General features: G+C 48.3%; 2 protein-coding genes and 1 pseudogene across 3 annotated transcripts; all 3 read left to right on the plus strand.

Moving 5' to 3' along the window:
- Positions 1-855: 855 nt before the first annotated feature.
- On the plus strand, positions 856-14,591 carry WNT6 (Wnt family member 6). 2 transcript variants are annotated; one of them, XM_053598022.1, is made up of 4 exons: positions 856-1,114; positions 11,084-11,304; positions 11,537-11,871; positions 13,376-14,591. In XM_053598022.1, the coding sequence occupies exons 1-4, from the start codon at positions 1,035-1,037 to the stop codon at positions 13,835-13,837; spliced, it is 1,098 nt and encodes a 365-aa protein (XP_053453997.1). In that variant the 5' UTR covers positions 856-1,034; the 3' UTR covers positions 13,838-14,591. The 2 variants fall into 2 exon arrangements, with proteins under 2 accessions (XP_053453997.1, XP_053453998.1); XM_053598023.1 differs by lacking the exon at positions 856-1,114 and adding an exon at positions 10,845-10,920.
- A 6,412-nt stretch (positions 14,592-21,003) lies between these two features.
- On the plus strand, positions 21,004-34,183 carry WNT10A (Wnt family member 10A). The gene is made up of 4 exons (XM_053598007.1): positions 21,004-21,555; positions 22,585-22,847; positions 30,465-30,844; positions 33,126-34,183. The coding sequence occupies exons 1-4, from the start codon at positions 21,443-21,445 to the stop codon at positions 33,621-33,623; spliced, it is 1,254 nt and encodes a 417-aa protein (XP_053453982.1). The 5' UTR covers positions 21,004-21,442; the 3' UTR covers positions 33,624-34,183.
- An 18,833-nt stretch (positions 34,184-53,016) lies between these two features.
- Positions 53,017-53,536, plus strand: LOC128590648 (NADH dehydrogenase [ubiquinone] 1 alpha subcomplex subunit 8-like; annotated as a pseudogene).
- The last annotated feature ends 16,646 nt before the right edge of the window (positions 53,537-70,182 follow it).

The raw sequence follows: 70,182 nt of genomic DNA on the forward strand, positions 1-70,182 counted from the left end.
TCGCCGTTGGCCTTCTCGCTTCCACATGCGAGCGTGCTAGAGCACAGGGCCTTGACTCCAGAGTATTCCCTTGCTGTCTAATCTCTTCCTTCCTCGCCCCCGAAAACGGACTCAAAGAGGCAGGATGGCTGGGGAGCCAGAGCTGAGGCCTAGGGCTTTCTCCCTTCCTCTGGGAGAGTCTGAGGAAGGGGCGTGCTGAGTGCAGGTGGGACACGGTGAGAAGTGACCATTCCAGAGTCCGCCAGTCGGCGGTGGAGTATGACACCCCTCACCGGAGCACCCTGCGCCCCAGGCCAACTTCCTTTCCCGGCCCCCGCGCCAACATCTCTCTCAACATCGTCCGCCCCCCCCAACTCCCTCATTCCTGAGAAGTTTTCTCTCTTTACAGTCAACAAACCTGTCAAACGTCTCTCTTCCAGCCCGTCCCCCATTCCTCAGCTCTTCTTCCTCCCCCCTTTACCCTTCTCCACTCCTCTTCCCCGCCCTTCCTTGTCCTCGACTCCGGGAGGCCGGGGGCGGCGGGGGTTCGCAGTCCCGGAGAGGCGAGGTGAGGGGGCGAGGCAAGGGGTAAGAGGGTGAGGCGAGGCAAAGGGTGAGGCGGGCGGGTCCGGCAGCCACGAGCGCGCTCGGGCCCCGCCCCGGCACCCTGCTCCCGCCCTCAGCTGCGCTCCCTACCCGCCGCCCCGGGGCGCACGGCTTGCTCCCGAGAGTCCCGCCGCCTGACTGTCGCAACTGCCACCCCTCTGCCCCCCGCCCCCGCCCGGGCCTCGCTCCCCTCCCACCCCCGCCCCCGGCTCTGATTTCTTCTCCCGAGCGAGCTCCGCAGGAGACACAGGCGCTGGCTGCCCCGTCCGCTCTCCGCCTCCGCCGCGCCCTCCTCGCCCGCGATGGGCCCCCCCGCCGCCGGCGAAGCTATCGCCTCCCCCCCGCTGCCGCCGCCGTCGCGTTAGCCCTGAAGCCCGGACCCTCACGCGCACGGTTTAGCCCCGCGGCCGTACCCACTGCCCACTCTCGCAGGCAGTAGAACAGTCAAGATGCTGCCACCCGTGCCCTCCCGCTTCGGGCTCCTGCTGCTGCTGCTCCTGTGTCCGGCGCACGTCGACGGACTGTGGTGGTGAGTCCTGCGTCCCGCTGTTCTGCGCGGCTCTGGAAACTTTAGGTTTGGGATCCCGGGACCGGTGGGGAGTTCCGCAACGTGCTCCTGTTGCCTCTGGGCTCTACCTGCTGGCTGAGCCCAGCCTCCGGGCAGCAGTGCGGGGGCGCGAGGCAGAGGCGCGTGCAGCTCTGCTCCCGACCTCCGTTGAGACACTTCTAAACTCCTACTTAGATGTTCCTAATCCTTGGCACATTCTGTTGTTTCCTCTTCCCGCCCCTCCCCCATGCCCTTGCCCCTTCCCTGCAAATTATGTACTCAGTCCAGGTCACCAGGAATTGGAGTGTAGGTAGGAAAGCGCTACCAGGGAGACAGATATCAGGAAAAGAGTGTGTGAGGAGGCCCTGGATTTAGGGTAGGAAGCTAGATTTGAAGAAAAGAGAGGAACAAGTTCAGAAGCCACAGACAGCTGCCCCTTCACTGCCCCACTTTGCTCAGAAACCCACCAGCTTCTCTTGGGCTTCTTTCAGAGATGGCTATGCAGGCAAGAAAGGGAATGTAAAAGGGAAACTGAGTCAGGACCCTGGCTTCTCCATCTCCTCCTCCTGGGGCAAGGAAGAAGAGGAAAGGCAGGAAAGTGACCAGGGTGCCCAGCCCTCTCCAAGCGTGGGGATCATGAATGAAAAAAATGTGCAGCGGGTGAGATATGGAACTGGGGAGCCTTCTGGTGAAAGAGAGAGGCCTGGCCAGCCAAGGGATGGGAGCGTCTTCCCTGACCTGGCCCCTGGACCTGGCCTTAGGTACAGCAGATACCTAGGCAGTGAAAGACTGAGGGAATTCTGAGTCTTGGGGGTTGGGACAGAGGGTAGGTGGGTGCCCAGCTGGGATAGCTCGGAGATCCAGATCCCGAAAGCTTTTTTCCTCCTTAGTCTCCAGAGCCTCAAACACTCACTCGAAATAGCGCAGTGTTTAGAGAGGAGGGATTTGGACAATAGCGCCGACTGATCAGCCAATCCTAAAAAGACAGGAGCTTGGCTATTTGCATCTCGCTACGTGATTGGTTGGAATTTTACCCTCCGCTCCTCCCCCACTCCAGGGATTTGGAAGAGGCAAATGCCTCTCTCTCTTTTAGGGAGATAGAAAGTAGGATGCCCTCACCAAGAGCCGCGGGCAGCGATCTTTCCTCCTTCCTGATGCGGGAGATGTGTCTCACAGGGTGTCACTGAGGGGCCAAATCGAGGACGACCTAAGTCCCATCTAGGGAATATATATCCTTTATCCTAGGTTAGTATATTGCAGTAGCAGCTTTGAAATAGACCTCAGATCTAACCATTAAATCTGTAACCTTACATCATTAAAGATATATGATATTATTAAAATAAATAAATAAATCTGTGACCTTGGGCAAGTCACTTATCCTCCTTCCCCACTTCTTAGTCTCAATTGTAGAGTAGGGATGATAGCCTCTCTAACTGGTAAGCTTCCTGGGAAGGCTAGGAGGTACTCAGTCAATGTAGTGCCCTCTTCATAACCCAGCTTCCCTTGATTAGGGTCCCCAGGAGTGAAAAGGGTGATTCGTTTCAGTTTAAAATGCAGGGTCCCAAGCAAAACTTTGTAAAGAGATCTCTTTCTCATCACCCTCATACACACGTTTCCTAACTATGCCCTTTTTCAAGGTGTGGGGACAGGGTCCCTTCCTAATGGCCATTGTATTCCTTTCCCTCCCTCCTCATATGTCCTAATTGTTCTTATTCTTACAGTTAAAATACCACTTCCTCCGTGAAGCAGTCCCTTTGTCCTCCTTTCTTTGCCTTTTCTGTGCTCCCACTGTACCTCACATATTGGGCAACTGTGCTAGTGACTGCATTTTACTAATAATCATCTCCTTTTGAGTCTCTCTCTGACTTGCTCCTGGAGGGCAGAGGTTTCATCTTTAGGACCCTCAAGGCCCAGGACAGTATAGGTGCTGGAGATAGTTTTGTGGAGTGTTCTTGAACTACCAGTTGATTATCCTTTCTGGGGGGTTTTATCTGTGGGGGTTCAGGAAAGACCACTGGGTGGGAGCCAAGCCAAGGGAGAGGGGTCTGGTCGCTTGGAGACTGACCCTGAAGCTGAGAAGTAGGGAATAGGGGAGGAGGGGAAGAGGGCAGGTGTGGGAGAACACAGAGGCCTTCATGGCCACAGCTGCAGGGGGAGTGGGGTGAAGAGTGAGAGGCTTAGGTGATAAGGTGTGTGTTTCTCACAGGCGCCTCTCCTGCCTGCCTTGGCTTCCTCACACTTCTCAGTCTAACACAGTGGTTCTCAACCTTTCCAATGCTGCGACTCTAATACAGTTCCTCATTTTGTGGTGACTCTCAACCATAAAATTATTTTTGTTGCTACTTCATAACTGTAATTTTGCTACTGTTATGAATCGTAAATATCTGATAAGCAGGATGTATTTAGGCGACCCCTGTGAAAGGCTCGTTCAATCCCCAAAGGGGTTGTGACCCACAGGTTGAGAACTGCTGGTCTAGCGTTTCATCTCTTTGGTCTGAGCTCAGACTCCCCTCCCCAGGATCTTCCACTCTGCTTACACTCCTGTCCCTGCCTCATCCCACCATTGTCCTCTAAGGTCAGGTTTGGGCTGTTAGGCTGGACCAAGCATTCCTTTGGCCTGAGCCTCCTGTCACTCTCCCCATACCCTCCCTCCACTGTCATTTCAGCTAGGTGCTTTCCACCAGGGGCTTCCAGGCTGTTCCTTGATGTCTAGCACCTGCTTGCTGGCCCACTTCTCCATGCTTCTTAAAGAGTCCTGGCCAGATCAGAACTCCAACAGCAGCCAGAAAAATAGCTGGACCCCAGGTTACCCAGGCCTAGCACCTTCAGGCCTTCCAGCCTATGCTGTGACCCTCACAGACCCTGTTTTGGGAGTGAGGCAGAGAGGGAGAAACCATGGCTTCCTGGTCACCAGCTCCCCCAACACACACTCTGTGCCCTACTCTCCTATTGCCTGTTGTCTTCAGGAAGATCTTTACAACAACTGACCCATCTTTATTTATACCTTCAATCAGTGGCTATAGAAAATAGCTCACTTTCTATCTTTCCTTTTTCTGATATATATATATATATATGTATTTTTTTTTTGAGACAGAGTTTTACTTTCTTGTCCCCAGTAGAGTTCTGTGGTGTCATAGCTCACAGCAACCTCAAACTCTTAGGCTCAAGTGATCTTTTTGCCTCAGCCTCCCAAGTAGCTGGGACTATAGGTGCCTGCCACAACACCTGGCTATTTTTTAGAGATGGAGTCTCGCTCTGGCTCAGGCTGGTTTCGAACTCGTGAGCTCAGGCAATCCACCCACCTCAGTCTCCCAAGTGCTGGAATTATAGGCGTGAGCCACCGTGCCCGGCTGTTTTATATATATATATATATATATTTTTTTTTTTTTTTTTGTAGAGACAGAGTCTCACTGTACCGCCCTCGGGTAGAGTGCCGTGGCGTCACACGGCTCACAGCAACCTCCAACTCCTGGGCTTAAGCGATTCTCTTGTTCAGCCTCCGGAGTAGCTGGGACCACAGGCGCCCGCCACAACGCCCGGCTATTTTTTGGTTGCAGTTTGGCTGGGGCTGGGTTTGAACCTGCCACCCTCGGCATATGGGGCCGGCACCCTACTCACTGATCCACAGGCGCCGCCCTGTTTTATATTTTTTATGAAAGAAATTAGCCCTCTCCTTGTTCCACTAGGGAAAACATCTTGGATCTCACTCCCTTCCCCCATCCCTTCCTGCCTTTCACTCTCCTCCCCCATCACTTATGGAAAGGAAACAGGAGCAAGAGGCTGAGGGTAGCCTCATCTCTGGCCCCAAGGGACGCAGGAAGAAAGGTCCCAGGCATCTTTATGACACCCAGGTTTTCCAGCTGCCACTCCCACCCCCAGCTGGGCTTGGCCATCCTTTCCCATCCTGTCTTTATATAGCACCCTTGACTCTTCACGGGCTGTCCTGTTAGTGGCCCCTGCCAAGCTCCATGGTGGGGTGGGGTGGGGTGGCCATCCATTCCCCCCTCCAGGCTTCCGCCTTGGCAGCTTCCCCTGGAGGGAGACAATGGGGCTGTGAGCAGAAAAGGGCAGGGGCAATAGGAGGCTGGCCTGATCCAGGCCAGAGCATGCCCTGAGCCCACCAGAGTCCTGGCACTGTGACATTTCCTGGGGGGTGCAGCCCCCTCCTGCTTCATTCTCATCGGAAGCCAGGAGTTGGTCTGGGGAGGTCAGTGGGAGGCTTGATCACCAGGCCCAGAGAGGGAGATTCCAGAATGTGCACTTTGATGGAGAAACGCAGCTGTGGAGGGGATGAGGCGAAGGCAGGGCAGGCAGCCAGGCCATGGGCAGACTGGCAACAGGGACCGCCAGCCAGAGCAGGAGGCACTCAGGGACCGCAGGCGCCTGTCCTCTGTGGACAGACCCTCTGGCCTGTGCCCTCCTTCCTGGTTGGGCAGGGTGCCACCTGGGGCTTCCCCAGAACTGCCGCAGGAGGAGCTGAAGGAAAGGTCTCTGGGAAGCCTTTCCCCTTCTCCATCTTGGCCTGTTGGGCTAGTTCCTTCAGCTCTGAGCCCTCTATTAATTCAGAAGTTAGATCCAGAAAGGACTTAGAAATTGCCTGATCTATTCTCACCTATTTGGTGAGGGCAGCAAGCCCAGGGATAGGAGGTGATTTGTTCAAGGCCACTCAGAATGTTGGTAGCTGAGGACTGACTGAGGCTGACACTGCACTTATCCCTGTGTACAGTGGGGGATCAGAAAAGGGGTATGGGGCCTTCCACGTGCTTCTTCTGCTTGCTGTCCCTTCCCGCCCTCAGAGGGTGCCTGCACCCCAATCTGGGAAAGCAGAAGGCTAATAACAGTTTCCTCCAGGCATCTGGCAGAAGCCCATCTGCCCATTCCTTTGCTCCCACAGCCCTGACCAGTAGAAGCCCAGTGCACAGCAACGTCTGTCTGGGAGGGGAAGCCCCTGCCTCTGCTAGGAGTGATGAGGGAGAAGTGTGAGGAAGGACAGAGGGAACCAAGTTGGGCTGGAGGTAGGGCAGGGTAGTTTAGGGGCACTGGCGGGCAGTGGGGAGGCAGGGGTTAATGGGCTGGGGCATCACTGGCTTTGATGTGGTGGTTGGGTAGGGGGTAGGGTCTGGGGGAGGGGAGCCATAATTACTGAGTTAGACAGAGCAGGACAGGACAGGCTGGCGGGCACAGGCCCGGGCCTAGCCGCCTCAGCAGCAGTCAGGCAACATTTTTCTCCCCTTCTCCACCACCCACCTCCCCCACCCTATGCAGCCCCCACCCACAGCCCCAGGGCTCAGGCCTCCCTCTTCTGGCTTTTGGGAGGTGGGGTCAGTCTAGGGACCTTGGGAGTAGGGGTGGAGAAATAGAAGGAGGCCAGTTATAAGACTCTCAGAGAAGGCTGAGTATCCAAAGGGCTTGTGACCTCTTCTGTCTCAATAATCCCCACCAAGAGTGCCTCCTGGGAAAAGGGGGGTCCTCTGGGTGCATCTGGTCCATGAGCAGGGCTAGATGGAGTAGGAGGAGGAGGGGACACAGAGCTCCATGCTGAGAAGTAAGGGCAGAAAATTGGAGCAAAGGGTATTATCAGCAATCCACAAATGCTGTCTGTACCTGTTTGTCCTGCACTGTGCAGACCCAAAATGTGCATAATGGTATTAGTGGGAAGATGAAAAACAGTTGTTCAAGCCAGGTCCTTCTTGTATGTAACCTGGGAAGTAAGAAGGTATTATTTCCATTTTACAGTGGAGCAAGCTGAGGCTCAGAAAGTTAAGTCTCATCATCCATCCAACAAATGCTAAATGCCAATTTCACATGCTAGGGACTCATTCAGCATCACAGAAAAAGTAAAGGACAGATCCAAACCCAAGGCTGATGGGCCTCAAAAGCCCTGAGTGTACTCTGCCATTGACATCATGCCCACTTGTGAGATTTTTGTCTTTAATGAGCTTTATACCTAATTGGAGAGAGAAAACAAGCAAACAAGAACAGTTAATTATGCTGTTGGCAGGATAACAAGCATGGGCAAAATGAGTGACAGCTGGAGTGATGGGGCTATTGGTGCAGTCTGGGGCCTAGAGGTTCCTCAGGGCAAGTGGGATCAGAGGTGAACTTGGGGAGATGCTGGCTAAAATTTGATGACTTAAGGGGTACAAAAGGGATGGCTCTGAGTCTAGAAATTTTGTGGTGTGATCTGGGATAGATTCAGAGTTAGGCAACCTTGTTAGGAGTAAGAAGATATGTGGGGGGATGGTGTGACAGGCCACCTGTTGTTTCCCTCCAGACTTCTTGGGTATTTTAAATATCCACCTGATTTTTCTTGCAATGGGGATCCTTTCATTAAGTGGAGCATTCTGTCACCTCTCCTTTCATATTGCTCCCTGGCATAACGAGGGTGAGGTGGTGGGGCTAGACTTGACGGTCTCTGGCATTCTCTTTGGCCCTCTGAATTGAGATAGAAAGGTAGGTTAGGGCAGCACCCTGGGGCCTCCAGGGCTTAGGTTTACATGTTGCCAGTAGGAACTGTCTGGCCCCAATGCCATTGATCTTACCGACTATGGTGCTTGGGACGGAGATCTTGGTGCAGGCCAATCAATTAGGATGACCAGTACTATGCTGTCCTTTCTTCTCCACATGCTGATTTCTTTTAGGTCTGGCCTCAGTTTTTCTATGCCTGGGAATGGCTGCTTGATCAGATCCTATTTACCATACATTTCCTACCACTACTGTGCTCCATCTTCTCTGGGCTGATCCCAGGCCAGTGCAGACCCAGAAGTGCAAAAAGCAGACTTCACTCTCTAAGGAAGCAGAAAGAAATGAAGGAGGGGAGGTAAACAGAGAGGGCAGGTGGGGGATTTATTACTTGATGTGGAGTTGAATGTTAAAGTTAAAGGGTGTACATAAGCCTCTCTTGCTAACTTTTCATTTTTCTGAAATCCGAAAGGGAGCTGACTTGCCCAGAGTGGCTCAGGTCACACAGAGCTGATGGAAAAGAGCGTTCAGAAGCAAGACTTGGTGTTTTGCCCAATGCCCCCTGCCATGCCTCTTCTGGAGCTTCATTTCCTATGTACTTAGGATGGGAGAGAGGACAGGAGGGCAGGGAATGAGCTGGTCCCTTGGGATTCTAGCTGCTACTACTGCCCATCCTCCTCCTAATCAGCTCGTAAACAAGTCTAGTTCCCAGGCAGCCAGCCAGCCTAGGGAGCCAGACCCAGACCAGGAACTGGCTCTGGGGCAGCCCCTCATCCCCAACGCCACCTCCTGACAGGCCTTGCCCTTCCTATTCCTCATGATTCCTCCCCTGTCTCTAGCCCCTGGGAAGAAGACAAGGTCAAGAGGTTTTTGCCTTTTCTCCCTTGCTTGTCCCCAGTCCCTCCTGCTTTCCTAGAGGAGGAGGGAGAAGAGAAGGATGGGGCAGAGTAACCTTGGGAAGATAAGGCCAGTCAACCTTGGGAAAGCAGGGAGTTAGCAGAGGGCAGGGTTGAGGAGGAGACTGGGGAGCTTAGCTGCAGGGGTGGTAGGAAGATGAATTTGCAGAGTACTGGACTCCCAAGTGGTGTCCTAGATATACAAGTCTAGGAGAGGAGACAGACAACTTCAGAGAGGACTTATTCCTTGCCTTCAAATCCCTTTTCCAAAGGGAAAAGAAAATGTCTGAGGAAACAAATTAGAAGTCATGAAATAACATGTAGACAAGGGTTTGGGCTCAAATAAGAACCTTCTCCCCAGATGACTCATTAATTTATTCAAAAACATGTATTAAATGGTGTTCATTGTAGTATAATATACTATATATATTATTCGTATATAACACATAATTCACAATATGAACATTTTCATAATATGAATTAGGTACCTAAAATCAGCCAGGGAATTCAAAGGAAAATAAGACAGACTTAACTCTCAAGAAGCTCATAGTCTTGTCTACTGACTCTGTACAATCACGCTGGCAGCTGCCTCAAATACTTTCTATAATGAATTGGGATATATAGATAGATAAATCCAGAAAGACTGATCAACTATCAAAGTCCCTGGGCCTTTGGGAACCTACTCCAGCGCATTCTCCACTGCTCCTTCCATTGTTATTTCTCTAGATTGGGGAGAGACAGGAACTGGTGCTAAGCAGGTCCTGAGATGGAAAGAAGGTCTGTGCTGTAAGTCTCTCCACTGAGGAGAGATGTCTAGTTTCTGAACTACTTGGGTAGGGATGATGACAGCAACCTGATCATGTGTGTATGTGGGGAGTAGTAGTAAACCTTGAAGGACTGAGCTTATACATCTTTCTGCAACTACCTCTAAGCATCTCACTCCTCAGTATTGAGAGTTCTCCTTTAAGACCTAAATTCCTCTTGCTGCTGTTTAAGACCATTACATTTCATTGTTGTGGGGCCAGAACATGCCTGGGCAGCCTGTACTTGTGGAGCAAATGGGGACAGTGGAACGGATATGCACTAAAACAAAACTGAAAAGTAGGCCACCTTGACCTTTGGCACCATTTACTATCACCATTCTTCTCTGCATTCGCTATCTCCTGTTGCCGCCTCTCCCTGTCCTGCGTCCTTTTTCCGCCTTTTGCAGGAGGGTTTTTGGGTGGTCTTAAATTACTGCTGGTTCCCAAGTACTCTGCCCACTTATTCCTCCAAGACAGGGATCCCAGCTAAATGTTGGGATAGAAGCAATCAGCTTAAAGCCATTCTTCCTAGGTATGAATCTCTAGCTGACTTAACCTTCTGGGGTCTGGCCCCTCTCTCCTTAGGCCAGGAGAAGGAGGGATTTCTGACAGTTTGTGGAACTTCTCATGAAGTCATCACCTACCAAGGCAAACATCATCCCCCTTCCCCAATCACTTATGTCACCCCAGTGCACTGGGCTGTCTCCTTGCCATCCTGCTCTGGGAAGGCCAATGACCCTGAAACAGGAGAAGGGTCACTGTCACCTGTTTCCCCAAAACCCTTCAGAGACTTGGTCCATAACTCCTTCCTCCTGCTTTCTAGTTAAGAGAAACAGAGGTTATCAGTGTGGGAGGGCCCCCACCCTAGAGATCAAAGCCCAGCCCATTTTACAGGAGAAACTTGGACTAGAGGAAGGTGTACAGACTTTCTTTAGCAGTTCCATTCTCTAGCCATGTTAATTTCATGACATTCTATCTCCCTGGAATTGCCTCCATCTTTTATTAAGTCTGTTAAGCTGACACTTATCCAGCATGTGGTCCACTAGGACCTGATGCTTCCCTGACACTGTCTACTTTTCTTTGGTGTCTCTGTGACACATACTTTCTTTCCTTCACAGCCTTCTTGTTTTTCTTCTGCTAATTTTTTCCTTGTCTCCCTTTTGGGCCAGGCCTGTTGAATTTTAACCTTGGCCTACCTGGCCAGTTGCCTTCACCTTGAGTCAAATTCCTATAAGAATTTATTAAAGAAGAAGTGCACAGGGCGGCGCCTGTGGCTCAGTCGGTAAGGTGCCGGCCCCTTATACCAAGGGTGGCGGGTTCAAACCCGGCCCCGGCCAAACTGCAACCAAAAAATAGCTGGGTGTTGTGGCGGGTGCCTGTAGTCCCAGCTGCTTGGGAGGCTGAGGCAAGAGAATCGCTTAAGCCCAGGAGTTGGAGGCTGCTGTGAGCTGTGTGAGGCCACGGCACTCTACCGAGGGCCATAAAGTGAAACTCTGTCTCTACAAAAAAAAAAAAAAAAAAAAAAAAAAGAAGAAGTGCACAGAAGGATAAGACTGATTCCTTGGTCTATAGCAATTTTCAAGATTTAGTCTAGAATCTTGTTAAGAGGGGACACAGTCACAGAATGGTAAGAGAACCACACAGGCATTTCAAGCTTAGTAGGGGATAGGGTGGTGAGACATGACACAGCTTTTGCTGTGGGCTGAGTGAATTGGGCCTTCCTCCCCTCCATCCTAAATCCTTTATTTGGGGAGGGTCATATCCCTAACCTGATGTTCTCTGCTCCCCAGGGCTGTGGGCAGCCCCCTGGTCATGGACCCTACCAGCATCTGCAGGAAGGCACGGCGGCTGGCTGGGCGGCAGGCTGAGTTGTGCCAGGCTGAGCCAGAAGTGGTGGCAGAGCTGGCCCGGGGTGCACGGCTGGGGGTGCGAGAGTGCCAGTTCCAGTTCAGATTCCGCCGCTGGAACTGCTCCAGCCACAGCAAGGCTTTTGGCCGAATCCTGCAGCAGGGTCAGTGTGGGGAGGTGACAGGAGCGGGCCTGCTTTCTCTTCACTGGGGGACCGGAGGAGCTGGGAGCTGGTTTGGGGAGGCTGCCTGAACCCCACCTCTCCACTGGGGTCTGTGCACCCTGCTCCAGATTCTGTCTCCCAGGCCCTAACTGCGGTGCCACCCGGCTCCGTCACCGCATGTGTCGGCCACAGCCGTGGTCCTGCCGTTGACTGCCCTTCCCTGTATCCGCAGATATTCGGGAGACAGCTTTTGTGTTTGCGATTACCGCGGCGGGTGCTAGCCACGCGGTGACGCAGGCCTGTTCCATGGGCGAGCTGCTGCAGTGTGGCTGCCAGGCGCCCCGCGGGCGTACCCTGCCCCGGCCCTCTGGCCTGTATGGCACCCCAGGCCCGCCCGGCCCCCACAGCTCCCCGGAAGGCAGCGCTGCGTGGGAGTGGGGAGGCTGCGGCGACGACGTGGACTTCGGGGATGAGAAGTCCAGGCTTTTTATGGACGCGCAGCACAAGCGAGGACGCGGAGACATCCGCGCGTTGGTGCAACTGCATAACAACGAGGCGGGCCGGCTGGTGAGTATGGGCAGGAAAGTGTAAGAGGGTGTGTGGAAGTGTTGGTTGTTAGTGAGGGTGTGTGGGTGTAGGGGTGTGTTAATGTGTGTGGGAGTGAGCAGGGGCTGAGGGGCAGGGAACATTGGCTGGGAGCATGGATGGATATGCGGGAAGGTGAGGCACACAGCCTAGAAAATGGGCAAATTGGGCATCTGGGAAGGCTTGATGCTGGGTGGTACAGTGAGCAGAGTGGGGAGAGAATACTCAGAAAATAGTACTGAGGGCCTGTAGGGACCCAAGGGAGGTAGGCGCTAGATTCGAAACAGGACAAGTGAAGCAAAGCTTGGGGTGCTGAGGCAGGGGAAGGGGAGGCGTGAGGGATGAGAGGCAGGGGAAGGGGGAGGCAAGAATGTGGATGAAAAACAGGAGAGAAGTTGGGACAAAGGTCTGGGCCTGGAGGTATGGAAGCCAGGAGGGAGTAAGGGAGGTCTAGAAAGCACTAGAACAGCCCTGAAGGGCAATGGGGCTTGAAAGGGAGTGAAGGACAAGAAGCCAATTCTAGTGGAGGTGGGAGGGGGTCAGGCAAAGGCCAGCACAGCTGTAACTGATGCCCTTGCCAGCTGGCTGCCCCTCACCAGGTCTCACCTGCTCAGAGCTAAGGCAGCCTCTCTCCCCTTCTCTGCCATGAGGAGGGCTCCAGGAGCTCTTGCTTAGCGGCCAGGAGCAACTCAGGTTCCAGGAAGGGCTTAGGGGAGATGTCAGGGAGTGAGAGGAGGGCACATGCCTGTAGGTCAAGTTGGCCCTCAGGCTCTAAGCTTCCAGAGATGATTTTCCTGGGTCATCTAACTCATAAATCTCTAGTAGGGTTGTGAATCTTTGACCTCAGCTTGAGATAAACAGCAAATAAGGGGGAGGACTTCTGGATCCCTTCTCTGTAGTGCATTCTCAGTGGGGTCTCTTGCACACTATGCCTCAGTTCTAGGGTCCTCCAGTGGCACCACCACACACACCCTGTGTCCTCTAGGGTTTGGGGCGCGAGGCATGGGGGTGGGGGTGCTGAAGAGGAATGTCCAGACAGGCCCACATACCTGTTGGGGAAAGTTGGAGAGGGGTGGAGAAGACAGACGCCCAGCCCAGGCAGCTGGCTCTGAGTCTCTGCTCAGCCCTGCCTGAGGCCATGAGGGGGCCAGGCTGGCAGGAGGGCTAGGCTCACAGCTGCCACCTCTCCCCCTCCTCCAGAATCTTCCCCTTGCTGTCCACTCTGCTTTCTCCCCTGCTCCCTGGCTTTGGATCCTGGGATCTCTGTGCTACATACTGCCCTCCCACGCCCCACTTCTCTTACTCCTCCATCCTTATCATTCGTTCTTCCTCCTCCTTCCTTCTGAATTGTCACTTTCGTGATGCCTGCACCCCACCTTGCGGGGTTTTTTTGGTCTGTATTTTCCTCTCTTTTGTACACCCTATTCCCAATCTTATTTTCTGTCCCTCCTCTGACCGCATCCACGCGCCCCTCTGCTCCTCGCAGGCCGTGCGTAGCCATACGCGCACCGAGTGCAAGTGCCACGGACTGTCGGGCTCCTGTGCGCTGCGCACCTGCTGGCAGAAGCTGCCCCCGTTCCGCGAAGTGGGCGCGCGCCTGCTTGAGCGCTTTCACGGCGCCTCACGCGTCATGGGCACCAACGATGGCAAGGCCCTGCTACCTGCAGTTCGCACGCTCAAGCCACCGGGCCGAGCCGACCTCCTCTACGCTGCCGACTCACCGGACTTCTGCGCCCCCAACCGGCGCACCGGCTCGCCAGGCACGCGTGGCCGCGCCTGCAATAGCAGTGCCCCGGACCTCAGCGGCTGCGACCTGCTGTGCTGCGGCCGTGGGCACCGCCAGGAGAGCGTGCAGCTCGAGGAGAACTGTCTGTGTCGCTTCCACTGGTGCTGCGTAGTGCAGTGCCACCGCTGCCGCGTGCGCAAGGAACTCAGCCTCTGCCTCTGACCGGTCGCCTGGCCTCTAAACTAACTGCGGGACCTCAGGGCTCCAGCAGGGGGCGCTGCCCGGCCCGGCCTCTCCCTGACGAAGCCCATCTCCCAGGCCTCTGGAAACGGACGGGTGCTTGAGACCTATGGCTGCCTGCAAAGGCCAAGGGCGCCTGACAGCGCCTCAAAGGCGCTGGGGCGTTTCCGAGGGAGATTATACCGGCTGTCCTTGTCCTTGGCCCCCCCAGGTGGAAACCAAAGAAGTCAGTCTTTAAGCCTCTGGATATGAGGCTCCTCAGAACTGCCAGCTATGCGATGGGTGGGTGCATTTAGTGTCAATAAAAATATTTAAACCAGTAGGACTGGACCCACAGTTTGGGAGGAGGCTGTTCCCCTATGGGCTAGGCTCTAGAAGCAATGTGTAAAGAGAGGTGGCTTTGATGGAACTAGAATCTCAGGGTCATCAGCTTGGGTCCCTATCCTGTCCCTTTCCAACTGGGTTGGGTTCTCCTGGAAACCTTTCCTTGGCACTCTTTTTGGTCACTCTTATCAGACATCTACCAGGGCCTGGACCTGCAAGTGGGGAAGAACTAGCAACTCTTTTTTGTTAAAGGGATAGAGTGAAAGGGAGGGTCTAGGAAAAGGGGACAGAAGCCTCTGATGTGTTCAGTTCTGGAGCTAACCCTTGTCTTGATTTTTAGGGGATTATGTCTGTTTCTCTAACTCCTGGGGAATTGAAGGGTAGAATTTTGAGCCCATGCAAGCCCATAGGATTAAAGCACTTTATAAACTGTATAATGTGATGGAAATATGTTATTAACACCACCAGATTTTGTTACCATAAAAACTAGCTTCACTTCCATTAACATTGAAAAGACTGCCCAGAGCAGCATTCTAATCACACTTAATGGGAGAGGAAGCAAGTTTGTCCTTAGGTTTCTCTTGGCACCTAACCTCATATTTCCTTCCTCTGGTTCTTCTCAGGAAGCTGATGGTGAAGGTGAAGGGACATAGAAGCAATTCTGGGTTTTCCAGAGCTGAAACTTATGCTCCCATCTTCCTCCAGAGAGAAGGGGAAAGCATAGTCCAACTCCCGGGATTCAGAGCCCCCAGCTTTCCTCCAGCCTAAGTACTGCAATGGGGAGTGACTTCCCCATCATGGTCTGTAAGACAAAGCATGAGATTTGGATTCAGGCACCCTGGGTTTGAAGCTGGTGCTGCTGTCTAGAAGTTTATAACATAGGCCAACTTAGCCTCAGGTTTTTTTTTGCCTATACAATAGGAATAGCACCCTGTTTCAATTATCCATTGCTGCCTAACAACCCCAAAGTAATTATTTCTCAGGATTCTTTTGGCCATAGTTTGTTAGAACTAGGCTGAATGGCTCTGCTCCATGTCTGGAGTTACCCACCTGGCTACATTTTGCCAGAGACCTAATGCATGTTTCTAGAACCTCAGAGCTCTCCGGTAATCTCAGTTTTCTCTATGGGTCTAGATTGGGCTTCCTTATAGCATGGTGGCCTTAGGGCAATTGGACTTCTTACCTAAGACTGACTTTCAGAAGTCAGAGTGTACCAAGCTTGAAGGTAGAAGCTACAAACTAAACCTCTTCTTAGGGTCCTGTATTGGAAGTTATATAGCATTGCTATAATTTTTGGTTGAAATAGGTCACAGAGCCAGCCAAAATTCTTTTTTTTTTTTTGTAGAGACAGAGTCTCACTGTACCGCCCTCGGGTAGGGTGCAATGGCGTCACACGGGTCACAGCAACCTCTAACTCTTTGGGCTTATGCGATTCTCTTGTTCAGCCTCCTGAGCAGCTGGGACCACAGGCGCCCGCCACAATGCCCGGCTATTTTTTTTTTTGTTGCAGTTTGGCCAGGGCTGGGTTTGAACCCGCCACCCTCGGCATATGGGGCTGGTGCCCTACTCACTGAGCTACAGGCACCGCCCGCCAGCCAAAATTCAAAAGGAGGGGAAATAACTTACACCTCTTAATGGAAGGAGTGGCAAAGAATTTGCAGCCACTGTAATCCATCCCACCCTCTAATAAGATTGTTGGAAGGATTTCTTTTTTGAGATATGCAAGCACTTAACATAGCATTTGACACATAATAATTTGTGTCAAATTTATGTTTAACAGTTGGTAGTTACTATGAAAATGAGTAGGGAGAGATGGTGTTTTGCAGGTATTGGGCAGGCCCTGATTGTAAATGAAGATGTCCAAAATTTAGTTGAGGCCAAAGGGAATTGATCAATGGCTCTTATACCTGGAAGTCTAGGGGTAAAATCTGAATTTAGGTACAGCTGAAAGCACCTCAGTCTCCTTGCTTCATTCCCCTTACATCTATTGTTAGTGCTTATTTCTGCCTCTCTTTGAATACTGTCCTCATCTCTCCTCAGGAGCCTTTCTCCTCACCACAGCTCTATGTCTCCTTTCTTAGAGCTGGTGATTCAAAAAAGAAGAGTGACCTTCCCAGTTATCTCTAACACAAGGCCCAAGGAAGACCCTGATTACTTAGGCTTTATCATTTGCCCAACCCTGAACCAATAATGGTGTCCAGGGAGATGTATTACCATGACTGGGGTTGGTAGCCATCCTAAAACAATGGGGCACAGGGAGGAAAGTAGAGTTCTTCAAATGAAAGGAAGGGGAACTCATCTTAGATCAGCGGTTCTCAACCTGTGGGTCTCAACCCACAGGAACTGTATTAAAGGGCTGCGGCATTAGGAAGGTCGAGAACTTAGATGAACTTAACCATGGTGTCCGGTATATTCATCCTTCCCCAACAATGTCCCACAATGTCAGGCTTCAGTAGGAAGAATGGGGCATCTGGGTTTTCCTTCCTGTTTCTTGGCTCCCTCAGATCAAAGGCTTCAGCCTTGGGGAAGTCATGAAGAAAATGGATTCAGAATCTCTTGACCAAAGGAGATTATGCTAACAAGGGGGAGAGTGGAACTACACTGTGGGCTCCACAAAGAGAAATGAAGCTCAATGAGGGCAGGGTTTATAATCACAACTCTGCCTTCCCCAAAGCTATGTGCTTACCTTTAAAAAAAGAAAAAAGAAAAGAAAAGATCCTGCTTTTCTCAAAGAGACCACCAGGGGGCACGCAGAGCCCAGCTTCCTTACTAACAGGGAGTGACAACCTGCAGGACACCTGGGGAACTCAAGAGAGCGGTGGATAGGAGAGCGTAGGACTGGAAGGAAGCAAGACCTGTAGGTCGCTTGGATTAAGCTGCTAGTTTTGGTTCTAAATTGCCTGAGACATCTGGACTGGCCCTGATGTAGGACTGGGACACACTCTCTACCACTGTCAGGCCCTACAGTGATAAGATGGGGTGGGTGTAACCGGGCGCGGTGGCTCACGCCTGTAATCCTAGCACCCTGGGAGGCTGAGGCGGATGAATTGCTTGAGCTCAGTAGAGACCAGCCTGAGCACGAGCAAGACCCCGTCTCTAAAAAAAATAGCCAGGTGTTGTGGCAGGTGCCTGTAGTTTTAGCTACTTGGGAAGCTGAGGCAAGAGGATCATTTGAGCCCAAGAGTTTGAGGTTGCTATGAGTTATGATGCCATGGCTCGCAGCAACCTCCAACTCTTGGGCTCAAGTGATCCTCTTGCCTCAGCCTCCCTAGTAGCTGGACTACAGCACCCGCCTATTATTGTTGTTGTTTAGCAGCCCCACAGCATGTAGCTGGCACCCTAAATACTGAGCTATTGGTGCCCAGCCTTCGTCTTAATTTAAAAAAAAAAAAAAGAAGAAGATGGGGTGGGTGATGCTGGATATTTTCCTCCATGATGCCACAGAAGGAAATGGGGGCAGTTATGAACTGACATAACCCTAAGTAAGGTAGAAGGAATTCAGAGGAAGTAGTACGGTACAGTGAAAAATGCTTGACTCTGGTCAAGTCAATTAACCTGTCTGAGCTTCAATCTTCCTGTCATGAAATATGAGTACCTGATCTTCATACATTGTGACAGTGCACTTCAATTTTTAAACTGGTAGCCATATAGTCAATGTCCATCTTTTGTGATCAAGCCTGGCGGGAGTCTGGGAACTGCTTTCTATGCCGTGGTCCAGCAGGCATCAATGGGACCATCAGCCTTGTCCTCTTTGAGCTCAGAGGCAGCCTTGTGTTCTCATAGTGCTGCCTTGGAAAGGGGTGGAGGCACAGCTCAGAGCGCTCCCATCACTGGCCTCCCCCCTTGCTCACCCAGCTGCTTAGCCCCATGCAGTGTAAGCCATCAAGGTCCCTGCTGGCGGGGTTGTGGGGAACATGTGGAACAGGGGAAATGGGGGAAAAGAGCACAGAAGCACCCCAGATGTGTGTGACCACATCAGGAACAGGAGGGAGGCAAGCAGATGGGTGAGGAGGTTGGGTGGAAGGCTAGATCAGCCTGAGGCCAAGGACTCAGGAAACATTTCCCTTTCCCTACAATGACCAAACATATTAGGAGTTTGGGGGATGAAGCAGCAAGCTGTTCCCCCTTACCTTGCTGGGTGGGGAGGTGATCCCTAAGACCTGGATAACAGTGGAAGGGCCCCCCAGTGGGCTGGGGCTCTTTCTCTCTCTTCTTCACTAATACAGACTTCAGCTGAGCATCAGGACTGAGCCAGGGCTGGACTGGGCTAGGCTGGGGCTGTGAGGGTCCCACCTGTTCCCACCCTGGTGCCTCCCCAGCCCTCCTTCCTTGCAACCTCCTCCAGAGCTGCCACAGCTGGAACCATTCTCTAAGCTGCCTTTCATCCCCCATGCTCCCCCACCCCAGCCAGTGGCCCCTGTAATTGTGGTCTCTGGCTGTGGCTGCGGGGGTTGGGACTGGGCTAAGGGCCAGGGCAGGGGCAGGGCCAGGGCGGGTTCTGGAGACTGCTGATAGGGGCTTGGCCATAGTGTGGGTCATATGGGGCTGAGGCCCTAGCTGCAGACACTTTCTCTGGGCCTTATCCATATACATGCCCATGCTCTGTGCTTGCATATACCCTCCACTCCCTGGACTAAGAAGAAATGTCCCAGACTTAGGCACTCCTAGACCCTCATGACATCAGGCCAAAACTATGCTTGAGTGCAAGCCTTGGGTATCATTATTTGCCTCCTGGGTTTTCAAAGAATAGATCTTTTCTGTCTCCATTACACCTCTATGTTTTATGAAAAGTGGAGTGTGGGAGCAAAGAGACCCTCCCTTGTTAGACGGAGGTCAAAGGACAAAAATCAGCTGTTCAACTAAATTAGCCACATTACTCAAAGGTGGGCCCTACCAAAATCACTTGGGATACTGGTTAGAAATGCAGAATCCCAGGCCTTCTCCCTGGAAAGGATGATTCAGCTTTGTGGGGCCTGGAATCCCTATTTCCCACAATGGCTTCCCCTCAGGGAATACATATGATGCCTCAAGCGTGGGAACTGTCAGTGTGAGCACTGGACAGGGAGCAAGGCGATCTGCAACCAGATTATGAACCCCTCTCTGTGTCATATCGGACCTGTTCCGAATACTTTCTAGGCCTCGGTTTGGTTTTCCCAACAGCCAATGAGAACATGGCTCCAGCCTGCTGGTGCCCTTTCTCATTCTGGGTTCTTGCCTCTGTCCTATGCTAAGTCTGGTCCTACCTTGTCCCTACCCATGTCCCTTCCTCTGCAGCATGGTGGGGAAGAGTAGGGAGGGCAGGGGGCAGCTGGGGTCAAACAAGGCTCTGGCTGAGGCAGTCTGCTTCCTGCCCCTGGCTGTTTTCCTGCTGTCCAGCCAGACTGCTCCCCTCCACTGCCCCACCCCCACCCCCAGCAGCCTCAAGCCCTTAATTCCTGACAGCTGCGGTGGCTGCCGGCAGAGATGGGGGAAAGGAGGGGGAAGATGCCGTCAGCCTGCTGTTGTTCGGGCTGCCCCCACCACCTGACAGTCTGAGGACAAGGAAGGCCCCACCCCTCTCCTCCAATTCCCCAGGGATGGGCAATTCCAGGAATGGGCCCCTTTTGTCTCTGAGCCCAGAGGCTCCATTACAGTTCTGTCCCTAAGCCAGAAGGGGCTCTCTTCAGAGAAAGGGGGCACTTGGGTGGAAGGAATGTGTGGGTGTAGAGAGGGAGGCTTGTGCCCATTTTACAGAGGAGGATGCTGAGGCCACAGCAAGAGTAAGATTCACTATTAGGGCCAGGTTAGAACTAGACACAGAAGGAAGAGCATTTTCTTTCTACCCTGTAGCTTTCAGGCCTTGGCCTGGACCCATTGAGGAGGGGCCCAGTGTTCACCTGGGATGCGTGGACAAGAAACCATCCCAGAGAGGAGTAGGCATGAGCTAGAAGGCTGGTGTTGGGGCACTCCTGGAGGACCATATGCAGGTGGGGCCAGGGTAGGACTCAGAGCATCCTCAGGCACAAGCAGCCCTGGCTGCACTGGGAGTCAGGAGAACTGTATTTGATTTTCGTTCTTCAACTAATTTGCTGTGTGACTTTAAGAAAGATATAACTCTCTCTGAGCCTCAGGGAGAGTTTCTTGTTAAATAAAAAGGGGTTCATTGAGATGACCTCTTTTAGAATGAAAAGGTTCTCTAATCCCTCTCCCAGGGTGTACCATACCAGGGTGCTCCATTTCCAAACAAGCATTTACTGGAGGCCTGAGGTGATGCTTTTGCCTTCATTGGCTCACTGATCAGATGAGGTGGGCCTCATTAACTTCATTTCACACAGGGCACAGGGTGTCTCAGTGAGCAGAAGGCACCTGTTTAAGGTCACATAGCAAAAGAAAGAGCCAGAGGCTACCAAACCCCTTTGCAGGACCCCAACCCTGCCTTACATGCTAGGCAGGCCGGGAGGCAGTACCTCCTCAGGTGGAGGAGGTCAGTAGAGGGGCCAGCCCTCCCCCGCAGACCCTGCAGGTGTGTGTATTGGGGTGGGGTGGGGGGCACTCCTCGGCAGCTGCGTCTCTGCCAGGCACACACACTTGCAGTAACACCTTCCCCACACAAACCCTCGCCCAGTGCACATGCATCTGCCTGAGCACACGCGCACAGACCCCAGCACCTCTCCTTCCCCGCCCTCAGTACAGCGGCTCCCACCCCCAGTCGCGAGCGGACGCGGTGGCCTCGGGACGTGTACACGCCTCCACCCCCCCCCAGTCGTGACGTCACGTGGGGTAGAGCCCTGAGACACTAAATGGGGGGTGGGGGGAGGAAATAGGAGGCGGCAGAGCTCCCTGAGCTGGGACAGTCAGTCACTTTCCAGGCGGTGGGACCCGGCACAGACAGTGCCGCACCCCCCACCCCCACCCCGTCCGCCTCGCACGCCCTCGGAAGCGCAGGCTCCCTGGCACCCCGGCCTCGCGTCCCCAGCCCGCTGCACCTCCGGGGCCCCCCTTATCCTCGAGAGGCACAGGGAGTTGTCGAAGGGGGGCCTCGGGAAATTCCCCGGACCCCTGTGCCAGGAGGTGCCCGGTTCGCCCGCTCCCACCCCCCCCCGAGGGCGGTGCCCGGGGGCGCTGCCCCATGGAGCTGGGAGGCGGGCGCCGTCTGCTCTGACCCGAGTTGGAGCCGTGTGTGGCAGCGCCCCTACCCCAGCCGATCATGCGCCGCCGGCCTTGGCTCGCCAGTCCCACCGGGCTGTGAGCCCCCCACTTCCAGCCTGTCACGGCCTGCGCGCCATGGGCAGCGCCCACCCTCACCCCTGGCTGCGGCTCCGACCCCAGCCCCAGCCGCGGCCCGCGCTCTGGGCGCTCCTGTTCTTCCTACTACTGCTGGCTGCTGCCGTGCCCAGGTGAGCCTTCACCTCATGCTCCGCCTCCTGGAGAGCTGGGACCCTGGCGGGTGGAAGGGGCTTGTGGTGCTCCTGCCTGGGCAAAAGACCCTGGAAAGAGGGAGGGATAGGGTCACAGGAAAGTACTGGTTCCAAACGAAAGACAGTGAGCACCCTCACAGGAGTGAGTTGGACTGGTGACAAGGATATGCGCAGTCTAGGGAGTCAGGGCAGTGCCCAGGAGAGGGATGGCAACAAGAAAGGGAGCTGTCTGTGGGGGGAACAAGTGCCAATCTAGGGTCTTTGCCACGTTGGGAGAATGCACTCTCACCCCAGGATTAAGCTCAAGTTGCCTGGCTCCACCTTGCAGATTGCCCTCTGGAAGGGGCAGGAGTTGGGGGGCTTGAAGCAGGTAGCCCAGGAGGGGTCAGTGAGAGACTAGAAGAGCTGGATGTATGTGCATTTGTGTGTGCGTAAGATCAAGTGCACCCTTTATCCCAGCAAGATGTGTCAGTAAACAGCAGTTTACATATTTGTGTGTGTGTGACTATGAAAGTTCATGGGTCAATGTATGTTAAGATGAACGCATGTGCAAATATGAGTGTCCTTGTGTGTGCCTGTAACTATGACCAATGCAGTGTGCCTGTGCATAAGTGTTTCTGGGTCTGTGTGTCCACCACAATGTGTGCAGATGTGTGTCTGCATGAATATGACCATCTGAAATGTCTTTGGGACTGGATTCTTGGGGGACCCTGTGTACATAAGCATCTATGCCTGGATATGTACTTATGAAATGCTGTGCATTCGGGCACAGCAGATGTGTGTGCATTTACATGTTTACCTGTGTGGGTGTGCCACTGGGTGGGTTGTTTTGGAGGGACAAAAGTAAGGAGGTCAAAGAAAGAAGAATGTTTAGGAATGTAGATGGGCCCAACCTTCCGAAGTGGGGGTTGGAACAGAGTGATTATGGCCTTGGGACAGAGTGTGTTGTTAGATGGGGCCCTACTGGCCCCCCAAAACACTTACACACCCCAACTCACATGCCTGCAGGTCAGCACCCAACGATATCCTGGGCCTCCGCCTCCCCCCGGAGCCTGTGCTGAACGCCAACACAGTGTGCCTGACATTGCCGGGCCTGAGCCGGCGGCAGATGGAGGTGTGTGTGCGTCACCCTGATGTGGCCGCCTCAGCCATCCAGGGCATCCAGATTGCCATCCATGAGTGCCAACACCAGTTCCGGGACCAGCGCTGGAACTGCTCTAGTCTCGAGACTCGAAACAAGATCCCCTATGAGAGTCCCATCTTCAGCAGAGGTAGCTGCCCTCCACCCCTGCCCCTCTGTCTCCCTGCCTGCCCCATCCCAAACCTCCATCCCAGAATCTATTCCCAGCCATCCCTAACTCACTCCCTCAAGCTGCCAACACCCTCTCCCATGTGCCCATCTGTCAGCCATGCTGCTCTCTTGTCTCTTTCTGATCTCAGAAAGGTCACAGGCAAATGGGGCAGATGTGGCTCTAGCTTGGGCTGTGTGGACTGAGGGTGGCAGATTCCATGCCTAAGAACTGGACTTCTAGGTCACCCTGCTCTATCACTGATACCACATATCTCCAGGCCCAGGAAATAATTAAATCTGTCACCTGCCTCTACTTAGTAAACCACACTTAGGATGGAGAGCCTGTGAGGAAGAACTCAGCACAAGAAATGTTCAGGGACTTTCTGCCAATGGTGCACGGGGGGGGGGGGGGAAGCCTGGGCAGGCAAAATGTCTTTGCTTCTGCAGAAGCTATTACTGGTGGGGTACACCATCAACCTCTGTGCCATCCTCTGCCACTCCTGAAAAACTCTCTGAATCAGAGACACTCATTGTGTGGGCCTGTGTGTGGTGGCTCCCATCCCACAGGCCTGACAGTCCTGTGGACTCCTCTTTCCCTCACAGCTCAGAGAAGTTGAAGTCCATTCCTTGTCCTCTCTACAGAATTCTAGGTGTCCCAGGGCCTACCCTGATGATCCCTAGAGTGGCTTGGGCTGGAAATGGCAGGATGTTCCATCACTCACTTCCACTTACAACCACATCCTGGCCTGCTTGGTATCTTAGGCCTTGACTCAGGTGTTCCGGAAAGATGGGGGCCCTGCATGGATAGGCCTAGCTGAGTATCTATGTGTTCTCCCAGCTGCTTGAGTGGGATGAGGACCTCATAGCCCTGGTTCCTTGGGACTTCTCAAATTCTAAGTTGACAGTGAGCAGGTGGGGTACCCCTGTACCCTGTAGCCTTGGGTCCCCGGGCATCTGGAGGAATCAGGGTCTAATATACCCCAATTTTGGAAAGTACTTAGAAAGCCAGAGCCTTTCCCTTTCACCAGGACCCCGTTGCATCCTGTGGGACCCCAAATCTTGGGCCACCTCAGCCTCCCCCAAGCCAGCCACAGGCCGCCCGCCCCGCCCCCGCGCGCTCCTTTCTCCCTCCCCCGCGCGCCCGGGGCGCTGTTTCTACCCGGGCCGAGCCCAGCCCGACGCGTGTGGCGGCATGCAGCCGCGAACTAATCCCCGCGGGCCGCGGCAGACGGCTCCTGGCCCCAGCCGCGCCGCTCACAGAGAGGGCGTCCCCACCCTGTCCCGCGCTCCCGCCCCGCTCGCCCTGCCGCAATCCGCACCTCTTCAGCCGTCCAGGAGCGGCTGCCGGCTGCCGGACCCCGGCCACCAGCTCGCCCCATCCGGACCACACGACCCTCTCCTCCCCTGCCAGCCTCTGCATCATTCAAACCGCGGTCGAGACCTGCCAGCGCTCACCGCCGCCGCGCGCTCGCTCCAGCCCCTTGGGTTTCTAGGTCACCCGTGGTCCCGACAGCCCGGTTTCCCTCTGAGGCCCTGGAGTCCCCGGAGAGAACTCTTGCAGCTCTTGCTTTGGTTTCTGCTCACTGGGGACTTGGGCAGGCGTTGAGGTTCTCATCCTTGCCGCTTCGGGTTAGGCAAGGCAAGGCAACAAGGCGAGCTTTTTCTCTCTCCTGGGTCTAAGTGTCCCCTCTGGTCCTCCTGTTCCCTCTGGACTGAGTGAACCCAGGAGGTCTAATTCGCTCACCTTGTCAGGCCTCTGTGGCCAGCTGAAGGACCTGGGGTCTTTGAAGCTTGGGGGCAAGTTTGGAGCGGTGTAACCCCGCAGGGTTGGCGGGGTGCCAGGCACTCCTGGGTTCACCTGCAGTTTAATAAGTGGGAGGTGATCTGGGGGGACGAGGTTAGGGGTGGAGGGGGGAGACTTGCTGAGGCTAGCCAGGGCAGGGAGGCATCCAGTTGCCGCACAGGAAGGGTTGGGACAGCTGCTCCTGGGCTCTGGTAGTAGGCTGCTCCTTCCTCAGCCTCAGAACACCACCCTACCTCTGTGGCTTCTGCTGCCCCTAACCCCACTGAGATGTCTCACACCTCCTCTACCTCACCCTCCTTAGAAGAGACTCTGGGCTTCTGGAAAGAAATCTGCCACTCCCCTTCTCCACTGGCTACCACTGCACTTCTCTCTCCATATCCTGGTCCCCCTTGGCCTATCTCCTGGGCAACTAGCTAAATCTGAATCCCACGAGGCTACTCTTGGTGGCAACCAGACCCTGGTCTGTTTTCTTCCACAAGAAGTCTCCCCTTTTTTTCAAACTACGGATTTTCCTTTGTGGGGATAGGTGACTTCAGTTTCCCCCAAGTGGAAATCCGGGTGTTGACTCTTTTTCTGACCCAGGTTACTAGGGGGTTCTCTTAAAAGTGGATTCTGCCACATTTAAATTTCAGAGACTATCGGGGATGGAGGAGGTAGTCTTTTGGGCCTTCCTTAATGTCACCTAATTGTCCTGATACCTTCCTTGAGATGGGTTGGGCTGGAAGGATGCAGGTCTGATAAATGAGGGAGGGGTAAGAGTGCTTGAACATCTGGAGTGGACAAGTCTGGGAAAGGGAGGCATATACTGGGGTTTTACCTAGCCAAACAGTCCTGGTGGGAGGAAGGGATGGGGTCTCGCAGGGGCTAGAGAGGGTCAGAAAAAGCCGTGGGAGGGCCCAAAGCCCTTGCTGGCTGTTTTGCCCAACCCAGGGGCAGCAATAATCTAAGTGCCGATGGCACTGCTATCCCAGCTTTTTGTACTGAGGACACAGACTGTTTGTACCTGGGTTAGGTGCTAATAGAAGAGGGGAGCCCTACACTGTGAGAACAGAGAATGCTTCCATCTGTCTCAGGATGTGGGCACAAGAGGGAAATTTGAGGAAGGAACTATACTGGGGGCTGGGCTCAGGCCAGTGAAAGGGGCATGAGAGGTCAGGGAGAGGTTTGAGAGAGGGGAGTGCAGTAGATTCAAAAAGTGGGCCTGTCCCAAGGATCTCCCACACAATGTAGGCACTGCTTCCCTAAGTCCCAGACTCAGATGGAAAAGGGGGCTGTGAAGCCTCGTGGCCTATAGCTGGGCTTCCAGCCCAGGGGAAATCAGCGGTTCAACTGTCCAGGATCTGCTCTCCTGACTCATTCTTCTCCCACCTACCTTTTATATTCACTTTCAGAGAATCTTGGTATTATGCCTAGGTCTCCAGGGCTTGGAGAGGTGATCAGATGGGGAAACTGAGGCACAGGGACTCATATTCCAGGATCATCTAGAATCCTATATTTTTAATGACATCCAATAAATTAGCCCATAAATATTAAGCACCTGTTATGTGTTGGGCACTATAGCACTTTATCTATGCTTTAGGATCCTCAAACCATACCCATTCAGGAGGTTGTATTATTTATATATTATCCTTATTTTAGAAATGAAGCTAGGAGAGGTTGAGTTATTTGCCATTAGTCACACAGCTTAAAAGTGAGCCCTCAAGCCAGGACTTGAATGCAGGCCAGCTACTTTACAGCTTGCACCCAATTCCCTGCTATACCATTGCCCAAGCTGCAAGGCCGACATGAACTCCCACTGTGTGCCCAGAGAGGTGAGCTGGTGCCATAGGGGAGTTCTCAAAGAAACAATACTGCCACACACACACACATACACACACACTTTTTTCAAGTGTGTGGCTCCATTCAGTGTCACACCTAAGTGTTCCCACATGCACACTAATATCTCTCTCTCTCTCCATCCAGGCACACAAGCATACACAGAATATTTGCATGGAAGGAATGGAGACCAGACCTCTCCCCTTTCCTCCCTCTTTGACTTGAATGGGCAGGGCTCAAGCTTCTCAAACTCCTCCTAGTTCCCACTGGCTCCTAAATCCTCTCTCCTTCCCTGCCCTCCGAACCTCCTCCCCCAGCCCCTTCCTGGCTGTTTGGCTGTGGCCTGTAACAGCAGCTGACTCCACTTAGATGCTGGCAGTCCCTGTCCCAGATCAAAGGCAGGGCGGCTAATTGTGCGTCTTAACGAGATCCCCCCCTTCTGCTCTGGGCAGCCCAGCTGGCCATGGCCCCACCCCTCTCCCCCTCCAGCTGGCCAGATGGCACAGAGCCTGCATCTGCCCCAGACAATCAGGGCCAGGACTGAAACTGGGGCCCTGAACAGGAGCTGGGGGCAGACCCAGTGGGATGGACTTCTCTGAGGCCTGGATGCTTGGAGCAGAGGGTGGCCACACAGGCTGTGCCTGATCACCTCTACACGTGGCTGTGACAGCTGTCAGAGGCCATGGGGTGGTGTAGGGGAATATGTCCTTAGCTGCCTGTGGTAGGAGTATTTTCTGCAGGCTGTGGACACATTTCTCCAGATTTCTCCAGGCCCACCCTTGAATGTGAAAGCCTGGAGGTTAGTAGTTGGCCCTGCACAACCACCATCTGAACCAGATACTTGTTCTTTTTCTGTTGCCATGTACAGGCAAGGCTATAGAATCTTGGGCTGCCTGTGTTTCTTACTCTGCAGTAGGAATCCCTTAGAGCAGAAAGTTGTCAGGCCTGAGGGCTGGGTCTGAGTCCAGCTTAATAATCCCTATGACCTTGGGCTTTCCCCCTTTGCATAGTGTGTGTGTGTGTGTGTGTGTGTGTGTGTGTGTGTGTGTTTGGTGGTGGTGTGTGAGGTGGCGGTGATTTCTGAGGTTCAGGCTGTCTCTGACAGTCTGAGTATTTCCATGTGTCCAAGGAGCAGGCTGATTGTTCCTCCATCATAAAAGAAGTGCTTAGAGTTCCATAGATAAAAAGCAAGGGATAAATTTAGGGTGTTCTTCCCAGGTACTTGGGTCCACTTTCATTCCCTTGGGCCCTATTTCCCCAGAGCAGTTTCCACTCCTCTGCAGCTTCTGCTAATTCCTAGTATCCCCATTGAAAGCTCCAGACCAATCCCTGTTCCCCCCTGTCTGTTCATAGCTGGGTTCCTATGAAAAAAAGATACTGAGATTCGATGACCTGGAAAGAGAATACAGAGAGGAAGAATCTGCTTTCATGGGCCTCTGGTGGCCCAAATGATCTATTCTAGGATGGATCATGAGCTTCTGGGCGCTGTCTCTGATCATGAAACAAAAAACAATGGCTTGAAATGTAACAGAAGTGAATGAAGTCTGATAGCAGGAAGAACTTAATAGCTAAAGTCCATGTAGTACTTACTATGAGTGAGGCACTACTATAGGCACTTTAAATCTACTACCTTGTCTGGGCATGGTAGCTCATGGCCTGTAATCCTAGCTTTGGGAGGCAAGGTGGGACATTCCCCTGAGGGTAGAAGTTGGTGACCAACCTGAGCAACATAGTGAGACTCTTTCGAAAGAAAGAAAGAAAATAAAAAGAAAAGAAAAAAAGACAAATTAGCCAGGAGTGGTGGTACATTGTCTATAGTCCCAATTACTTAGGAGACTGAAGCAAGAGGACTGTGGGAACCCAGAAGCTGGAGGTGTGTTGAACTATGATGATGCCATGGCTCTCTTCCTAGGGTGACAGAGTGAGACCCTTATCTTAAAAAAATTTTTTTGTTTGTTTTTTACTAAGTCTTGGAACAATGAGGCAGAGGTACATAACCACCTTATTTTACAGATGAGGAAACAGGCGCAGGGAGGTTAAGGCACTTGGTCAAGGTCACATAGCTATTAATAGCCAGTAAGTGGAAGAACCAAAATTTGAACCTAGGCAATCTGGCTTCAATGATATACCTCTTAACTACTAAATAGCTTGTCTATTTTTTTTTTATTTTGGTTTGGGCAGGGAGGGGAGGACAGGGCTCTGTGATGCAGGGGGCTAAGGATTAGGAGTAGGATTAGGGCTCAGTACCCTGTAGCACAGTGGTTACGGTGCCAGCCACATACATCTAGGGTGTCAGGTTTGAACCTGGCCCAGACTAGCTAAACAACAATGACAACTGCAACAAAAAATAGCCGGGCTCAGTGATGGGCGCCTGTAGTCTCAGCTACTTGGGAGGCTGAGGCAAAAGAATCACTTAAGCCCAAGAGTTGGAGGTTGTTGTGAGCTGTGATGCCGTGGCACTCTACCAAGGGCAACATAGTGAGACTTTATCTCAACAACAACAACAACAACTAAAAAAAAAAAAAAGGAAAGAAAGAAAGAAAAAAGAAAAGAAAAAGGAGTAGGCTTGGGCTAGGACCTCTGTCCGGTCCTAGTTGGCTCTTTGGGGTCTGTGAAGCTTCTGAGGAAACGTCCTTCCAGTCTTTTCTATTTTTAAATTTTACTTATTTTTAAATTTCAGATTAATATGAGGGTACAAACCATTAGATTATATAATTTACACTTGAAAGGTTAAAGTCAGAGTTGTAGCCGTGTCCTACACCCAGGTCTTCCCAGCCTTGATGGTAGAAGGACAAAGAGGTTTTGTTTCATCTGACTCTCTGCTTCTTCCAAGGCCATCCTGGCCAGATTTTGGCCTTCTCCCACAGGGGCCCATGGCAGGGTGGGTTCTCCTCCCTGTGTGGGAGATATTCTTGCTCCCTTCTTCTTTCATTGCCTGCTCTCTCTGGGGTCCAGAGACTGGTCAAAGACTTTTGCCAGAACTTACTTCAAGTTGGTGCTTTCTCAGACACAGAATAAGCAAGAGGTAGGTTGTAGGTCCAAGAGCCGGACCCTCCTCTGCAAGTCATCTTCCCTCTGCCACAGATCATTCCTAGAAGCTGGCTCAGGCCAGCACACCAAGCAAGAAGGCAGTGTGGACTAGTCAGTGCCAGGCCAGCTCAGCCATAGTACCTGAAAGTGGCTTAGTTAGGGTGAGTCTTTGTACTTCCTGAGCATCTAGCGGAAGGTGTCTGCCTCAGCCTGCCTGTCCCTCTTGATGTCCAACACTACTGTATGCCAGACCTGGTATAGGGTTCTGGACTTACCTCTAACATCCCTAAAACAACCCCTTTAGCTGACAGACCACAGGCAAGGTGACTGGGTAGTGCCCATTTCTGAGCAACTTTCCAGGATGTCCTGCAGACAAGGAAGGGGGAGCTCTGCTGATTCATGTCTCTGGCCATTGGTGGGGGTTTCTGTGCTGGACCTACGGTCAGCAAAGACCAAGCAGACGATCTTGGGGCAGTGTTAGGAGCCACGATCTCCTCTTCTTTCCCTTCCTGCTCATTGTTATCCCAAATCCTAGAAGACAGAACTGACACTGGCAAGTTATTCTTTAGGTTAAAATTTTGCCTTCTTTTTGCAGGCTTATTTTAAAATTGCATATAGCACCACAGGAAGAAATAGACGAAGTCTCCAATCTTAAAAAAGCATGTATTCACCAGGTACTTTCTACCCTACAGGAGAGGATGCAAACACAAATTCTGAGCTTACTAAAGGCGATGTTAATGAAAAGTGCATAAAGAAAAGGGCTATCAACCTGCCTCCCTAGACCTAGCTTCTGGCATAGTTTCTGGCCTTCTTTGGCTCTGTACTTTTGTACCACACTGGGCCTCAGTTTCTCCCTGGTATGATAAGAAGGTTGAGCAGGGTGGGCATACCGGAGAAATGGCATGGAGGCTCCTCCAGAGTCAATGCTTTCTGGGTCTCTAACCGCAGGATTCCGAGAGAGCGCTTTCGCCTACGCCATTGCGGCAGCTGGTGTGGTGCACGCGGTGTCCAACGCGTGTGCCCTCGGCAAACTGCGGGCATGCGGCTGCGATGCATCACGGCGGGGGGACGAGGAGGCCTTTCGTCGGAAGCTGCACCGCCTGCAGTTGGATGCGCTGCAGCGCGGTAAAGGTCTGAGCCACGGGGTCCCAGAACACCCAGCCCTGCCCCCAGCCAGCCCCAGTCTGCAGGACTCCTGGGAGTGGGGCGGGTGCAGCCCTGACGTGGGCTTCGGGGAGCGCTTCTCTAAGGACTTTCTAGACTCCCGGGAGCCTCACAAAGACATCCACGCGCGCATGAGGCTTCACAACAACCGAGTCGGGAGGCAGGTAAGAGCCCCGCCCCATAGGCCTCTCCAAAGCCCAGCCTGTGGCTCGCTCTCCCCCAGGCTTACCTCTCTTCTGGGGACTGTTCCCCGACCTCTGCAACCTTCTAATTCAGTCAGCAAACATTCATGAGTACCTACTGTGCACCAGGCCCTAGGGGAAGGGATGAAATAGTCCTAGCAGTACTGGATCAGCACCCCGTCCCCGTCCCCCTTCCCCATTCCCCTCCCCGCAACCTGTTCCTCCCACTTCCACCAAGAGAGGGTGTCACTGGAGAAAGTGTCATTCAGCACTTTAGGACTCTAGGTTTGGCTCTGTCACCTGTCTCCTCTAGAGCTAGGAGGTTGAACTAGATCACCCATTCTCAGTTCTAATTTTCCATAATAGGGTGATCTCTCCTAGCCTTTCAGTGCAGTCTAGAATGAGAGATTCCTGCAGTGAGGGGAGATAAGTGAGGGCCCTCAGGACCATTGTAAGAATGTGTTACCCTTGCCTTCTTTGTCCCTTGCCCTCAAATGCTTATGTCACCTCAAAGGTCATTCATTAAAAATAAGTTAAAGAAATAAACATAAGAAGAAAGTAATAATAGCCTGCATTTATTGAGTGCTTACTATGTGTTAGGCACTGTCCCATGCAGTTTCCTACATATGAACCTATTTAATCCTTACAACTACCTATGAGGTGGGGACTATTAACCTTAGGTTTATGTGTGGAAACTGAGGAGCAAAATGACTAAGAAGCTTGCCCAAGGTGATGCAATTAGTGAGAAAGTGGAAGAGGCAGGATTCGTCCTCAGGTAGTGGAGCTCTGAGCCTGTGCTCTTCTGTTCTACATCGTCAGCCTACTCTTTGATGCCCCATTGGCCCTCATGGTAGCTCAGCACCTTCCTTTTCTGGCCATCCATTCTCATCCCTTCTCTTGACCCTTCCCGGCCAGCTCAGGTCTTGTTCCTGGCTTCCTGTAGCTCCTCTTTCTCCTTGGCCTCTTAGCCCATGACTGTTTCATCTTCTTCCTCCACAAAGACTCTAAGCTGATTTAAAAATTCCCATCTTGCCTTAGGCAGGGTAAACTGAGGCACACTGGCCCTCAGGTCATGTCTAGCTCCCACACAGCCTGCCCTGTCCATGCAGCTCTGTTCCCAAGCTTTACTCCCATCCTAGCTCATACCACTGTGCCTCCTTCTCCTCTTCCTCCTCCTCCTCTAGTTAAACTGGCTAATTAATGGCTGCTGCCTGTGGGAAGCAGATGTTCTGGAGCTGTTGGCTTAGGGAGGCACTGGGCTGGTTCCCACATGGTGCTGACACCACAGGCTGCACATATAAGCTGCAGAGTCCTTTAAGACCTGGGGGTGGGGGCAGAGTCCCTCTCTGGGGGCCATATTGCTCTCCTTGTCTGAGGGTGTGTTTTTGGAGTGAAGTGGGGGAAAGGAGGATGTGACCAACTTCCTTCCTGGTCTCTGGTGAGGGTAATGCGAAGGTGGGTTTTTTTTTTTGTTGTTGTTGTTTAGCAGGCCAGGCCTGGGTTCAGAACATGTGGCCAGCACCCTAACCACTGATGCCCCCTAAGGTGTTCTTTGGGAGGAGCAGGCTTCAGGCTGAGTGGGGGTGGGTAGGCTGTGTCCCCATAATCACCTCCCTTGGAGGCCTGGAGACCCTCTCCACTTTCACTGGGCTCTCTCTGGCTTCTATTATGTATTCAGGTAGAACTTTGGCCCCTGTTGGTGTTCACTTCCTAGGAGGTACTCTGACATTTAGCATAGGGCAGAGAATTAAGCTCCAGCCAGTATTTGGTGGTGGTGATGGGGGACAGTCTCTTCAGCTCCTGTGCACTCTCCTTTGACTCCCCACAAAAGATAGGCAGGGCCAGGGGTTGGAGGAGAGTGCAGATCTGGGTCTTCTTAGACTCACAGCATATCCCACTCACAGCTTGGAATAAGGCCAGAGGCTTTGGGGCTGGGATGTAGTGAGCCAGCACCCACCTGCTCCTGGACCCTACCCCAGGGATGGAAGGAGAGGGAATTTCCCTGACGATGTGGGATCCCCCCTCAGGAAGCAAGAGCTCCAGCCGCAAGGGCCCCCTGCAGCTGCGGAGGAAAGCTGGCAAGAGTTGAGGGGCGCCGGAAGGAGGGAATTCCCCCAGGGCCTGGCCTGGTGGGAGGCGGGTGGGAGAGGCAGCAGGGCAGGTACAGTTCTCCTGACTGCCTGGCTCTGAGTCCCCTGCTTCGCGATGGGAGTGGGTTCAGCGTTGGCAGTGGGGCTGGCCCTCATAGTGCGTCCCTCCGCAGGCAGTGATGGAGAACATGCGGCGGAAGTGCAAGTGCCACGGCACGTCAGGCAGCTGCCAGCTCAAGACATGCTGGCAGGTGACTCCAGAGTTCCGCACGGTGGGGGCGCTGCTGCGCAGCCGCTTCCACCGCGCCACGCTCATCCGGCCGCACAACCGCAACGGCGGCCAGCTGGAGCCCGGCCCTGCGGGGGCACCATCACCCGCCCCGGGCGCTCCTGGGCAGCGCCGCCGGGCCAGCCCCGCCGACCTGGTCTACTTTGAGAAGTCGCCCGACTTCTGCGAGCGCGAGCCGCGCCTGGACTCCGCAGGCACAGTAGGCCGCCTGTGCAACAAGAGCAGCACGGGCCCGGATGGCTGTGGCAGCATGTGCTGCGGCCGCGGCCACAACATCCTGCGCCAAACGCGCAGCGAACGCTGCCATTGTCGCTTCCACTGGTGCTGTTTCGTGGTCTGCGAAGAGTGCCGTATCACCGAGTGGGTCAGCGTCTGCAAGTGAGCGGCTCAGGGTCCCCTGAACAAGGTTCCATTCCTTGAGCCTGGCGGTCTACGGCTTTCAATTCTGGTCAGGCAGCATCACTTTGGCTCTAGGGAGAGGAAGTCGGACCATGTGATCTTATAGAACCCTCCTGGCTCTTAGGGTCTGCAATCACAGGACAGTCCTGGCCTGCCTGAACCATAGCCCTCACCTCTGTGAGCTCTAGGACTTACTGGCCTCCCCCAACAGTTGGACTGGGGATTGCCCCACACTCCGGGGGCAAGTGTCAGCCATAGTAGGGGGGAATGAATGGAAGTGAATGAATGGAAGCTGATGGACAGTGGGAGGATTAAAGGAAGAAATGGACATTATTGAGCTGAAGTGATTCTATAAAGGCCCTTCCCACTGGCCTCTGCCTTTACCATGTCCTTCATCATCCATTTGAGAAATATTTATTTTGCACTCTTTGTGGCACTGTGGTGGGGATAAGAGGCACTGGGGATACAGATGTGAATAAGAGAGACAACACCTGTCCTCTTAGAGATTATTCTTGCTGAGGGGATGGACAATAAACAAGTAAATACGCATACAAGGTTATTTTAGACAATTCTATGTGAAAGTAGTCTGCTGGGTGGACAGTGATTTGTGGGAAGTGGGGCCCCTCAGATAAAGCCAGTGGTCAGGGAAGGCCTCTGAGTTGTGATACTCATGGTGAGCCCTGCACCATGGGAAGGAGAGCCAGCTGACTGAGGATAAGAGCTTTCCAGCTATGTGACTGCAAAAGCTGTGAGGTAAGAAAGATCTCTGTCTACTTGGAGGAACAGCAAAAAGGCCATTGTGATTGGGGTGAAGAATCGAGGGGCAGATCAATGGCAGAGGAACTTAGAGGAAGGGCAAAGCCCAAGGTAAGAGGTTGGTAGTTCATTTATGAGAAATGGAAACTTTCAGAGTTTTAAGAAGGAGTGTGCCCTGGTCTGATTCCCACATCGATTGCTTATGGGGAACTGGCAAATGGGGGAGACAAGGTGACAGCTGGAAAGCCACTGAGGAGGCTACAACCATCTTCCAAACAAGAGATGGGGCCTGGACTGGAGAGAGGCAATGGGGATGTCAAGAAAGGGCTGGATCTGGAGTCCGTGGTGCCAGAGCACTAACCGCCCACCTTGTGGCTGAGTCCTCTGCCACAAGCCAGGACGAGTGGCCATGCCCAGCAGCAACTTTCGGCAGAGACAGGAGGCACTGAGAGGAGTAATCCTGGGCAAGACCCAGCTCAACCCAGCCCAGCGCCCCAGGGAGCAGGTGGGGCCAGGAGGTGCGGCTGGGAAGAGGGTGGTGGGGGAGGGCCTGGAGACTCACTGTCTGGATTCTGGTCTCTCTGAGTCCAGGCAGGAGAGACAGGGTATGTAAGTAAGGCTGGGGGTGGAGCAGAGACATCCTTCCTAGGCCTCTGTGTCTCCAGATCCCCATATCAGGGTCCCCTTTAGCAGGTCAATAGTCACTTCCCACATTCATGTCCCTACAAGGACACTGCTGAGCTGGTAGTTTGTGTCCAGTGTTGTATTCTCCTTGGCTCTCAGATCTGAAATTTTTCTTGAACAGACTTTTTTTTTTTTTTTTTGAGACAGAGTCTCACTTTGTCACCCTTAGTAGAGAAGTGCAGTGGTGTCAACCTCACACTCCTGGGCTCAAGAGATCCCCTTGGCTCAGCCTCGCTCTGGCTCAGACTGGTCTCTGACTGGTGAGCTCAGGCAATCCACCCGCCTCAGTCTCCCTGAGTGCTAGGATTACAGTTGTCAGCCACTGCACCTGGCCCTCTGGAACAGACTTTTCAAGAGAAGGGTGGTGAAGAGGGAGGTGGGAGGATATCAGGGAAGGAACACTTCACCTACTTGGTCCAGACCTCCTGCTGCTCAACCTGGGGATTCTACTGTCTGCCTCAGTTTATGGGCAAATGACACCTCTCTTGATGAACCAGAGAAAGACAAAGACTTTTTCCTTTCCCCAGTTGCTGGCCTGCACATACCCTCATATTTCCCAGCCCCACATCTCCTTATCTCTGTGTAGGAGTGACAAGGAAAGGAGGCTGTCACGGTGATGCACTCCTGTGAGCCCACCACTGGGAGATTTGCCCCCACTAGTTTGCTCTCAGCTTCCTTCCCTCCCATTGCTTGCATCCCAGCAGCTCCCAGACATGTCCGTAGCAGCATGCTCTTCCAAATGAGAAGAGCTCTCTGCTGGCTTTGTACAGGACAGGGTTTCTCTCCCCATCCCCCCAAAGACAGCCCCACAGGCAGGCGTGTGAGAGTCCCCCAGGAGGAGGGGTAGGCAGGAGCAGCCAGACACACCTGCCTCATTCCTTTCCTCTTGTTCACCCAGGAGAGAGCTGTGGGGGCTGGCTTTTCCACCCCAGGGAGAAGGAGAGGAGGGGTGGAGGAAATGGAGGCCTGGGGAGGGGGTGCTCACACATTCAGCAGTTCTGTCCACTGCAGCACTAGCCTTGGCCTCACCCTCCTCTGCCTTTCAGGCTTAAGGAGGACAGAGCTGGGGGAGGGGAGAACGAAGATGACATAATCTGGTTGGGATAATAAGGTAGGAGCAGCAACTGCAGAGGTGCTGCCACTAGAGGGAGGGGTGGGTGGTAGGGAGGAGCAGGGGGCTGGACACTGAGTTGCAGGGGAGGGGACATGTTCTAGTGAGTCAAGTCGTGGTGATCTGATACATGCCAACCAGACCTGTAAAGGAGGGAAGGAAAAGTTGGGGAAAGAACAAATACCGTGTGTGGGCCAGAAGCTGACTAGAGTCATGGGATCAAAGCTGGATCCCACAATTGAAAAGGGGTGCGTGGGACTGGGTGAGAGCCCTAAATTAGGGAGATGCGGAGGTAATGAGGAATGGGAAAATGGGGTCCAAGAGCCACTGGGCTGAAGGGTGAGGCAGGGATCAATGTGCTTATTGGAAATAGGGAATATGGGTTGAAATAAGGTGGGAGAGTGGAGTTTAGATGTGAGGAAGAACTTGCCAATAGCTTGGGAAGGACCAAGGGTGGGATTTGGAAATAGGAACAGAAGGTAGCCAGAGATCATTCAGAGGAGGAGAGAACCTCCCCCACTACCAACACCTTTCACCTCATGGACACTAGGTTACCTTCTTGCAGGCTGAGGGCTAGATGGCCTTGATCTTGTTTCTCACCCACAGGGAAACTTTCACAGTTCCAAGTGTACCTTTGAAAACCTCTCCCAACTTTTTTTCTGACCCTGAGGCTTTGGTTAAAGATGCCTGTATTCTGATCCCACCTCAAACAGGGATCCTCTCCCTGACCCCACCGCTGCCTTCGGATCTGTCCGCCACCTTTATTCTGTAAGTTCCTTCCTTCCTCCTACTTCTTCCTCCTGCAAAGAGGTAACCTTCTTTCCCCCGAATTAATGCGCCCCCAGTTAGTCCCTGGTAGTGGGGCTTCCACTTTGGAGCATGGCCGGGCCCTAGTCGCGGACCCCTCCTCCTTTGCCCCCCCCTTCTAATGTGGTTGCAGGCAGCTGCCTGCGGTCGCCCCAGCTCCTGCGCTCAAGGCACGGGGACTTTCCAACTGGGGAAAAAATGACTTAATGAGAGTGGGAGCCGGGGGCGGGAGGGACAGGTCCCTGTAATCACCGCTCTGCTGTGGGGCCTGCGCGCCTCCTGGCCCTTCCCTGGCTTCCTGCTGTCAGCGCTCCCCTCAGGCTCTGCTGGGGAGGGGCAGGCTGGTGACAGGGGGATCCCTTTTTAGGTTCTAGACTCTTTGGGGCCCTCCAACTGCCTTTTTCCCCTAGACTCGCCATGCATGGAAGCGGGGACGCCCTATGGTTCCTCTCTGGACCTGTCCTTGAAGTTGTGGTGGGGTGGAGGGGTCTCTCGCCTGATACTCTGCGGGCGAGTTAGCGGGATGAGGGACCTTAAGGAGAGCCCGTTGCCACTTCGCGGCTGCGCGCTTCCAAATGCCTTCAGTTGCTATGGCAACCAGGGCAGCCAAGGTGTGTCCTTAGGGCTGGAAGGCGCCTGCCCCCTCCCTCCCTTTCTTGCCGCCAGCGGGGCCAGGCCGGGCCGCTGCGGTGCGCGGGGGTGGGGGTGTGCCGTTACCATGGCTAGGGTGCGCTAGGAGGGCACATTCTTCCTCAGGGTGGGAGCGACCTGGGGATACAAGAAGGGAGGTTACGGGGAGGCAGAATGGGGAGGGGGGAGGAGTCTCGGACCAGACGAACTAGGGCATATGGAGTTTGGTTGGGGAATTTTGAATGTTACCCCCACCCTCCTGAGCTCTCCCGAGGCATCCTGCTCCTCTCCTCACCCCCCGCACTCTTGCTGGGGTTCAACCTTCCCCCAATTCCTGTTTCCGGGAAAGGGTTCCCCACTACCGACCCAAAGGTCTTTTGGTTTCCTCCGAAGTCGGGCCTGCGGAGCTAAAGGACCCGTCCCTCTTCCCTAGTGAAGATGCAGCCCAGACCGTGGGCCAAAGCCCTGCAACTAAAGCCCCTCGCTCGCCCCTGGGTCCTCCGCCAGGCAGGGTCTGCGCTGCCAGTTACGGCAGTGCAGGGCTTGATTAAGCCTCGCGGAGCCTGGGGAGCTGCTGCGGAGTGGAGAGGCAGCAGACAGGTCTAGAGGGCGGGGTCCTTGGGGTTGTCCCTGGCCCCAGGCTCCTTATTTGGAGCTTCGGGCGGGCTGTGGTACTCTAACCCAGCTTCTCCACTCCAGACGATTTGGGGAGAAAAGATTTACTGAGTGTCTGTCCTGCAGTGCCTTAATTTCTCACTCCTCGAATGCACACTGCACCCAGGGCAGAAAGAGCCCTGGAAGGATGTGTGTGTGTGTGTGTGTGTGTGTGTACGCTCTGGAGCGTTTGGAGTCAAGGGCTGGGTTCTCAAAAAGTTCAAGGTCCTCAAGGCAAGCTCTCTTTCCCGCCACAGACTGCCAAGTGGGTCTCTCCTGGCCCCAGTCCCCCAGCCCCACTCCCGCCCCATGGACCCATCTCATTCTTGCTAAGCCAGCCCCAGGGCCTCTGCCAGGCTTTACTGAACTTTTGCAGGAAACAGCGCCTCCTCTGGGTAGGAGGCTCCTCCTTTCTGCCCAACAAGGGAAGGCAATCCGGGAGTCGGCAGAGCAGCAACGGTGGAGTCTTTCTGCCACCCTTGCCCCCTGCTGGCCCATTTTTGCTCTCCCCCCATCAGCCTGTGGGTCAACAGGGGCTTGAGTAGAGCTTCACGCCTCCCGCGGTCCAGCTGTCCACATCTGGTCGGCAGCTGGGAGCCGCCCACCGCGAACTGCTGAGGACACAGCACCCTCTGTTGGTACGAAGAAGCGGCGCACCAGCTTGGGTGCCTGGACCGCGCGCAGTTGCCACTGGCTTGGGGGTCTCGCTCCAGTTGGGTGGGTATCGTGTTCTCCTCAACCGGTGCCCTTTGTCCTTAGGTCTGCCCTCGCGTGGATCCAAAATTCGAGTCCACAGGCATTTTGCTCTTTGCTGGCCGCGGCTTTGCTGACCCTCTTTCCTCTGTCTTCTGTGTGTTTAAAACCGTGCCCAAAGATCTAGCTGTCCCTTGACCTCCCATCTTCTCTACTTGTCTGAGCAACCTCCGCAGGTTCTGCTGCACGATCTCACCACGCCCAAAGTTTAAGTCCTAAAATAGAAACGGTTACATAAGTCACCGCCCATATGCTCAATGGAATTCCTCTCCGCGTCCTTAAAAATGAGGCAATTGAAATATATTTAGTTACTGAGACTTGCTCTACATTGCGGGAGGAGAGTGTGTGCAAGATACAAAATAGCACAGGACAGGGTCTCTTTTTTCCTGAACGAAAATTTATAGATGTGATTTGCATTTTAAAATAGGCATCAAAATGTTAACAACTTGTTAGTGGGAGTATAGGTGTTTTAAATTTGTCCTCTGTTTCTCTGAACTTTTCATTTGTCTATAATGAACATGTATTATTTGTGCACCATAATAATTCCATATAAGAATAATTTGGCGCAAAATGTGAGCATCAAATTGTTAAAATATCACCAGAATACACTTAATTTCAGAAAGAACCCTTTAAAACTAGGTATTGGGAGACCTGTCCTCTTGAGAAGAGCTAATATCATTATGTCACTGGAATTTTCTTTTTGAAAGTGTAATGGTTTGTAGTGAGAACAGGTTTCCAACCTCTGAATCTCAGGGCTCAGAGAAGCCAAGAAATTGTTAGCTGTTTCCACCATATGCACATCCAGTGTTGTCTGTGAATGGACTAACTGATTTATTTTCTATTTTGTGGCAAATAGCATGAAGATGCTGCTGTGATTCATGACACAGAATTTTTAAAAATAGTTCAATACCCTTTTCTTATTCTCAATTCTCTTCGGTCATTTTGCAACTCTACAGATAATCCACTGCCCTCTCTCTGCTTAGGCATATGCAACTCTTCATGGTCAGCGACTGCTTTGGCATTGCCTGATCCTTCTCTCACTTGCCACTGCCTAGGGATTCCACTCACTCTTTCCTTGTCTTTTTCTTTTGAAATAATTCAAAGGTACAGAAAAATTACAATAATAGCACAAAGAACTTCCTCCTTCTCTGAACCACTTATAAGTTGCCTACATGATACTCCATTACTCCTTGATACTTTAGTATATATAAGGACATTCTCCTTTATAACCTAATAAGATGGGTATAATCAGGAAAATAACACTGATACATTAGTACTATCTAACTCCCAGGTGTTACTGGACTTTCATCAATTGGCCTAGTGGAATCCTTTTTAACAGAATCATCCAGTCCAGAATTATTCATTGCGTTTAGTTGTCATGTCTTTCCAGTCTCCTTCCTTCTGAGACAGTTCCTAAGCCTTTCCCTTACTTTCATGAGCAGGACAATTTAGAAGACCACAGACCAGTTGTATTGCAGATGCCTCAATTTGGGTGGGTCTGTTGCTTCCTCATGATTAGATTTGGGCTATGCATCTTTGGCAGTAATATTACAGATGTTGAGTGTTTTCCTCATTGCCTCATTATTTATTTGGCTGCTCAAAATTTCTCAGACTTGGTCCAGCTGCCTACCTGGGTTCCATCTCCATAATTCTTTGGGCACTTGTTCACTTTCTGGCACAGCAAGATGTTCCAGGCTCATCTTGTACTTTTTCTCTGCCCATTCCCGGGATCGGCCATTTCTCCAAGAGACCTTTAGTTCTTTTAAGGGAGAATGATATGTAGAAATCAAGATATGAGTGCTAGATGTGTTCATTGTTCTTGGGGCTCTCTGGATAGTGCAAGGAAATATATCTATTATTATACACACATACATGGTCTGTCCCAAAAGTATCTAGCCATTCCATATTACATGGCTGGATACTTTCTCAACAGCCTTCATGTATATATCTACATCTATCTATCTATCTCAGTGGTTCTCAACCTTCCTAATGCCACAATGTATTTTCGTTGTTAAAAAGGGGCCGCGACCCATAGATTGAGAACCGCTGATCTATCTAATCTACCTATCGTCTATCGACTGCTCTATGTAGAAAATAATGACCTCATCTTCAATTCCAATCCAATACTATAGGGTTCATTTTTCTCTTTCTCCACTTTGTAACTTCCTTCTCTCTTCTTATTGAATTAATCTCTTTGTAAGTAAATGGTTCCCATCACTGCCACTGCTCTCTTCACGCCCCTTGCAGACATTGTTTTTTTCCATCTTGGGCTCTGATAACCTATGCCAACCCCAGTGTCCCTTGTTCCTCCTTATGGATGCCTCATTTTGCCCCCTCCATATCACTGTTTTTGCATGAAATTATTCAAAAAGAAAGGCAGGTAGTTTCACTCACTTGTGGAGATTTAGATATACTTCTGAATCCTTTCTTTTTTTTTCAGTTTTTGGTCGGGGCTGGGTTTGAACCCGCCACCTCCTGCATATGGTGCCAGCGCCTTACTTCTTTGAGCCACAGGCGCAGCCCACTTCTGAATCCTTTCTATTTGGCTTGGCGACCATAGTGTAGTGGTTAAGGCAGCAGCCACATACACCAAGGATGGTGGGTTCGAACCCAGCCTGGGCTTGCTAAACAACAACAACAACCAACAACAACAACAACAGCAAAATAGCCGGGTATTGTGGCAGGTGCATGTAGTCGCAGCTACTTGGGAGGCTGAAGCAAGAGCATCGCTTAAAGCCAAGAGTTTGAGATTGCTGTGAGCTGTGATGATACAGCACTCTATGGAGGCCAACACGGTGAGACTCTGTCTCAAATAAAAGAACCCTCTCTATTCAGTAAATGGCTTCCAGCTATTCCTGCCAAAAAGCCTTGGAGTTATTAGACTCTTTTATTTCTCTGATAGCGCACATCTAATCCATCAGCAGAGCCCATTGTCACCCATAATTTTGTATTTGGTGCCACCTCCTACATCATTACCATCCTGGGCCAGGCCACCATGATCTCTTGCCTTGATTGACTACAATTGTCTCCCAGCTGGTCTCCCTGCTTATGCCCACACGCACCCCCCAAGTCTATTCTTTGCGGAGCAGTGTGAGTCATCCTTTTAGAGTGTCAGTCATACATTGTGCCTCTTCTGCTCAACTCTCCAAAGTCTTCTGTCTCACTCAGACAAGAGCCAAAGTACTCACAATGATGTACAAGGTGGTAGAAACGACTTTCTTCACCTCTTCTCCTACTACTTTCTCTTTCATTTTGTTTCAGCCACACTGGCCTCTTGGAATTTGGAATGTTTTTGAACAAACCAAACACCGTCCTGCCTCAAGGCCTTTGCATTTATTCCCTCTGCCTAAAATAGTTTCTCTACAGATAACCACATGGATGTTGCCTCTCTTTATTCAGGACTTAACTTAAACATCTCCTTATAAGAGGGCCTTGGTAGAACATCTTATATAAAACGGCAAACTTCCTCTTACCTTTGGTTTGCCTTATTTTTCTTCACAGTATCTATCCTGTATTTGACATGTTTGTTTATTTGTTTTCTGCCTGCCTCCCAACTCAATAATAGAAATTCCACAAGAGCTGAGACTTTCTTGTTTTTTGCTATGTTTCTAACGCCAACAGTGGTGCTGAGTATGCACTTGGTAAATATAAGTGAATGAATAAATGATTAAATGAATGTCTATAGGAATGACTACCAATCTCTGTCTTCAGGCCCAGCCTTCTTTCCTATGATCTTTTTTGAGTTTCCATTGCCAGATGTACATGTTTTGGTGTGTGTCTGTGGAGCCACAGATTAAAGCTTTGTTAATGAAGACTTATTATCTTATTTATGTATTTTTTAATTTAAGGACTGAGACTTTGTTCATTGCTATTTTCTCAATGCCTAGCATGGTGCCTGGCAAAGAGTGGGCATTTAATAATAAATGCATGAATAAATGACTTTTCCTTCCCAACCAGTTTTCCTTACCTTGTTTCTCCTTGTAATGCCATCATTTTCCTAGTCCCTGAGTCTCAAAACTACTTTCAGTGTGGATTCTCCTTCTCTCTTTTCTATCTTTGATCAGTGCTGGAATCTGCCCATTTTCCACTCCATTTAGATAGTATCCTAGATCAATTATCATACTTTATCACATACCTCAAACATCACAACAGCCTCCCTACTGGCCATCCTAGTCCTTTTTCTTCTTCTTTAATCTATCTCCATCAGATTTTTCTATTTTTTATTTTTCTCTCCCATAAAATATTTCAGTCATGTCATTTCTGACTGCAGCTTTCAGTGGGTCTTTGTACCAATTAGGGTTCTTAATTACATACAACAGAAATGAAGTCTGGTTCACTTCAGTAGAAGAAGAATTTGCTGGGATGACATCAAGCAGCTCCCAGAATTGAGAGAAAGCTTCAAAAATCAGGCTCAGGAAGCAGGCAGGAGCCAAGACTTCAGCAACATACCATCCCAAGAGCAGCCTGATTAAGGAGCTGCATTCCCTGGGCTCTGAATGCTAATCTCCCATGCAGCTACCACCTTGAGCCCTGGCTGCTGATTCTGGAATGGGTATAAACAATCCTCTGCCTCCTTGGGTCACTTACTGAAGATCCAGAGTCCTAACTGGGAGCATTGATTTGACTGTGCCCTTTTTGTCGGGGGTCAGGTGAGCAAGTATCTGACTTTTCACTAAGATGTGCATCAAGTAGGATCCACCAGCATAGGAAGGGGGCTCAGATGCTTGGCCACTGAAGGCCCCAATGCATATGCATTGCAGGTCCTCAGCATGTTATTGAAGTCCTCCACCATCTGCCACAAACTGTCATCTCCAGTTTTTATCCCTTGCTACACCATGTCACACTAAAGCACGGCTGCATGCAGCTTCCTGAGCTGTGCCTTTGTGCCTCTGTGCCTGTAGTGGTCATTCTCCAAAGATGGCCCCCCTTGAACCGGGCTTCACATCTATATACTATCCCCTCCCCTAGAATCTGGGGTGTTTCTGTGATTCATTTTCACTGAGAACATGCTGCAAAAGTGATGCTTCTCCAATGAGAACTTATAAGAAGCTTTAGAGTTTCTGCCTCAATCTCAGAATTTTCACTCTCTGAGCAAGCCAGCCATTTGTATGAGGTCTGTCCTGAGACCATCATGCTGTGTGGAAACTTGAGCAAGCCACATGGGAAGACTCTGGAGAGAGAGAGCGAGTGAGCAATGCCTGGCCAGGCCCCATCTGTTCCAGCCAATTCAGACGAGGTGCCAGACATAAGACTTAATAAGCCATCTTGGACTTCTAGCCAAGTTGAGCCTTCAGATGGCTCCACCCCCAGCAACCATCTGATTGCAACTGCTTGGAAGACCCCAAGTGAGATCTGTCTAGCTGAGTGAAATCAACCCTTATTAGTGTAAGAAATAATAATAAATTGTTATTTCAAGTTACTAAAATTTGAAGTGGTTTGTTACTTAGTAATAAGCAACTCAAACAGCCCCTCTGTGGTATATGTTACACTCTCCGAATGCTCCCCCACTGTCCTGTCTTAGCCACATGCCCACTCATATCTGCACTTGTCAAAATCCCTCTGATGAGTGTGGCCTGGTGCAGAGGAAAGATCCAGACTTTGGGGTCTGCCTCTATGGTTGGGGGTGCTGAATCCTAGTTTAGTCTTTCACTATCCCTGTGACCTTAAGCAAAATAATTAATTCATTGCTCTAGGCCTCAGTTTCTGCATCCGCTATATGGAAATAAAAACACTTATCTCCTGGAGTTGTTTCGAGGACTGGATATAATACATGTGAAGCAGCTATGCATCTGGCCCATTTAAGTGTCCCTGAATGGTGTGGCCTTTAGTAGACACCAAGTCTTCTAGACCCACATCAGAGGGCACTCTCAAGGTCTAATTCGTATCATTTATGAACTATATGGTTTTGAACAAATCCCTTAAATGCCTCTGAGCTTTACCTTCCTCATATATGACATAGGTTTGATGGTAATAGCTGTGTAATGAACCTTTTGTTTTCTTTTTTCTGACTTTTTTTTTTTTTTGTAGAGACAGAGTCTCACTTTATGGCCCTCGGTAGAGTGCCATGGCCTCACACAGCTCACAGCAACCTCCAACTCCTGGGCTTAAGCGATTCTCTTGCCTCAGCCTCCCGAGTAGCTGGGACTACAGGCGCCCGCCACAATGCCCAGCAATTTTTTGGTTGCAGTTTGGCAGGGGCCGGGCTTGAACCTGCCACCCTCGGTATGTGGGGCTGGAGCCCTACCGACTGAGCCACAGGTGCCGCCCCGACTTTTTTTTTTTTTTTTAAGAGACAGAGTTTCACTTTATTGCTCATAGTAGAGTACTGTGGCATCACACAGCTCACAGCAACCTCCAACTCCTGGGCTTCAGCGATTCTCTTGCCTCAGGCGCCCACCTCAATGCCTGGCTCTTTTTTTTGTTGTTGTTGTTGCAGTTTGTCTGGGGCCAGGTTTGAACCCGCCACCCTCAGTATATGGGGCCAGCACCCTGCCCACTGAGCCACAGGCGCCGCCCCCAACCTTTTGTTTTTTTTTTGAGATGAGGTCTCACTTAGTGGCACTGCAGCCTTGAACTCCTGGGCTCAAGCAATCCTTCTAGCTCAGCCTTCTGAGTACTAAGGACTACAGGCTTGAGCCACTGTGCTTCTCGAGTGGGCTGTCTTATGGTGTTAGGCAATATTGACCCCGTGAGGCAGAATCTTGAGACCTTTGAGCCATTTCCTTTAACCGACATGGCATCAGGAATCCTTTGGAAGAGGATGTATACCATGTCCACAATTGGGGTTTCACCATGAATAGACATGTCCCGTGGGCCAGGGTACTGTGGTGGATGCCAGACTGCAGGGAGGAAAAGCAGAGGCCGGAGCTTGTCACCCTGGGTGGAAAGAAGTTTTGCTGGAGGAGGAAGGAGACACAGAATAGAGCAGAGGGAGGAGTTTTATACTATTTGGAATGTTGTGAGGCCCCAGATGACCCTCTGGTGGCTCAGCGCATCACATCCCCAGCTCCCCCAAGGCTTTCCTGGTGAAAAAGGAAAGATCTGAAGTATATGTCAAAAACAGGGTCACCAGGGGCACAGGTATCTCTGCTGTGGGAACTTCTTATGAGGCAGCAGGTGATGGTGAGATGGGTGGCATAAGGCAGCAGCCCTGACCACATGGGAGGCAACTCCACAGGGCATCTTCTTTGACTCCAAGGGTTAGGACATACGGAAATTTGGGAAGTTCAGAAGAGTACAAGCTGTATGATTGCACATCCAGTGCAAAAATAGGCAAAACTAATTTATGCTGTTAGAAGACAGGACTGCGGTTACCCCTGCAGGGGATGGAAACACTATGGGGATTCTGGCTGCTGGTAGTGTCTTGTTTCTTCCTCAGGGGCCTTGCTACAACACTGTGTTCATTTTGTAGACACTTAAGAGTTCTTAAGATTTGTGCACTTTTCTGTATGTTACTTTAATTACAAGTTCACACACACACACCTGCTTTGGGCAATGGAGGATGAACAGTCATTTCCCATTTCAAGCCCTTTGAGGGGGCACCACATAGAGAAGTGGGTAAGAGATTTGTGGAAGGCAAAGACCACCTGGTGTCTGGCCAGACTTACTTCATTTCTTTCTCCATTCATTCACTCGTTTACTTATGATTTATTAAGCAGTTCCTACACATTGAACAATACCTAGGGAATAAAAAGGATTATTAATAATAAGTTTCCATTTATTGATAGCTTACTACTATGGAGTAGGTGCTGAGTTTTATTATTATCTCCATCTATCAGATGAAGAATATGAGTTCCAAAAAGGTTAAGTAATTTTGCAAGGTCATACAGAAAAGAAAGTGTCTGAATTTTCAAATACATCTGAATCTAAGTGGACTCAAAGCCTAGATACTTTTCACTGAGCGACAGCGTCCCCAGGAATCTAGGAGCGGAAGGATCTGTTGACTGAGTGTTCTACTCCAGTAAAGAGGCCTTAGAGATGGAGTAGGTTTGCCCTTTTCTGTGACTCCCAGCAGGTTCCTTTCCTCTTCCTTCTAAGCCTGTTTCCTCATCCGTAGAATGAGGGTAAAAAACCACGTCTTTCTCTCGGGGCTATTGTAGGGATTCAATATGTGTAGAGCTCGGTGTTCGGCATCCAGCGTGAGCTCAACACAGGTAGTCATTATTATCTCTGAGCCCTTGTCACCCGTGGGTGTAAGAACCCTACGAGGGCCGCGGTCACGCACGGACACCGTGTTAAAGGCGGTTCCCCGGCCCTCTGGATCGGAACCTTTAGGGCCTGGTGGACGTCAGTGAGCCGATGGGCCTTCATAACCCCATCCATGCTGCTACGTAACGGGTTGGACGCAGGGTCGCGGCCCTAAACACCAGCAAAAGAACCAGCACCAGCAGACCCAGCCCACCGCCACCTACGGTCAATTCGGGCGGGTTTGAACCCGCGCTATCGCGAGATCTCAAGCGTTTCCAGGCCGGAAGTGAGGGCGGGCCCAAGGGAGCGCGCTCCTTTTGAAACCTGAGACGCAGGCCTGGGGAGGGCAGGGGTGCCTTGGAGGTCGCTGTATCCTCTGGGAGTCGGGCTTTGGCCGCAGGAGGGCGGCGTTTGGTTAGCTGAGACCTCTGCATGGGGTTTGGTAGGGAGCCGCCGCAGCTTCATTCACTGGGGCTACTGTGGGCTGACCACACTCCGTGAGCCAGACGGGCTAGGCCTCGCCTCCGTAGAGCTCCGGGACCGGAAAAACTTGGCTGAACTCAGCTCCAGCCTCCCTCTAAATGCAATTAACATGTTTTTCCTTAGGTTCCACCCTTTAAAGGGCCTTGATGGTCGCAGAAGTCATTTACCCTGATTCTAAGGACGCTTCATCTTCTGGGCTCTCACTTGCCCAGTCCTCTTTTATGGTTATGGAAGAATTTTTTTTTTTTGAATTTTTCTTTTTTTTTTTTGAGACAGAGTCTCAATACGTCGCTCTCCGTAGAATGCCGTGGCTTCACAGCTCGCAGCAACCTCTAACTCTTGATCAATTCTCTTGTCTCAGCCTCCCAAGTAGCTGGGACTACAGGTGCCTGCCACAACGCCTGGCTATTTTTTTTGTATTGTCGTTGTTTAGCAGGCCCTGGCCAGGTTCGAACCCACCAGCCCCGGTGCATGTGGTTGGCGCCCTAACCACTGAGCAACGGGCTCCGAGCCTGGAAGAAGTCTTAGCAACATGTTCACGTAATCATTTTTAAGAAGATGAAGTTAGCAAAAGTAAGATGTTTCAACTCAAAACATCTGTCAAGACCACTGTCTCTTTCCACAGTGACTCCCTATCTGGGGGCATTGGAGTAGCCATGGGAATTTTTAGACATTTTGGAGTACAGAATATTCTGAATTTGAGTTTAATAGGATATATTTATGTTTAGTGTGTATAATTAAGCTGTTGCTATTGCTAACGTTCGCAGTGTAGGAATGGCTTCTAGGAATACCCTTAGTTCCAATATCCTGAATTATAAGCGTGGTGACCTGAAAGTGCCAGAGGTCCTTTAGTCCTAGGATGTCTGGTTTCAGAAAAGTTGATATAACAGATGGGTCATTGAGAAGAAAATGTGAAATTCCTTGATCTTTTACAGCTTATAGGGAAAGAACCTTAATAACGATTTCCCCAAATTTGGCAACCATCCTAAAATAAGAAGTTGGGAAACAGAATCTTTACCAGCAATGATAAAGAAGTAACAGAATCCTTACTAACATGATAAAAGAACAAGTTTCAATCGCCATGAGAGAAGAAAGACTGAATTATCTTCCTATTATTTACATAGAAAATATTACAAAATCGTTGTTAAAGAGACCATGAAAGAATATGTGGTCAATTGTACCAAGAAAAAGTATATAGTGATAGGCCAGTTAATTTAACAAATATGTTATTTTTAAAACTTGTGTGATGTTTTTGGTATATATTAGCTTTTGAAATTTTAGAATATGATATAATTTCTCATAAATAAACATTCTCATTTGTGCCTATTTTTGTATTTTTAATTTTATATTCTTTTTCTTAGGCTAGCATCTGGTAGGTTACAATGGCTGATGTATGGAAATTATATAAGCTCAGGCCTCACAAAATCTAGATTTGTCTTTGCATGGTTGTCATCTCCACCCAACCACTCTGAATTAAACATCTTAATTTCTGAGATAAGGAGATGGAAACCCAGAGAGGCAGAACTAGAACTAGTACCCAGCTCTTTTGGTTCAATTCAGACATCTAGTCACACTTGAGGCAAGTGCCCTAATCTAAAAGGGTCACTGCCTTCAGTGATTATAGGGTTAGAGTGTGTCTACTTGGCCTACCTTTGGGTTCTGTGTTGCATGCACATAGTCCAGATCAGAGGCCTGGCAAAGCTAAAAGGGAGCAATTTTGTTTCTGAAGTGTCCCCAAATCTCAGATGATGGCCTGTGTCCTCCTACCCATCTCTCCCCAAGCAGTGAAATAAGGCTAGCATCCGGTTGGTGACAATAGGTGATAAACTGACCATGGGTTTTCTCTCTGTGTCAGGGTGAGAAGTATGTAATTCTTGAATAGAAACAGAATCCACCGGTGAACCGGCTGTGTGTGAATATGTATGGGAACATGTCTTTGTTATTTCTCAAGCCAAGTGTATTTTTGGTCTGTTTCCCTGGAGACTTAGGGGGAATAGGGAGAGGCCTTACTAAGTGTAGTATAATTTTGCCAGTTCTACTTCCTTTCCAATACCCCAAATTAGTCACCCCATCTCTCCACTTGGACTGATTTTTCCAAGGTCACTAACAAGTTCTTTGTTGCTAAATCCAACTTTTCAGTCCTTATTTTAATCAACTTTCTCTTGCTGCTAGTGGTCTTTTCAAATGTGAATCTGAACCACCTCCACTCAAAATCCTTCAGTAGCTCTTTATTGCTTATCTTCTAATGGTTACTTTTGCTAGAATGTTCTTCCCCTTTCTTTATTAATTTCTTCTTCTTTTTTTTTCATTGTAGGGAGTTTGGGACATACCTGTATTCATTTGCTTATTTACTTTTCAACAATAGCTTTATGGAGATGTAATTCACATGCCTTAAAATTCATTCATTTAAAGTGTATAATTTAATTTAGAATATTCAGAATTAGGCAACTATCACTACAATCAATTTTATTTTTATTTTTTAAATTAAATTATTGTTATTATTATTATTATTTGAGACAGAGCCTCAAGCTGTCACCCTGGGTAGAGGAACCTCCAACTCATGGGCTCAAGTGATTCTCCTGCCTCGGCCTCCCAAGTAGCTGGGACTACAGGTGCCCACCACAATGCCCAGCTATTTTTTGGTTGCAGCCATCATTGTTGTTTGGTGGGACTGGGCTGGATTTGAACCTGCCAGCTCAGGTGTATGTGTCTGGTGCCTTAGCCACTTGAGCCACAGGTGCCGAGCCTATTAAATTATTTTTTATTAAATTATAACTCTGTACATTGATGCATTTATGGGGTTCAGGGTATTGCTTTGATATACAATGTGAAATGCTTACATTGAACTAAGTAACACATCTATCACAGTTATACTCATTTCTTAATAGTTTTCAAATGTACCATTGCATCATGCACATTAGTGAGGTCCCCCCAAATACTCCCACTCCCTCTCTCCTTTCCTTCTACTTTTGGGATTATAGTTATGTTTTGCCATTTGTCTGAGTGTGTAGGTGGTTATATATTGATTTCATAGTAGTATTAAGTACAATGGATACTTCCCCCCCCCCATTCTTGAGATACTTTACTAAGAAGAATATGTTCCAACTCCATCCAGGTAAACATAAAAGATGTGAAGTCTTCATCTTTTTATGGCTGCATAGTATTCCATGGTGTACCTGTACCACAATTTGTTAATCCATTCATGGGTCAATTGGGCACTTGGGCTGTTTCCATGTCTTGGCTATTATGAATTGGGCTGCAATAAACATTCTGGGGAAAATGTCTTTGTTGTAAAATGATTTTTAATCATCTGGGTATATACCTAGTAGAGGAATTGCAGAATTGAATGGTAGGTCTACTTTTAGTTCCTTGAGTGTTCTCCAAACTTCTTTCCAAAAAGGTCATATTAGCTTGCATTTCCACCAGCAGTGTAGAAGTGTTCTCTCTGCATTCATGCCAACGTCTGTAGTTTTGGGATTTTGTGATGTCGGCTAATCTTATTGGAGTTAGATGATATCTCAAAGTAGTTTTGATTTGCATTTCTCTGATGATGATTAAGGATGATGAGCATTTTTTCATGTGTTTGTAGACCATGCACCTGTCTTCATCAGAGAAATTTCTGTTCAAGTCTCTTGCCCACATAGAAATAGGTTTATATATTCTTTTCTTATTGATTAGTTTGAGTTCTCTGTAGATTCTAGTTATCAGACCTTTGTCAGAAGCACAACCTGCAAAAATCTTCTCCCATTATGAAGGTTGTCTGTTTGCTTTACTTACTGTGCTCTTGGCTGTGCAAAAGCTTTTTTTTTTTTTTTGTAGAGACAGAGTCTGACTTTACTGCCCTCGGTAGAGTGCCGTGGCATCACACAGCTCACAGCAACCTCCAACTCCCGGGCTTCAGCAATTCTCTTGCCTCAGCCTCCCGAGTAGCTGGGACTACAGGCGCCCACCACAACGCCCAGCTGTTTTTTGGTTGCAGTTCAGCCAGGGCCAGGTTTGAACCCGCCACCCTCAGTATATGGGGCCGGCACCTTACCGACTGAGCCAGAGGCGCCGCCCGCAAAAGCTTTTTAGTTTGATCAGATCCCTGTAATAGATTTTTGGTGTTGCTTCAATTGCCTAGGGGGTCCTCCTCATAAAATATTCTCCCAAGCCAATTTCTTCAAGTGTTTTCCCCTGCATTCTTTTCTAGTATTTTTATAGTTTCATGTCATAAGTTTAAATCTTTTATCCAGTGAGAATCAGTTTTTGTTGAAAGGGGAGGGGTCCAGTTTCAGTCTTCTACAGGTTGCCAGCCAGTTCACCCAGCAACGTTTGTTAAATAGGGAGTCTTTCCCCCACTGAATATTTTTGATAGACTTGTCAAAGATCAAATGGTGATAAGTAGCTGGGTTCATCTCTTGGTTCTCTATTCTGTTCCGTAAATCTACCGCTCTGTTTTTGTGCCAGTACCATGCTGTTTTGATCACTATAGATTTATAGTATAGGCTGAAGTCTGGTAATGTGATACCTCCTGATTTGTTCTTATTTCTGAGTAATGTATTTGCTATTCGAGATTTTTTCTGATTCCATATAAAATTAAGTACTATTTTTTTCAAGTTCTTTAAAGTATGACAATGGCGCTTTAATAGGGATTGTGTTAAATCTGTAGATTGTTTTGTGTAGTATGGACATTTTAACTATGTTGATTCTTCCCAGCCATGAGCATGGTATGTTTTTTCATTTGTTAACATCTTCAGCTATTTCTTTTCTCAGAGTTTCATAGTTCTCCATATAGAGATCTTTCATGTCCTTTGTTAGGTAAATTCCCAGATATTTCATCTTCTTTGGCACTATTGTAAAAGGAATAGAGTCCTTGATTGTTTTTTTCAGCTTGACTATTGTTGGCATATATAAAAGTTACTGACTTGTAAGTATTGATTTTGTATCCTGAGATGCTGCTGTATTCCTTTGTCACTTCTAAGCATTTTGAAGTTGAGTCCCTGGGGTTTACCAGGTATAGGATCATATCATCAGCAAAGAGTGGGAGTTTGATCTCCTCTGACCCTATTTGGATACCCTGGATCACCTTCTCTTGCCTGATTGCAATGGCTAAGACTTCCATTACTATGTTGAATAGCAGTGGAGACAGTGGGCATCCTTGCCTCATTCCTGATCTGAGTGGAAATGTTTTCAATTTTACACCATTCAATATGATATTGGCTGTGGGTTTGCTGTAGATGGCATCTATTAGTTTAAGAAATGTCCCTTCTAAAGGAGATGGGGCGACTTGAACTGAGGGTTCCTCGTCAGGGTCTGGGCTGTAGCTTTCATGCCGGGGATAGTGGAGCTGCCACTGTAGAGGAGCCGAAAGTGCAGGAGGTAAAAGTCAGTTATGCTGTGCTTAAAGCTGCAGCTCATCACTATGGAGCTCAGTGTGATAAGGCCAATAAGGAGTTCATGCTCTGCTGCTGGGAAGAGAAGGATCTGAGGTGGTGTTTAGAGGAGGGCAAGCTGGTCAACAAGTGTGCTTTGGACTTCTTCAGGCAGATTAAGAGTCACTGTGCAGAACCTTTTACCGAATATTGGACCTGCGTTGATTATTCTGGAGAGCAGTTACTTCGTCACTGTCGCAAACAGCAGGCAAAATTTGACGAGTGTGTGCTGGACAAACTAGGCTGGGTGTAGCCTGACCTGGGAGAACTGTCAAACGTCATCAAAGTGAAAACAGACTGACCTATGCAGAAGAATCCCTATCATTCAAGACCAAGACCAGAGCCCAACCTGGTTGAGATGAGGGAAATCTGAAACCTGCCAAACATGGCAGCCACTTTTATTTCTGGAGCATGTGAAGATGGGTCCGTGGCCCACCCTCAGTCACGTGCCCAGATGACAACTGATGAAAACGCCCCACAGTTTGCATGGCTGATAGTGTGTTATTTCTGGGATTACAAACATTAACAAAAAAGTTAATTTATGTGACTTGGCAGTTATTCTATACCATTTCCTGTCCATTAAAATTTTTAAAGAAAAAAAAAGAAATGTCTGTTCTATGCCTATTTTCTTAGGAATTCTGATCATGAAAGGATGCTGGATATTATCAAAGACTTCTTCTGCATCAATTGAGAGAATTATATGGTCTTTGTTTTTTATTTTATTGATGTGATGTATTATATTTATAGATTTGTGTATGCTGAATCAACCCTGTAACCTTGGAATAAAACTAACTTGATCATGGTGTATAATTTTTTTGATGTGTTGTTGAATCCTGTTTGCTAAGATCTTATTGAATATTTTTGCATCGAAATTCATTAATGATATTGGTCTATAATTTTCTTTCCTTGTTGGATCCTTTCCTGGTTTGGGGATCAGGGTGATATTTGCTTCATGGAATGTGTTGGGAAGTATTCCTTCTTTTTCTATGCTTTAGAAAACGTATACTGTAGGTACTAGTTCCTCCTGAAAGGTTTGATAGAATTCGGATGTGAAGCCATCTGGTCCTCAACTTTTCTTTTTAGGGAGATTTTGTATTGTTGATGCTATTTCAGTGGTTGATATAGGTCTATTCAAGATTTCTAATTCTTTCTGGTTGAGTCCAGGAAGATGGCATGCTTCCAGGTATTGGTCCATTTCCTTCAGATTTTCATATTTCTGGGAATAGAGATTTTTGTAGTAATCATTGAGGATTTTTTGAATTTCTGAAGTGTCTGTTGTTATTTCTCCTTTATCATTTCTGATAGACGATATTAGAGATTTTATTTTCTATTTCTGGTTAGGTTGGCTAAGGTTTATCAATTTTGTTAATCTTTTCAAAAAACCAGCTTTTTGTTTCATTGATCTTCTGAATGATTCTTTTGTTTTCAATTTCATTTAAGTCTGCCCTAATTTTGGTTATTTCTTTTCTTCTGCTGGGTTTGGGGTTGCAATGTTCTTCCTTTTCCAGTTGCTTGAGATGATCTATTAAATTGTTGGCTTCCTCCATTTCTGTTTTCTTGATGAAGGCTTCCAATGCTATAAATTTCTCTCTTAGGACTGCCTTTGTAGTATCCCACAGGTTTTGATAATTTGTCTTCATTATCAGTTTGTTCCAAAAACTTGGTGATTTCTTTCTTAATCTTGTCTTTGACCCAACTATCATTCAGCCTAAGATTATTTAGCTTCCATGACTTTGTTTGAGTATGAAGATTCCTGTTTCTGTTGAGTTCAACTTTTATTCCATGGTGGTCCGAGAAGATACAAGGAATAATTTCTACACTTTTAAATTTGCTGAGGTTACACTTGTGTCCTAGGATATGATCTATTTTGGAGGATGACCCATGGGCTGATGAGAAGAATGTATATTCAGTTTTGTTAGAGTGAAAATAGTGATAGATGATAGTCCATTTGTTCTAGGGTCAGGTTTAAGTCTAATATTTATTTGTTTAGTTTCTTCTTGGAGGATCTATCCAAAACTGTCAAAGGGGTGCTAAAATCTCCAACTATTATAGTACAGGAAGATATCAAGTTGTTCGTATCCGTTAGGGTGTGGTTTATGAATTGAGGAGCATTCTGGTAGGGTGCATAAATGTTCATTATCGAAATCTCTTCATATTGGGTGTTTCCTTTGACAAATATGTAGTGACCTTCCTTATCTTTCTTTATCTTTGTTGGTTTAAAGCCAATTGTATCTGCTACTATTGCAACCCCAGCTTTTTTCTGGTTTCCATTTGCCTGTATTATACAAGTCTATCCCTTCACCCTGAGTCTATCTTTATCCTTTAAGGTAAAGTGAGATTCTTGAATACAGCAGATATCCAGCCTGAGTTTATGTATCCAGTCAGCCAGCCTGTGCCTCTTTAGAGGATAATTTAAACCATTCACAATAATTGAGAGAATTGATAAGCCCAGTTGTGTTTTGGGTGTCATGATTTTCAGATATCCAGTGGACAGTTTTAATCCTTTCACCACTGGGGAAGCTGGATTTTGTTTAAAATTTTCTGGGTGAGTTTACTTTGGAGGTATAGCATTGCACTGGTCTTTGTGGAGGATGGATCTGAGAATATACTGGAGAGCTGATTTAGTTATGGCAAATTTCTTCAACATGTCTATGTCATTAAAGTATTTGATTTCTCCATCACAAATGAAACTCAGTTTAGCTGGATAGAGGATTCTGGGCTGGAAGTTGTTTTGTTTTAGGAGACTGAAGGTCGATGACCATCTTCTTCTGGCTTGAAATGTTTCGGCTGAGAGAGCTGCAGTCATTCTGACATTTCTCCCTTTGTAGGTGATGCTTTTCTTACGTCTGGCTGCTTGCAGAATTTTCTCCTTCATCTTAACTTTGGCAAAGTTAATCACAGTGTATCTAGGAGATGCTTTATTTGAATTGAGTCTTGCTGGGCTTCTGAAACTGTCTGGTATCTGAAGTTCTGTATCTCTTGCAATGCTTGGGAAATTATCCTCCAAAATCTCTTGGAGTCGAGCATCTGTACCTTTAGGACCATCCTCTTCCTCAGGAATTCCTATAAGACGAATGTTTGATCTTTTGGAGTGATCCCACAACTCTCTCAGGGAATGATCAGTTTTTGCTCTCCATTTGTCTGCCTCTTTGAGCGTTTGGGAACGTTCAAAAGCTTTGTCCTCAGTTTCAGAGATCCTTTCTTTTGCCTGGCCAAGTCTATTACTGAGGGATTCTACTATATTTTGGAACTCCTCAACTAACTTTTTCGTTTCCTTGAGCTCTGCTATCTCTTTTCTCATTATTTCCATATCTTTGGTGACTTGGGCTTTGAATTCATTAATTTTTTGAGACAACTTTAGAACTACTCTTTGGAATTCAATTTCTATCTTTTTTCCATTCTATTTATCTTATTTGCCATCCATATTCTGAATTCAATTTCTGACATTGCTGACATTTGTCTATGCAGGGCATTTTCAGTTGTATCTCCTTTGTCATTTTTTTGTGGGGGGAGAGGGGTTGATGTACTCTGGTTATTCATGTTGCTAGAGTTCTTCTGTTGGGTCTGCACCATGTTTATTTTCCACCGTTTGGTTATTAGAATTGGTAGGGTGAGGTTGAATTGGAGTTCCCAGGTAGTAGACATAGCCCCTTACCAAAGTGCTAGGCTTTGTAATTGTGGCTTATCTCCTACAACCTTACTAAGGCCCCTTTCAGAGTTTTAGCCAGAGGCTCTGAGGACCTTCTTGGTGAGATAGCACAAGCTAGCTCTGTTTTGATATCAGCCAACCTCTACCATATCCTAAGAAAACACAGTATTAGGTTTAAATCTCGACTATGAAGATATACAAATAGCTGCGGTGCCCAACCCCCACCCTTCGGTTCTTTTCCACTACAGAACTCGAAAGTCAACCTCAGAATGTCCCCAAGTGGACAGCCCTAGACATGGGTTCCAACCAAATTGTCTCAGGCAGTGCAAACCCAGCCCAACAGAGAGGGATTCAAGGGTCTCCAACAGTACAATTGGAGCCCACCAGACTCAGTCCACACTGTTGTCTGCTTCTCTGCTCACAGGCCCAGTTGGAGCCAGGGGCCACACCCCTACACACAGGACTCAGTCCACATCCAGCTAGCCTCTGCTTGCCAGACCAGTTGGAGTCAGGGGACCACACCCCCACCTGCCAGTCTCAGTCCACTGCCTGGCAAGCCTCTGTTCGTAGGCTGTGTTAGAGTCAGGGTACTGCACTCCACCCACAGGTCTCAGTCCTCATCTGGTAAGCCTCTGCTCACCAGCCCCGCTGTAGACAGTGGACCACGCCCTTGCTCTCAGGTTGCGGTCCACGCCTGTCAAGCCTCTGCTCCCAGGCCCAGCAGGGGCTGGGAACCATCCCTGTCTGCAGAACTCAGTCCACGTAGGGCAACCACTCTCCCACTGTGGGTGCTGTCAGAACTGGGGGTTCTGCACCATATCCCACCAGAGACAGCCTGAACTGAGGGTCAACACTACCACTGGCCAGGCATAGTCATAACCAGGGGACTGCTCCTCCTCCTGCTGAGTGTCCCTTTCTTCCCACACCCTCTTTATTGTCCATTAGTCACAGATTCTGTTCTGATGGTTGGCAGCCCACACTATGCCCAGTTCTCTCAGGACAAGACCAAACACTCTGTGCTCTGCCGGGGACAAAACTTCATGCTGCCATGTGAGGGGGAAAGGTGGACTGGGAGTTTGGACTTGTAGGGGGAAAATAACTGTTAAATTTTATGACTGGTGGGGTGGTATCTAGGTTCATAAGTGGGATCTCCCTGGAGAAAGAGACCTGGAGTTTAGCAGCTCTCTCAAATGAGAGGTCTTTTGTTCCCTGCTTGTTTGCAGATAGCCTGAGGCAGGCCCCCTGTTGGGGGAGGGGTCTCCTGTCCTCTAGTTGATAGGCTTTGTAGCTCTAATTTGTTTTCTTGAATGCTCTTCCTTGGAGTTACAGATTGCCGAACTTCTTTCTTGGCTCAACTCTCTGTTTTTGGCTTCATAGAATCTGATTCCGTCCAGGTTTTCTTCCTCTGCTCAGGAGCCTCTGCTGAGGGTTGCTACCAGCCAGCCATCTTCCTACAATCAATTTTAGAACATTTTCATTACCCCATAAGAAATTTTATACCTATTAGTAGTGACTTTTCTCAATCCCCCCAGGCCAGGAAACCAATCTACTTTCTGTCTTTATGAATTTACCAATTATATACATTTCATGTAAATGGAATTATGCATTATATGGTCTTTCATGACTGGCTTCTTTCACTTAGCATAATGTTTTCAAGGTTTGTCCATGCTGTCATGCTGTAGCGTTTATAAGTACTTCATTTTATTATCAAATAATAATCCATCATATGATATATACCACACTTTATTTATCCATTCATCAGTTGAAGGATATTTGGGTTGTTTCCACTTTTTGGCTATTATGAACAATGCTACTGTAACATACCATACACACTGTTGTGTATGAACATATATTTTCATTTGAGGGTATATGTATCCCGGATTGGAATTGCTTGATCATATAGTAACATTTTGAGAAACTGCCTCCAGTCTGTTTCCCAGTTGGCCGCACCATTTTACATTCCCATCAGCAATATATGAGGGTTCCAATTCCTCCACATCCTTGCTGTTAGAGGTTGAATTTTGTCTCTCCCCAAAACTCATATGTTAAATTCCTAACCCCCAGTACTCGTTAATGTGAACTTATTTGGAAACAGGGCCATTGTAGGCATACTTAGTAAAGTTAAAAATGAGGTCATATTAGAGTAGATTGGGCCCTTAATCCAGTATGGCTGGTATCCTTTATAAAAACAGAAAATTTAGGCACAGACATGCATACAGGGAGAACACCATGTGAAGACTGGAATTATATTGCCACAAGCCAAGGAACTACCAGAAGCTAAGAGAGAAGCTTGGGACATAGCCTTCCAAGTGCCTTCAGAGGGCACATGCCCTTCTGATACCTTGATCTCATATTTTCTACCTCCAGAACTGTGAAACAATACATTTCTGTGGTTTAAGCCACTCAGTTTATGGTACTTTAGCAAACTAAGATATTTTGTGATGCTTGTTATTTTCCATTTTGAAAATTATTATAAACATTCTACTGGGTGTAAAACGGCATCTCAGTTGATTTGGATTGGGATTTCCTTAATGGAAATGATACTGAACATTCTTTCATGTCCTTATTAGCCTTTTTTTTTTTTTTTTTGAGACAGAGTCTCAGTGTGTTGCCCTGGGTAGAGTGCTGTGGCATCATAGCTCACAGCAACCTCAAAGTCTTGGGCTTAAGTGATTCTCTTGCCTCAGCCTCTCAAGTAGCTGGGACTATAGGTGCCTGCCACAATGCTTGGCTATTTTTTTTTTTTTTTTGGTTACGGTTGTCATTGTTGTTTAGGTGGCCTGGGCTGCATTTGAACCCTCCAGCCTCGGTGGTATGTGGCCAGCACCATAACCACTGTGCTATGGGCACCAAGCCCTTATTAGCCATTTGTATATCTTCTTTGGATAAATGTCTATTTAAATCCTTTGCTCATTTAAAAACTTGGATTGTCTTTTTATTATTGAATTTTAGACATTATTGATATAGTCTAGATAGAAGTTCCTTATAGATACTTGTTTTGCAACATTTTCCCCTATGCTCAAATGTCTTTTCACTTTCTTGAAGGTATCCTGTGAAGCACAAAAGTTTTTAATTTTGCTTTGTTCCCTCAAAGGACTGCTTCTTCATGTCCTTCCATGATGTTGCAGACAAGGGTCTCCTTATTGTGTGTAGTAGTAGTGGTCATAGTTTCATCAGAGATACCTTAGTAATTGTATGAATTCTCCAGAGAAGCTGAGTTTTCAAAATTTTGATGAAGTCCAATTTATCTATTTTTCCTTTCGGTGCTTGTGCATTTGGTATGGTATCTAGTCCACATTAGTCTTGGTGTAGTTCTTAGTGTCATTTCCTCAGGGAAAACTACATTTCTTTGATGGATGATCTCACAAAACCATCTTTGCAATTCCAATTTTTTTTGGTGAAAATTTTTTTGGTTGTCCTCCCCTCTTGAGTATAAACTCCTGGACAATAGGGTTAAGTCTGCTTTTCCTCCTTCCCACTGTGTACCTAAGCCTCCAGCACATACATGACTGCTATGTAGTAGATGCTCAGAGTTGTTCAATGAATAAATGTTAACTAGACTCTGGACCATTCACTCCGTGAAGTGCTCTTCATGTGGTCTTGAGAACACTCCTTCTCCTGTTTCCCATCCTACTTCTCTGGCTGCTCCTCAGTCTGTTTGCTGGTTCCTCTTCCTTCATCCATCCCATAGGTATGGGTCTTATCTGTCTTAGATCAGGTTCCCCAGAAAGAGTATCTAAGATGAAGATCAGTGTGCAAATGATTTAACGAGGGAGTGCTCCCAGGAGAAAGCAGGAAAGACGTGGAGAAAGTAGAAAATGGGGGGCCAAGTCCAATGGAAATGCTTGAGCCTGATCCCACAAGTGGACACCTGGAGCTTGCCCTGTCTTCTCCCCAGTTGTTTGGAAGAGGCGGTATAGAATTAATAATATTTCTTCCTTAATTATTTGGTAGAATTCACTGGAGAAGCCATTTGGGCTTGGAGTTTCCTTGTGGGAAGGTTTTTAGTCACACATTCTGTTTTTTTTTTTTTTTTTTTGTAGAGACAGAGTCTCACTTTATGGCCCTCGGTAGAGTGCCGTGGCATCACACAGCTCACAGCAACCTCCAACTCCTGGGCTTAAGCGATTCTCCTGCCTCAGCCTCCCGAGTAGCTGGGACTACAGGTGCCTGCCACAACGCCTGGCTATTTTTTGGTTGCAGTTTGGCCGGGGCCGGGCCTGAACCCGCCACCCTCGGTATATGGGGCCGGCGCCCTACTGACTGAGCCACAGGCGCCGCCCACATTCTGTTTTTTTAATAGTCTTAGGGCTACTATGATTTTCTGTTTCTTCTAGAGGGAGCTTTAGTAATTGTTGTGTTTCAAGGAATGTGTCCATTTCATTTACATTGTCAACAGGATAAAGTTGTTCATAAAATTTTTATGAACAAGGGCAGTGCCTGTGGCTCAGTGAGTGGGGCGCCAGCCCTATATGCCGAGGGTGGCGGGTTCAAACCCAGCCCCAGCCAAACTGCAACAAAAAAATAGCCGGGCGTTGTGGCGGGTGCCTGTAGTCCCAGCTGCTCTGGAGGCTGAGGCAAGAGAATCGCGTAAGTCCAAGAGTTAGAGGTTTCTGTGAGCTGTGTGATGCCATGGCACTCTACCCGAGGGGGTACAGTGAGAACAAAAAAAAAAAAAAAATTTTAATGAACAGCATAAAGTTGTTCATAAATTCCTTTTTTAATCTTTTAGTATTTTCAGAATTTGTTGTCATGTCACCCGTTTTGTTCCTGATGTTGGTAATTTGTGTTTTTTTTTTCAAGACAGAGCATTAACTTTTGTGGCCCTCAGTAGAGTGCCATGGTGTCATAGCTCACAGCAACCTCAGATTCTTGGGCTCAAGTGATCCCTTTGCTTCAGCCTCCCTATTAGCTGAGACTACAGGTGCCCATCCAAAACCCTGGTTATTTTTAGAGACAGGGTTTCACTGTTCCTCAGGCTGGTCTTGAACTCATGAGCACAAGGGATTCACCTGCCCTGGTCTCCTAGACTGCTAGGATTACAGGCCTGAGCCATCGAGCCTGCTTCCATAACTTGCGTTTTCTCTCTTTTTCCCCCTGATCAGTCCGGCTAAATGTTTATTAATTTTACTGTTATTTCTCCAAGAAACAACTTTAATCTTTATTTATGTATTTATTTATTTATTTCTTGAGACTCTGTCTCAAGCTGTCACCTTGGGTAGAGTGCCATGGCATCATAGCTCACAGCAACCTCCAACTCAGGCTCGAGCAATCCTCTTGCCTCAGTTTTTCTATTTTTAGTAGACACGCAGGTCTCACTTTTGCTCAGGATGGTCTCAAACTTGTGAGCTCAAGTAATCCACCCACCTTGGCCTCCCAGAGTGCTAGGATTACAGGTGTGAGCCACAGTGCGGACCAAGAAACAACTTTTAGTTTCAATGGTTTTCTATTGCTTTTTAAGGTTTTTCTATTGAATTTAGAATTGATTGAATCTATTTTAATTCTATTGCATCTATTCTGATTTTTATTTTATTTTTTGGCAGAGTCTCACTTTGTCACCCTCTGTAGATTGCTGTGGTGTCCCAGCTCATAGCAACCTCAAACTTTTGGGCTCAAGCGATTCTCTTGCCTCAGCCTTCCAAGTAGCTGGGACTATATGTGCCGGCCACAGTGCTCGGCTATTTTTAGTGGTTTCACTTTTGCTCAGGCTGGTCTTGAAACTGTGAGCTTAAGCAATCTACCCGCTTTGGCCTCCCAGAGTGCTAGGATTACAGGCGTGAGCCACCATGCCTGGCCAGTTATTCTGAATTTTAAAACTTCCCTGTTATAGACCAAGTATGGTGGCTCATACCTGTAATTCCAGAACTTTGGGAGGCTAAGGCAGGAAGATTGCTTAAGACCAGGAGTTTCAGACCAGACCGAACAGGAGTGAAACCCCATCTCTACAAAAAATACAAAGATTATCTAGGGTTGGTGGTGTGTGCCTATAGTCCCAGTTACTCAAGAGGCTGAAGAAGGGGGATTGTTGGAGCCTAGGAATTTGAGGTTGCAGTAAGCTATAATGCCACTGCACTTCAGCTCAGGAGACAGAGCAAGACCCTGTCTCAAAAATAAATAAATAAATAAAAATTAAAAAATTTCCCTAGTTTAAAAATGTATTGATTTTTGCTTTGATACTTATTATTTCCTTTTTTCTATTTATTTTCAGTTTTACTTGCCCTTATTTTTCTAGTTTCTTAAGTTGGAAACTGATGTCATGGATTTAAGACCTTTCTTTTTTTCTAATGTAGGTTCTTAGTACTATACATTTCTAAGCACTGCGTTTAGTAGCATCCCACATATATCAATGTGTTGGGTTTTCATTTTTATTCAGTTCAAAATACTTTTTTTTTTTTTTTTGCAGTTTTTGACCGGGGCTGGGTTTGAGCCCGCCACCTCCAGCATATGGGGCCAGCGTCCTACTCCTTTGAGCCCAGGCACCACCAAAATACTTTTTATTTTTTTGATACAGAGCCTCATTATGTGGTTGTCAGTAGAGTGCCATGGCATCACAGCTCACCACAACCTCAAACTCTTGGGTTTAAGCGATTCTCTTGCCTCAGCCTCCCAAGTAGCTGGGACTACAGGTGCCTGCCACAATGCCTGGCTATTTTTTTGTTGAAGTTGTCATTGTTGATTTTAGCTGGCCCGAGCTGGGTTCAAACCCACCAGCCTCTGTATATGTGGCCGGCTCCCTACCCACTAAGCTACGGGTGCCACCCCAAAATACTTTCTTATTTTCCTGTGATTTCTTATTTGACTCATAAGTTATTTAGAAGTATGTTGTTTAATTTCCAAATATAGAACAAATGAATAATTGAATAAATGTTAACTCTGGACCACTCACTCTGTGAAACGCTCCTCAGCCCCCTCCTGTTTCTTGTCCTTTTCTGGGATGAGAAATTTGGAAAATTTCCAGATAGCTTTCTGTTAATGATTGCTAATTTAATTCCATTGAGGTTAGAAAATATACACAGTATGACTTGAATAATTTCAACAATAATTATAATTGTCTTATGCCCCAAATATGTTCTGTCTTGGTAATGGTTTCATGTGCACTTGAAAGAATGTGTTTGCTGCTGCTGTTGAGCTATGTGTTCTATAATTGTCAATTAGGTCAAGTTGGTTGACAGTGTTGTTCACATCATCTACAGCCTTCTGGGTTTGTATCTGCTTGTTCTATCAATTATTGAGAGAGGGACCTTGACATCTGTGAATATAATTGTGGATTTGTCTATTTCTTTTTGCAATTCTGTCGGATTTTGCATTCAAAACCAGTCTTGAAAGTGGTTTAGGTGCATTAACATTTAGGTTTGTTAGGTTCTTTTGATGAATAGACTTCTTTATCATTATAAAATGACCATCTTTATTTTTGTTGACAGTTTTTTCTCTTTAGTCAATTTTGTCTGATATTAATACAGCCACTCTGGATTTCTTTTAGTGTGGGCATGGTATATCCTTTTTAATTTTTTTACTTTTTTTTTTTTTTTGAGACAGAGTCTCACTTTGACACCCTCTGTAGAGTGCAGTGGTGTCATAGCTTACAGCAACCTTGAACTTGTGGGCTTGAGTGATTCTTTTGCCTCAGCCTCCTGAGTAGCTGGGATTATAGGCACAGGCTACAACATCCAGCTATTTTTAGAGACAGGGTCTCGAACTCCTGCGCTCAAGGCAATCCACCCACCTCTGCCTCGCAGAGTGCTACGATTAGAGGTGTGAACCACTGCGCCCGACCACTTTATCCTTTTACTTTTAACCTATGTGTTTCTTTTTCTTTCTTTTTTTTTTTTTAGAGATAGAGTCTCACTTTATCGCTCTCAGTAGAGTGCTATAGTGTCACACAGCTCACAGCAACCTCCAGCTTCGGGCTTAGGCGATTCTCTTGCCTCAGCTTCCCAAGTAGCTGGGACTATAGGCGCCCGCCACAACGCCCAGCTATTTTATGTTGCAGTTTGGCCAGGGCTGGGTTTGAACCCACCACCCTTGGTATATGGGGCCGGCACCCTACTCACTGAGCTACAGGCGCCGCCCTGTATTTCTTTATATTTAAAGCGTGTGCTTTTTAGGGAATACATAGTTTTTAAAAAATGTCCAAACAGACAATCTATGTCATTTAATCGATAAATTACATTTAACATGAGTTTAAAGCTATACTTAGGTTTATTATCACATTGCTTTTAATATTAGTTTTCTATTTGTCCTATCTATTCTTTGTTCTCTTTTCCTTCCTGTCTTCCTTTTTATTGGCTTTTAAAATTATTTTTTTGCTTTATTTCCTTCATTGGCTTATTAAACTCCTTGTCATGTTATTTTAGTGGTTGCTGTAGGGTTTATAGCATGTGTCTTAAACATCATTGCCTATGTCTTCAAGTTCACTAATCTTTTCTTTTGCCAATTCTAATCTGCTGCTAAGCTCTTTCAGTGTATAATTCATCTCACACATTGTAGCATTTGTCTCTGGATGATCACTTTAGGTCTTTAATTTGATATTTCTTCTATGTGTCTACTTAACTTTTGAACATAAGGAATACAGTGATAGTAACTGTTTTAATGTCCTTGTCTGCTAATCCTAACATCTTTGTCATTTCTGGGTTGGTTTCCATTGACTAATTTTTCTCCTCCTGCTTTCTCTAATTGGGTGCCAAACATTGTGAATTTTACTTTCTTGGGTGTGGGTTTATGTTTTATTCCTTTAATTATGTTTGAGCTTTGTTCTGGGATGCAATTAGTTACTTGGAAATTATTTCTTTTAAAGCTCATTTTAACATGGGCCATATAGGAAATCTCAGAAAATTTTATAGGATTGAAATATCTGACAGATTAAGCTAGAAATCAATAATACAACATGATTAGAAAATTACCAAATGATTGGAAATAAAGCAACACACTTGTAAAAAAAAAAATCCAATGGGTCAGTGAAGAAATCCCAATGGGAAGAAAACAATATTTGAAGTAAATTATAAAACTATGGCATATTAAAACTGTTAGGTATTTTGATAACTGTTCAATGTATACTTGACATAATGTGTATTCTGCAGCAGTTGAGTATAAAATTGTTTGTCATTTATATCAGTTTTGTTAATCATATTTTTCAAAATCTCCTTTATCCTAATCTTTTGTCTGCTTATTCTACCAGTTATTAGGAGAGATGTGTTAAAAATTTCCAAGTATGTTTATAGCTTTCTCTTTTCTTGTTAGCTCTGGCAGTTTTCACTTCGTATGTTTTTTTTTTTTTTTGCATTTTTTGGCCGGGGCCAGGCTTGAACCCACCACTTCCAGCATATGGGGCTGGTGCCCTCCTCCTTTGAGCTACAGGCACCGCCCTACTTTATATGTTTTGAAGCCATGTTTTTAGTTGCACATGTTGTTAAGATTTTTATATTTTCTTTTCTTTCTATTTTTTTTTTCTTTGAGACAGAGTCTCACTTTGTCACCCTTGGTAGAGTGCTGTGGTGTCATAGCTCACAGCAACCTCAAACTCTTGGGCTCAATTCTCTTGCCTCAATCTCCCAAGTAGTTGGGACTATGGTGCCCACCACAGTGCCCGGCTATTTTTAGAGATTAGGTCTCGCTCTGGCTCAGGCTAGTCTCCAGCTCGTGAGCTCAGGCAATCCACCCACCTCGGCCTCCCAGAGTGCTAGGATTACAGGCACGAGCCACTGAGCCCAGCCTAAGATTTTTATATTTTCCTAATAAAATTTCTCTCATTATTATAAAATGTCTCCTTAGCAATACTTTTTCCCCTTAAAGTCTATGATACCAGTACAAATATACGAGCTTCCTTTTTGGTGTTTTCATGGCTTTTCTTTCTTTCTTTCTTTTTTATTACACCCTTTTACTTCCAACTATTCTGTGTTCTTATATCTAAAGTGTGTTCTCTATAAGCAGCAACAGGTATTTTATTTCTTGTCCAGTCTGACAATCTTTGCCTTTCTTTTTTTTTTTAAGAGACAGGATCTTGCTCTGTCACCCAGGCTAGAGTACAGTGGTGTGAACATAGCTTACTTCAGACTTCGACTCCTGCACTCAAGTAATCCTCCCACCTCAGCCTCCTCAGTAGTTGGGACTACAGACATGTGCCATTATGCTTACCTAATTTTTTTGTTTTTTGTAGAGACATAGTCTTTTTTTTTTTTTTTGAGACAGAGTTTCACTTTGTCATCCTCAGTAGAGTGCTGTGGTGTAATAGCTCACAGCAACCTCAGACTCCTGGGCTCAAGTGATTCTCTTTGCCTCAGGCTCTGGAGTAGCTGGGATTATAGGCGCATGCCACAATGCCTGGCTATTTTTAGAGGTGAGGGTCTCACGCTAGCTCAGGCTGGTCTTGAACTTGTGAGCTGAGGTGATCCGCCCTCCTTGGCCTCCCAGAGTGCTGGGATTACAGGCATTAGCCACCGCGCCTGGCCCTAGAGAGATAGTCTTGCTATATTGCTCAGGCTGGTCTTGAACTCCTGGCCTCAAGTGATCCACCTGTCTCAGCCTCCCAAAGTGCTAGGATTACAGGCATGAGCCACTGCATCTGACCAATCTTTGCCTTTTACCTAAACTATTTATTTGTCTTATGTTATTGTAATTACTGAAATTAGGGCTTAAAATATGCCATTTTACCATTTGTTTTCTATTTATCCTATCTGGTTTTTTTTTCTTTTTACCTCTTTCTTGCCTTCTTTGGGGTCAATCAATATTTTTTCTTATTATTTATTTTTCTTCTTCTATAACTTATTAGTTACATCATCCTAGATATTACAGCATGTGTCCTTAACTTAATAAAGTCTCCCTTAAATTAGTGCTTTACACCTTTTTACACAACTTAAGGACATTACAACCCTTTAATTCAGTATAGTAGTCTCTTGGCTTTCATGTTATTGTTGTCATGTATTTTATTCTAATATATTATAAACCTCGTAATAGAACACTTTTCTTGTTCTAAAAAGTTATTTATTTATTTATTTTTTCGAGACAGTGTTTCACTATGTTGTTCTCAGTAGAGTTCTGTGGAGTCACAGCTCACAGCAACCTCCAACTCTTGGGCTTAAGCAATTCTCTTGCCTTAGCCTCCCAAGTAGCTGGAACTACGGGCACCCACCACAATGCCTGGCTATTTTTTTTTTTTGAGACAGAGCCTCAAGCAGTCACCCTTGGTAGAGTGATGTGGTGTCACAGCTCACAGCAACCTCCAACTCCTGGGCTTAAGCAATTCTCTTGCCTCAGCCTCCCAAGTAGCTGGGACTATAGGCTCATGCCACAACGCCCAGCTATTTTTTTGGTTTTAGTTGTCATTGTTGTTTGGCAGGCCTGGGCTGGATTCGAACCCACCAGCTCTGGTGTATGTGGCTGGTGCCTTAGCCAACTTGAGCTATAGGCTCCGAGCCAGGCTATTTTGTTGTTGTTGTTGTAGTAATTGTCATTGTTGTTTAGCAGGCCCGGGCTGGGTTCGAACCCACCAGCTCCGGTGCATGTGGCCGGCGTCCTAGGTGCTGAGCTACAGGTGCTAAGCCCTAAAAAGTTATTGTTCAATTCAATTTACCTACACATTTACCTTTTGTGGTGTTTCCATTCTTTCTACTTTTATCTTTTCTCTGGGAACTTGGTCCCCAGGTCCTAAGTGCCTTAGCTGGTCTTCAAAGTTGCCAAATAGCTATGATTTATGTTTTGTCTAGCTTTACTATTTGTTTTCAATAGGCGAATTGTTCTGATATTTGCTACTTCATCATACCCCAGAGCAGAGCTCCTTTCCTGGATTTTCAATCCTTCCTTCACTCCTAGCTCCTTTTGTATAGCACAGAGAATCGTGTATTCACAATTCCCTAAACATGAACAACATTTTAGAACTCTGTGCCTTAATTCATGCTGTTCTTTCTTTCTGTTCTCAACATTCTCCTTGTTTTTTATGACTAATGTTTAGTCATCCTGAAGTCTCAGCTCATGTTGACTTCTCTGAGAAATTTTCTGGAACCCTAATTCTACCCTTGCTAATTGGGTAAACCTCTGTTATATCAGTTATCAACATGTTGTATTCGAAGTTTGTTCCATCATCTACACCAGACTTATAGAGGGCCCTTTAGGGATTTCCACATGTAGTACAGTTCTTAGTACAATACAGGAGGTTTGGTGAATGAATGAATGACATAAATATCCTTCAGATGATCTTTCCCGAATCTTGTATTATTATTTAGGTTCCTCAGATTGTAAGGGAAAGAACACCCTCCTCCCCTGATTTTTCTTTTTTCTTTTTTTAGAGACAGAGTCTGACTTTATTGCTCTGGGTAGAGTACTGTGGCATCATAGCTCACAGCAACCTCCAACTCCTGGGTTTAGACGATTCTCTTGCCTCAGCCTCCCGAGTAGCTGGGCTACAGGTGCCCACCACAACGCCTGGCTATTTTTTTTATTGCAGTTTGGCCGGGGCCGGGTTTGAACCCACCACCCTCAGTATATGGGGCCAGCGCCCTACCCACTGAGCCATAGGTGTCACCCCCTACCCCCACCCGATTTTTCTCAGAACTGGCCGGGCACGGTGGCTCACACTTGTGATCCTCGCACTCTGGGAGGATGAGGCAGGTGGATTACTCTAGCTCAAGAGTTCAAGATCAGCCTGAACAAAATTGAGGCAAGAGGATTGCTTGAGCCTGAGTTGGAGGTTGCTATGAGCTATGAAGCCACAGCACTTTACCCAAGGCGACAGCCTGAGACTATTTCAAAAAAAAAAAGAAAAAAGAAAGAAAACAGTGAATCTTTTTTGTATAGCCTGGGACATAATTTAAGAACCAGAGGTGAATTAGAAGCTGAAGTTTTACTGGGCTATATTGTTATCTCTTCAATATCAGAAGTGCTTCAATTCTCTGCCATTATCGTGATTCAGCTTATTTCTTTCTTTTATTCTTCTACTCCTGCTGGTAGCCAACCCTTACAACCTCTTCCTTCAATATCGTCTATTTAGTCATTGATTTTGCTTACTCATGGCTTCTGTTTCCTCAAAACCTCTGTGACTTGCTGCCTCTTTGTGTGTTCACTCAGTTTCTCAATCTGTCATCAACTTCCACCGTCCACATCTCCATTTCAGTTCTGCAAGACAGCCAATCTGATTGGATTAGTTCGGACGTGATCCATTCTGTTGGGCAAAGCTCTTGTACTAGGCCATATCATAGTCATCCATTCATCCATTTTTCTTTTTTTTATTATGACAAGGTCTCAGTCTTGCTTAGTCTGGTCTCGAACTCCTGAGCTCAAGCAATCCACCTGCCTTGGCCCCCCAGAGTGCTAGGATTACAGGCTTAAGTGACCATGCCCAGCCCATCCATTCATTTATTTAACAAATATGCACAGACCACTGGCCCACTTCTATCAATTAGAGCGATGCCCATTTGCCAATTCC

The sequence above is a fragment of the Nycticebus coucang genome, chromosome 7, assembly GCF_027406575.1.
Source record: "Nycticebus coucang isolate mNycCou1 chromosome 7, mNycCou1.pri, whole genome shotgun sequence".
Taxonomy (NCBI): Eukaryota; Metazoa; Chordata; class Mammalia; order Primates; family Lorisidae; genus Nycticebus; species Nycticebus coucang.

Excerpts from the sequence above, each read along its gene's own strand:
- WNT6 (XM_053598022.1), top strand. The coding sequence starts at position 1,035 with ATGCTGCCACCCGTGCCCTCCCGCTTCGGGCTCCTGCTGCTGCTGCTC. Across the intron at positions 11,305-11,536 it reads TGGCCGAATCCTGCAGCAGG|ATATTCGGGAGACAGCTTTT; the intron begins GTCAGTGTGGGG and ends CTGTATCCGCAG. Across the intron at positions 11,872-13,375 it reads ACAACGAGGCGGGCCGGCTG|GCCGTGCGTAGCCATACGCG; the intron begins GTGAGTATGGGC and ends TGCTCCTCGCAG.
- WNT10A (XM_053598007.1), top strand. The coding sequence starts at position 21,443 with ATGGGCAGCGCCCACCCTCACCCCTGGCTGCGGCTCCGACCCCAGCCC. Across the intron at positions 21,556-22,584 it reads CTGGCTGCTGCCGTGCCCAG|GTCAGCACCCAACGATATCC; the intron begins GTGAGCCTTCAC and ends ACATGCCTGCAG. Across the intron at positions 30,845-33,125 it reads ACAACCGAGTCGGGAGGCAG|GCAGTGATGGAGAACATGCG; the intron begins GTAAGAGCCCCG and ends GTCCCTCCGCAG.